Genomic DNA, 72,089 nt, shown 5'->3' with positions numbered 1-72,089 from the left:
GTAGCTATAATACATGCACAGCACATTCTCCAGAGTTAAATCAACACCAAGTGTTTAACACTGAAAGTGTGGACCCGTATAGACACTGGAACAGTGTTACATTAATACTTTCCTTAGTATAATGCCTAATTTGCATATTTCCCATGGTGCCTTGCCTTTCAAGTGACTTGTAGAGATACCACCATCCATTTTCAGTCCTTTGGAATTCACCAAGATCCTAAGCGAGTATGTTAACATTAAAATGTAATTCTTTAACACAATACAATATGTATTTTATAAGGCCTTATTTTGAGGGCCTAGATTTACCCTAATACAGTGGCCTAAAATGCATGGTTTACAGGCCACAGCAGGCCCGCAAGTCACATTATACTGGCTTGCAAAGTGACATGTAAATCCTATTGGAATCTAGTGATGTTACGTTTGATACTGGAGCTCTGAGGCATGCGTCGAAATCGCTAAGTGGCTAACTTCGAAGCAGTGTGCCGATGCGCGTATCACTTTATCAGAAGTACGTCATCTATGCTTTTTCCAAAATGCGAGATGCCACTGATTTTGATGTGGTTCCGGTGCTTTCTTCGATGCTGTTTTCAAACACTGACCTCTACTGGATACCGTACTTATAAATATAGTTAGGATTTTTGTACTTGTTGTTCCACCTGACCGGTAGCTTAGCAGGTAGCAGAAGGAACTACGGAACATTCAGGGACAGATATGAGGTCAAATCCCATTGAAGTCACACTATTTCAAAAATGGTTTTATGTGAAAGCACACTTTTCTGCACTGTTGTCCAAATCATTTGTTTTATTTAGTATAGTATAAGCTTCTGTCTTAAGCATCCTAAATAGTGCCATAGATTCCGTTTTTGAAAAATAGTCAACTTGAAGGCAAAAAAGAGAAGCATGAAGTAAGATGCGAAGCTGCTAATCCAACTGATTGTAGGCTAATAAAGCCAACGACTTGCCGCTGCGCCATGGTGTTCGGATAAAATCAGTGGAGGGGGGGAAAAATCTGATAATCACACGTTGCTATTTATTGCTGACCAGCAGATGTCACTAATTGTGAACAGATAAGGAAGCTCTGAGTAATGAACTTATTTTCGACAACATTGGCTGGAAAGCCTCAATACTTCAGGAAGCCTCATTTCCCCATCACGTTTGGAAATCAGCCAGAGAGGGGATAGCCAACCTTTGTAATTTGTAGCTACAGCCTGCATTCAGAATGACTCCCAGGGTTGGGAAGACTACAATATAAGACTACCTAAAGCAATTGGAACAAACATTTCCGTAACGGGTGCAATAAATCCAAGTAACATATTAGTTTAGAAAATGTATGTCATTTATATTTGAGTAGCAAAATATGAATGAACCAATCAATGTACAAAGCACAGATATTGAAACAAACAGTTCTAAAAAAATCTACCTACAATAGAGCATGCTGGGAAATATGATAATGTGGGCATGTTTTTGGTTCAATGCTGTTATTAACACCAACACAGGGGTTATTTTACACCAATGAGGGTTAATTTAACACTTGCAGTGTTAATTGTTCTGTAACACTGAAAAATCAACACTAGGTAACGCTAGCCAATTTGCTCTGTAGGTGTAAATCCATGAAATTATCTGGAGTGAGTGAAAATAATAAATAATACAATTTCCTTTGAGTATATTCTGTACCTGTCCTATGCAAATTATGCACATCAAATTATGTGTGTGTGTTTGTATGTCAACGTGTTATATCAGTGTGTTATACACTAACATTGATACGTCACTCTATACCTGTATGTGTACTGTGTGTGTGTGTGTGCGTGCATGTGCACGTGCACGTGCGCGCGCATGTGTGTGTGCACTCTGTGCTCATCCCAGCCCGAGCCTGTGTCTCCCTCTGGCCCTCTTACTCCTGAATCCATCTCAGTGGCCAATAAGCTGCCAGGGTGAAGATGAATAACCCGCTTGTGTGCTGCCGCCACCGCAGCTATCAGCCCCAGTTTGTCCATTACGCAGAGTCCAACACGTCCTGTCTGTCCATCCGCTCAACATTGAGATTATTGATTCAATACAAATTGCCATTAGATCATGACCATTAGGGTCGTCTGCGGTCCGGGCCCCTCTCTGTCAGCGCCGGGCCCCATGCATCACATCCGTCAACGGCCCCTGGTCATTTGTACGGGCTGGCGGGAGGGGTTGGGGAGGGGGGGGGTCGAGGGGGAACAGGGGAGCGGGTGCCAACAGCGCAACAACACTGAGGTGCTCCCATCCCTCCCATTGCACTCAGCTAGGGGATATGGAACGGCGCGCGACGCAGACTGATCGCTTGCCACAGGGATTCCCTCACAGAGACTGAGGGGAAAGGGAGGGGAAGGAGTGAGGAGCGGTTTTGTGACAGGAGGAGGGAAGATCAATCTAAGGGAAAACTAATGTCCACAGCTCTCAATCTCCAAACCCCAATCGTTTTCTCTCTGGGATTATAATTTTTTTGTCACTCCAAAAATGTAAACGTGTCAGGTTGAAATGAATGGAGGACCCTTGTTGATACGTAAAGTCAATTGGAGCCGGAACTTAACGATTGCATTGTGTAACGGATTGATGTAGTTGGACTCTGAGAGCAGAACAGGGCAGGAAAGTGCACGTGGCTGGTGAAGAGATGGCAGTTTTAGTGCACTTGTTCTGTCATCATATTGCCTGTGTAGGACACCCCTGGCTCCCACTACATAAGGGGTTAGTTAAGTGCAATTGTTCTGAGTCTCGAGGGCCCATGGGGGCCTTTCTCTTGAAGTAAGGTCCGACCTCATAGGGTTCTGTCTGTTTAGGGGTACGTCCCTTCCTTTGATGGGAACAAAAGTCTGTGACGGTGCCCTGGTCAGGACCCCACAGGCTTGAGTGTTGGGTCACAGACTGGACAGGGGGAGGGGCTGCTGGCTGGGGACAATGCTACCTTTGTCTGGGGACACACACACACACACACACACACACACACACACACACACACACACACACACACACACACACACACACACACACACACACACACACACACACACACACACACACACACACACACACACACACACACACACACACACACACACACACACACACACTGCCCTGACTTCTTGGGAGTGTCTTTATAAGTATGTGGGTTCTTCAGTACAGTAGTTGAAGAGGCAGGACACTACAGACACAGGCTGCCTTTGTGTCATAAAGTGGAATGGGAGGATGAACTCCCCTCCCTCTGCACCTCTTTACCTCTAACACTCGACTGACTCCCCCTTATTTCTCTTATTCTTGTCTTCTGCTGTTCTCCTCCTGTTGTTTGGTGGCTCAAAATGTGTTACAAGACAACACAAAGATACTCTAACAATGACTTGTTTCTCCCAGACGTTTAAGACCTCTCAAAGTCAAGTCTCTATTTATCCCCCTGTTTCTTTCCCATCCCCCTAAGGCAGAGGTCTCTCTCCCCGTCTCTGCTCAGGAATGTAATAAGACAGGTTCCTTTTGGTCAGGATATTGTGTCTGTCTCCCTTGGTTTAAATTGCTCTCGGAAAGGCCCTTCAGAGGCCACCACACTACACTGTTGTCTTTGTGAGAGGGCCAGATGTTGACTTCATCCCCGGAGGATTCCAAGTCTGTGTGCCTTTTTTTCTCTTCTTCTCTTTGTCTTTACTCTCTTATCCCCCTTTAACTGTCCACTTACCCCTTTTTACTGGTCAGTGTGTAAGACAGACAGAGAGAGACAGAGAGACAGAGAGAGGGAGGGATGAGGCGAGAGAGAGGAGGTGAGAGAAGGGAAGAGGAGGTGAGAGAGAGAGAGGAGGTGAGAGAGGAGAGAAACCAGGGCTGTGTCGTGCTCACTAGATATAATGCTTTGCTGGAGATGTAAAGCTCTGGCATTTGAGACACTTTGAGTGAACTTTAGATTCCCCCCCCCCCCCCCCCAGCCTCAGATTGGAAGTTGCCACGGCAGCACAACTGTCAGCACTTGTCACGGAGGGGCAGGAGCCCCCATGTGATGGGAAGTGACAGGGTTTTATTTGAAAAGCCTGTTCAGATCGGACACTGAGACTCACGAGTCTCCCCTTTATTCCTCAGAGTACAAATTTGAATGGAAGAAAAAGGAATGGAGAGAGAGAATATGAAACAATGGGAGGAGATAGAAAGTTAGAGAGAGAAAAAATGATTGGGGAAACAATGATGGATGATAACACTGAAAAGAAAGCTAAGAAAATATATGATGAGGAAGGAACTTCAGTAGGGATTTACTGGACTTGGCACAAAGTAAATATTAAGTCTCTGTCAACTGTGGGATTTGGTCCTTATTTTGAATGTTCCTTTTCCATTAAATACGTGGTTACCCCGCTCTGTCATGTGTATACATACATACATAATGTGTGCAACAGAAAGAGTTCCCTTTCTCCAACTGCCGTTATTTGCTTCCTACTGCTTCGTTCTCTGTAACACTCAGAGGATGTGAGTTGAGCAGTCGGATTTCCCGCTCATCGCTCGTGGACTCCTGAGCGCTCCGGCGCTCGAAGTCCTTTCCAACTGCTGCGCTAAAACTGCCGCTTCAAAATTATTTTAATAAACATGAAACGGTGATTGTAAGAAGCTCTCATCATTTCAAATAGGCTACATGTCATATTAAACAGCATATAAACACTCTAAATAGGTCAGGAGCCAGACAGGGAGCCTAAGAAGAACAGACATTAATTATTTAGGCTATATTATTTCAATTATTTCAAGGCTATAGCCTACAAAGAAATATATTGTGACGCATTTTCAAGTGCAATACACCAGGCTTGTATGGATTCGGGGACATTAAGCACTAAATAACATTTTGTTGTATTAATTCATCACAGTATAAATTGTCATCATAGGCTGTGACTTACTTCGAATTAAATACAAATAAAACAAAAAAATGCCTTATTAGGTAGTCTACATTTTTAGAAACACAAGTTTGGCCAGTCTGTGGCTTCGGGATCATGAGATGGTGCCTGGAGAGCAGACCAGCAGCGGAGGATATCCTCTCCTCCCTTGCAGAGCCACTGAGGATGCTAAACACCCTTTTGGCCACTCTTGCCAGGCTGGACAGGGATTCAGAGTTTTCTTTTTTTTAATATATATATATATATGTAGGCCGGAAGGTTTTTAGGCAAAATAACCCAATCAAAATGGAAAGCTCCTTGAAATATGCCAGGCCTATTGTGCCAAAATCAATTATGGCCTATTGTATAGATAATATAACATAAATGAAGGACACTTTTAAGAGATGTGCATTTTAGTTTATAAATACTTTGCTACAATGACACACTTAGTTATCTAACCACCTCATTCCTTTATTTTAGCATGTGCACATAGTAAGTACACCATCATGCTTTTGGGATTCCTGTCTTTTCAGATTCCACAATGACCCTCTCTTGCTCTTGGTCCTCACCTTGATTTTGCACCTGGGGTTTTTAAATCAGTTTTCTGAAAAGATTTAGCAAACTCCATGACAGTAGCTAAAGCAAGGGGCTATAACAACACACAAGTAGACGTGAGTGCTACTGGAGCGAAATTGGACAAGGCGAGAAGGCCGATGCTCCACGCTCCAGTCAAATTAGGCACGCTAGGCTCCATGCTCTGCTCACATACTCTGGTAACACTGCACCTATTCTGGGTCCCTTGGCCCCCTTGTGGTGCTCGCCCGTCACTACACGTCTGGTTAAAGCAGCTTCTCTACAGACAAAATACTGTTGACTCCTACCGGTCTTGATTCATAATGAATAACGAATCAACTGAATCATAATGAATATATTGAATCATAACAAATCACATTGAATCCAGATTGACTTGTGATTGACCTCTGCTTGTTTCCTCTCTCAGCACATCAACAACGACCACATCCACGGGGAGAAGAAGGAGTTTGTGTGTCACTGGGATGAATGTTCTCGGGAACAGAAGCCCTTTAAGGCCCAGTACATGCTGGTGGTCCACATGAGGAGACACACCGGGGAGAAACCACACAGATGCACCGTGAGAACGTTCCCACAACACTCCCACAATGTTTATTTTACATCATGGGCTTAGATATGGGAATACATAAAGAGTTAGCTGTTGTTAGATGGTTGTGGGTATGTGAGGATGGTGCATCCTTACATTTAATAAACAATCTGTCACACTTCTACCTTCGTCAGTTATATATATTGTTGAGGTTAACTGGTCTCGGCCAGGATGAAGCATTAGAGCTGTGTTTGACGAGTGTGTGGGTTCCGTCTCCTCATCGCTCTCTTTTCTCATTCTTCTTCTTCTTCGCAGTTTGAGGGATGTCCCAAGGCCTACTCTCGCCTGGAGAACCTGAAGACCCATTTGCGCTCCCACACTGGAGAGAAGCCGTACGTCTGTGAACACGAGGGCTGCAACAAGGCCTTCTCCAACGCCTCCGACAGAGCCAAGCACCAGAACCGCACACACTCCAACGAGGTACACACACACACACACACGCAAACACACAGGTTCACTCACACAGCGCGCACACACACAGCTCAGCAACAAGTCATCTCCGTATGCCACTGACTGTATATGTGTATGCGGTTCATTGCTGGAGGCCTTTAGAAACAGAAGCATCCTGTCACTGGCCCCATCTGTTCTCCTCTCTCCTTCCAGAACATAGAATTAAATAGAACTGTATACTAACATAATATACTATACTAATAATATAATGCAATATAATGTATCTCTATGTTCCAGAAACCCTACGTGTGTAAGATCCCTGGCTGCACCAAACGCTACACGGACCCCAGCTCCCTACGCAAGCACGTAAAGACCGTGCACGGGCCAGAGGCGCACGTGACCAAGAAGCAGCGCAGCGACGCCTTCCCACGTCCCCCGCCGCAGTCCCGAGAGGGGGGCAACGGACAGGGCCGGTCGCCGGGGCAACTAGGGGGATACGCAGACCAAAGGGAGTACAACCACGCTACCTCGAAACAGGACGAATGTCTGCAGGTCAAGTCCATCAAGACAGAGAAGCCTATGGTGAGCCCCTCTCTGAGGGCACACAGTAACATACACTGCATGATGGGATAACCCGAGAAATATAATTACTGCTGTTGGTTCACCCATCACGGAATGGTAAATTGGATGGGGATTGCCTGATTTAGTCATTATATTTCTATGGGGATAGCAGCCCATCTATCTGAAATGTCACCTTAATAGGTTCTAACAATGCTCTACTTGGTGGACAAAACATTACGAACACCTGCTCAAGTGAAAGCTATGATCATTTAATGTTGTTAAATCCACTTTGATCCGTGTAGATAAAGGGGAGAAGATTGTTTAAACAAGGATTTTTAAGCCTTGACACAATTGAGACATGGATTGTGTCTGTGTGCCATTCAGAGGGTGAATGGGCAAGACAGCGATTTAAGTGCCTTTGAACGGGGGTATGGTAGTAGATGCCAGGCGTTACTGATTTGTGTCAAAGGACATCCACCCAAAGGACATCCACCCAAAGGACATCCAGCCAGCTTGACACAAATGTGGGAAGCATTGGTGGATGTCAACATGGGCCAGCATCCCTGTGGAACACTTTCGACACTTTGTAGAGTCCAGGAAGAGTAGCTGCTGCTTTTACAACAGCTAATGGGGATCCTAATAAAATACCAAATACCCTGACGAATTGAGGCTGTTCTGAGGGCAAAAAGGGGGGGGGGAGATTGCAACTAAATGGTGTTCCTAATGTTTGGTATACTCAGTATATATTCACTTTAACTCTAACCATGTACTATACCATAATGCTCACTTAAACCGAACATGATTACTGGGACGTCAGCCGGGGACGTGGACAGCACATGGGTTTTACGTGTGATCTAACCTCTTACGAATAACACTATAACAAATGAATGTTTTCTTTTGTCCAATGCGCCGTGCTTTGCTCTTCCCTTTCTCTCTCTCTCTCTCTCTCTCTCTCTCTCTCTCTCTCTCTCTATGGACAGTGGGTAATCAGGTGAGATAGGTGTCCCTTCATGTTGCCATATTGCATTTGTAAAAACCCTCGTGTCTCATTCACCTTGTTAACATCCTTTCAGTAGCCATTTCATTCAAAATGAGTCTGTTTACCTTTTATCCTCCTCCCTTGTGGCATCATCATTTAGCTCATTAGACGTCTTTACAAAACTGTCCACGGTCACGGCCGTTACGTTTTTTTCTCTCTTTTACACACTTCACATTGCAATGTGGCAATGAGAAATCTTCATTTTCATCAAAGCGTTTTCTTATTTTGGAGAGCAATGTTTTCCCTAAGTGAAATAGCTTGGGGCAGAACTAAGTGCATTTCCAACATTGTTTATGTGTATTAAAAGTATGCCCAACACTGCCGGGGGCTCTATTGTGCAGCCGAATGCATTTGGTGGAATCCGGACCATTCAAACTACAGGAAAGGAATGTCTCGCTTTGCAGTTTTGCACCGTGCCAAAAAGTGAATATTTTTCTCTTCACTGATCTCCATTTTGGGTAAATCAGAGTAAACAACCCAATTAGGCCTTAGTTAGTCTGAAAAGAAGCCTTTGTCCACCCCCACCCCCTTGTCTGAAAATAGTCTATATCCCACTACCTTCACGGGAGTGTTTGTTATAGTCTGGACCGGTCCATTGGACGACACACAGGGGAGGCGTTACTCACGCTTCCGTGATTCAGTTGACGTTGTTTACAAAACAGAAGACATTGGACAAACCAATGGACAAACCGAGCCCTGTGTTCATGTCTACTGCTGTAATGACAGTTAAATGCAAACCTGGTCTGTAGATATGAAGGTGGTAGGTCATGCCCGGACTCAATGAATTAATATGACCAATCACAATCAGAAATGCCATTGTGTTGTTGTTTACTCCTGTGGAAAGCATGTCCCAGGCAGCTGCATCACATGGTGTCATCGTGTGTTTTAATCATATTTCGCAGACCTTTGAGAAAATGAACGTGTTCTCAGTGTGTCACGTGTACTTGGTAATAATCGATTCTACTTCTTCTCATCTTTTACTTGATCCTCCCTATACCCTCACACCCGCTCCCCACACAGACGTCTCAGCCAAGCCCTGGCGGTCAGTCTACATGCAGCAGTGACCAGTCCCCCATCAGCGCCTATCCCAGCCATGGAGTCCAGCTTGCTGTGAGGGGAGGGGTGGTGGGACTGGGCGAGGGGCCGGGAGAGGAAGACGAGGAGCTGGAGGAGGAGGAGGGTTTGGAGGAGTTGGAGGGGGGCCGTGACGCCCCCATAATGGACTCCACGGTGTCGACAGCCACGGCGGCTACGTTGGCGCTGCAGGCGAGGAGGAACGTGGGCCGGCCCATGAGATGGATGGAGCACATGAAGATGGAGAGGCTGAAGCAGGTGAATGGAGGAGGAGGAGCCCTTATGCCCAGGGTGGGCCCCCTATCCCCCACACCGCCACCCAAGGGACCTGCCGTGCTGGGTAAGGATCCACCATGCTCATATCCACCACCCTGTCCTGGTCCTCTGAGGCCATGCTTATGTTACACAAAGAATAATAGTGTTTCATTACAGAGACTTAGGCTGAGAAGTCTGTTTTACTCCATGGACATTCAATATCAGTTTAAACATCCCTGAACACTGTAAAGGCCAATAGATATGTAAAATAATATTGACACTAGTATTGGGTTGTGAAAAGAACTCCAAATGTCTCAGCAGATCGCGGTTTGATTACCTGGAATTTCCCTCCCTGCAGATCGGACTTGAATTCACAGGCTTAACAAATGTTCCGCTGGAAATCAGAATCAAACCCATATCATATCACATCATATATCACATCAGTGATTAGAGCATGTAATAGAATTTCATGGCCAAACTGTGTTTGTGAGAAGGTTGCATCTGTCTGAGGGATCTCTCCTCACTTATATTGTGTTCATCTTTCTCTCTCCACACTCTCTCTCTTTCTCCCCCTCTTTCTCTGTTTCCCCCACATACACTTCCACCACCCCTCCTTTTCCCTTCCACCCTCTGTCTTTTTTCCTCTCCCCCCGTCCTCCCTCGCTCTCACTCCTCCCCTCTCTCCCTCTCACTCCTCCCCTCTCACTCCCCCCTCTCTCTCTCAGGTTCATGCCTGGGCAGGTTATCCCAGCCTCCTCCTCGTCCCGAGCTGGGTAGCACAGAGCTGACGGTGCTCAGCCTGCTCCGCGGCATCGAGCACGGTGACCGGCGGGACAGCAGTGGCAGCGCCACCAGCTCGGCCTACCTGAGCAGCAGCCGGCGCTCCTCGGGCATCTCTCCGTGCTTCTCGTCAAGGCGCTCCAGCCAGGCGTCCCAGAGCGAGGCGGCCAACACCCCTGGTCACCACCGCCGCCACCACAACCTTAGCTCCACCGACTCCTATGACCCCATCTCCACTGATGCCTCACGCCGTTCCAGCGAGGCCAGCCAGTGCGGGGGAGGAGGTGGAGTGTTTGTGGGTGGAGGGTGGGCGGGCGTCGGGGGAGGCTCCAAGGGTATGCTCAACCTCACGCCGGCGCAACACTACCACCTAAAGGCCAAGTACGCTGCTGCCACGGGCGGCCCACCCCCCACGCCGCTGCCCAACATGGAGCGCATGAGCCTGAAGACCCGCATGGCCATGATGGGCGATGGCCAAGATGGATGTGTAGGCAACCACGCGCTGCCCCCACTGGTCAGGCCGCGCCGCTGCAGCGACGGCAGCACCACCAATGGGTACGGGGGCCACGGCGGGTACCGAGACTACCGGCGTAGGGGCTATTACCCCGGCGAGGGCCCGGGGAATGGCCCGGACCGAAGGGCTAGCGACCCCGTGCGGACCCAGCCTCAGCAAACCCACCCGGAGTTCCTCGGGCTGCCCCAGGTCCAGCGCTTCAGCAGCCTTAACAACATCCACCCACTTCCCCCTCTAGCAGGCCTCCAGCATCCCACGGCAGAGGGCCGCAGCTTCAGCCTGCAGAACTACACACGCTCAGAGGGGAATCTCCAGAGAGGGGGCCTGCTTTCCTCTCCCTGCCCCCCCAGTATCATGGAGCATGCGGCCCTGGAGGCCCTGGCTATGGAGGAGGAGGGAGCCCTGCTGCTGGGGGATGAGGACATGCTGCCTGACGACCTGGTGCAGTACCTCCGCTCACAGGACCAGGCAGACTCCTACAACAACCACCTGGGGAACCATGTGGCTGGGGACAATGGCCATCTCCCTGGAGGGGAGTTACAGGACCAGGGCCCAGGGCTGAACCAGTGCATCCACAGTCTCCAGCAGCGCCACCAACAGCAGCAGGGACTGGAGAGAGAGGGCCCCAGTAAAGACGGCATGCCCATTCAGTGGAACGAGGTCAGCTCAGGGAGTGCTGAGAGGTCCCCTCAGAGGCAGCCCCAGGTCCAGGCCCAGCAGAGGTGTGGCCGATGGGCCGCCACAGAGCAGCACCAAGGTCTGGGTGCCGGTTCATCATTCGGGAGGTTTGGGAACATGGTGGTGCAGCAGCAACAACAGACAGTTACTACCAGAGACTTCCAGAACCGCTGTGCCCAGCCAGGCCAACCCCAACCCCTATGCAGAGTCAATGGCGGGGTGAAGCTAGAGGCGACCACCCACTCCTGCATGGAGATGAGAGGGAACGGCCACAACCCCACACACACTTTCGGCCGGCCTGACTTCTCCCAGATCTCTGTGGGGCCTCTGCCCCAGGGCTACAGCCAGCAGCAGTACCAGACCCAGAACCATGGAACCTCCAGGCAGATTGGAGACAACCTGCTCCTCAGCCGGGCCTCCGTGGACAGCCTCTCACAGGCCCCAGCGCTCCACCACCCCCAGGCCCCCGCCCCCCGCCTGCAGCAGGCCAACAGCAGCTATAGGCACCCCGCCAGACCACAGCAGTACCTGAATGCCCAACAGAGCACCACCAACGGTAGCCATGTCAACCTTACCCAGCAGAACCTCACCCAGCAGCAGCAGAGTCTGAGGAACCAAGCCAGTCACTGCTCCCTGGCCCACCAGGTGTCCGGGCTGAAGCTGGAGGCTCCTGACCAGGGCTATCTGGACCAGAGCTTCAGCGAACAGGCTGTGTGCTTTGACCCGCTGGAGACCAAGACCTTGTCTTTCTCTCCAATGGAGGAGCAGTGTCTGCTGGAGACCATGAACGAGCAGGTGGGGCTAGGCGGGGACTCCTCGGTCGCGGCCTCCCTCCTCTCCCCGGTGGCTGACCAGGTGACAAGCACGGTGGACAGCCGCGCGGGCGGCTTGGTCAACGTCCTAGACAACGTGTTGCCGCTGGATTTCGGAGCCATGATAGAGGACGTGAGGGTGGGCTATGACCAGGGTAGTCTGGTGTCGGGGGTGATCAGCCCCTCCATCTTCCAGGGCATGTCCCGGAACTCGTCCCGCCTCACCACGCCCCGGGTCTCCGCCACCTTCCACAGCACCGCGGGCATGATGCCCTCCAACCTCAGTAACATGGCCATCGGGGACATGAGCTCCCTGCTCACCACCCTCGCCGAGGAGAGCAAGTTCCTAGCCATCATGCAGTAACTCTCCCTCCTTCCTTTGCTCCATCCCTCCCTCCCGTTGGTGAAAGGAAGTAGAGGAAAAAACTGACGCATGTAAAGAACAGAGGGGAAAAGGTGGCGACGCTTAAGACAAAGTGACAGATTACGAGTTTATTATACTTACATAGTGCACCCCGAAACAAATGTGTTGCCAATCGGATTTATTTTGTAAAAGTGTCATCCCCTCCCTTCTGAGACAGGGGATGTGACAAAAAGTATATATAGATATATTCCTTTTCTGGAATGAAGGCTATTTTTGGAAGCCCTTCCCTTTGTATTACGATGGTGAGCAAGTGAGGCCTCTGACGGCCTCTCTGGTCTCGTCCCTTTCAAACAGTATTCTGTGTATCGTCGCTGTTTTTTATGTTTTTTTTTTGCTGTACACTGTTGATATAAATGCATGTTGTATTCAAGGTCAAACATAAACACTGTCTTTATAAGTACGTAGACTAGCACGTGCCAAGTATCTAATCCTTTTGGATGTGCCATTTACCATTATGGTACAACGGATGCCCATGGCGTTATCCTTCTATAATGACTTGCTTTATAAAATGATATTTACACCTTTGCTATTGTCATTTTGTTAGTATGTTACTTTTGCGAATATGTAAATGTTAGTGTTTCTCAGTGCTTCTACCAAGTCTTACCAATTGATGGTGTGTGTTTGACAGAGTATCACAAATAATATGGTATTGAGCCCACGTTTAAAAGGACCAGCCTTCAGTCTTAGAATTCACACAAGCGTCATAAGTAGCTCTTTAATTCATACTCCAATTGCTTGATTTTACAATGTCCGTAATGGTACTCACAGGTGTATATAACAATGTGTTTTTTTGTATATTTTCTTTGTGAGAATCAGATTCTCGCTGTCAGATCCAACAGATCCATTCATTCTAAGCGTAGCATATGATTCACAGACCAAAAGTGTAGCGTTTGTATGTTCTGTTAGTTTTTTTTATCCGCCATTATATTTGACCATTTTAGAAATCTGATTCTGATGTCTAATAGACATTCAAATAGTGGATAATCCATATTCTAGTCTCCAAAGTGGTACAGCACCGTATGTCTTGCCACTAAGGAGTGCAGCGACTTTTTCAACAGTGTTAGTATCACCTTACAGTCTCACATGACAGTGTGTACAGTATATTAAATTGTTTCCTTATTCTTCAGTGGCAAAGCAATGAGGTACGGAATCGTTTTGGTGTTTTTTGGTACTTTTTGTCTTTTTTAGCTGTGCATCAATGGTGTTTTGTTTTGAAAGAGGTAAGAATTCATTCCCTTGTCAAAGGAGACCAGAGGGAATGGCCATGAGGTATGTGCCTTAAAATCTGCCTGTCGGAAAAGAAAAAGATCACTGCCAATCTTCCATTGTTAATTATGAAAAAAATACACATGCTAAGTGTTTTGTGATACCTGTAAAATTTACATAAACATTTATATTAAAAAAAAATATTATTGAAAAGGTCAAGATGTGTAAAATGCATCTTTAGTTTTCTTTTGTTTTCACATTTTCTTGCCTTTTTGTGTTTTTATACCTGTAAATACATTATTCTTTCTGTAGGTTTAGCTCAGATATGAGGATGAGGCACGAGGGGCCAATAAAGAAATTACTCTTAAAGCAGGGATTCCCAGACCCTGCTTCTAGTCCAGGCAGATTTGGCTCTGAATGGTGCACGTAGTGCTCAGCACTGCCCGTCTGCCAGAAGAGCCACTTTGCTATTTTATAACTGACCACAAATGTTTGTATGGTTTTAATAAAAAAAAAGGAAATTATATTTAAAGTCTCCTGTCTTGCATGTGTGCTGGTTTAGATACGATATAAAACACACTCAGATGGATAAGGGGCCGATCTTCCATTGGTTACATGGGTTTGTTGGACTAAGGTCATCAACCCACCATAACACATAAGTAAATGGGATAGAATGAACCATTCATTGACTGCGAACGTCACTGCCATTTCTGCATGAGACAAACCACATTACTAAGAATTCACTGCCCTTGAAATGGGATTAAATCACTAAACAATTGATGTATAAACCTCCGGTTCAGAGCTTCTGTACTCTCAAATCAAATGTCGTGCCAACATATTGGGTTAATGTCTAGCGCCAAATACCATTTTTTTTTTTTATCTAAGAGGATAAAGTACACACACCAAAGGGAAATGCAACTTGCTAGGCCACTGGTCAAACTCACTGACTGTATCAAACTACTTCTTACACATTGAATTAAGGAGAAGCATTCTGTGCTTTTGTTGCCCCCTTCTGATCAGGAGTAAGAATTGCATTTAAATGACAAATACATAAGAAAATGTGCAAATACAGTGAATCCCCAATCTTCTGTGATGCACTGAGATTATTTTATTTTGACCAATGGTTTTCCCTCCGTAGATTCTCTGTGGCTCCAGTCCAGAGATCAAAGGTAATGGCTCATCAGTCCCCGAATCTCTCAGATTGATCTCTTCACCATCTGCCATTTCACAATGCCCATAATTCACCCAATCTTTTAACATTGGCAACCCAACCCATCAGCATCCATTTCAAGTCCTTTAGGTGCCCTTGACGTAAGTAAAGCCGGGATTCACATCATTTTGCCTTTCCACTGGACATTGAGACTTTGATGGGAAGACCCTTTCCTAAATGCTCTTACCACTGCAATCACAGAGGAAATGGAGGACTCTCAAAAGGGTACCTACTACCTAGCGTCAGAAGATTTCAGCAATGAGAAGAGCTAAAAATGGTTCCAACTGGACACATGAGATGGGCTCTTTGGCTTTGAAGACCAGTCTCCTTTAGAAAGACAGTTCTCTTCTTCGTGACTCTGCCTCTAGCTATGTCTTCTCAGTCTGCCTCAGACTCAAATGGTAGTGGGAGTCAGGGGCCAGGTTGGTGCTCTCAGGGCAAAACTTCACTGGTAAATGGAGAGATGGGGATACCCATCAGTGCGAGGTCATGTTTTCAATATCTCTTTCTGAGTCAACATCCAAACGTACAGAGGAAGTCAACAAGGCATTGCTTAGAAATTACACTGAAGACAAGGATGCCCTCTACCCAGTAATCCATTTGCCTTAGCCACAGAACCCCATCAATAATTAGAATGCTTAATTATTTTATTCTTTATTTAATTAGGCAAATCAGTTAAGAAACAAATTCTTATTTACAATGACAGGCTACCGGGGAAAAGTGGGTTAAATGCCTTGTTCAGGGGCAGAAAGACAGATTTTTACCTTGTCAGCTCGGGGATTCGACCCAGCAATCTTACGGTTACTGGCCCAAGGCTCTAACCACTGGGCTACCTTAATTCAGGAAATAGATAGAGAAATTACACTGGTGTACATTTGTATTGTATTATACTTGAGAACAGAGGAACAAAAACAATATTGAATAGGAAATATTTTATTACTAAAAGTGGTGGTGCACTGAAGGTGCTCTTTCACATCTCAGTTCTTTGCTTAAATCACAATATTTTTTCCCTCAATGAGAAAAGAAACAAATCAAACATGAAAATCTTTAACATGGAGAAAGACTGTGGCAACAATGGAATATATACAACATGGGAGGAGAACGAGGTGGTGGCTTTCACAGGCCGGCATTGTTCTGTGTTCTACACATAAGGCTCATACAGGAGGCACTTAAATCTGAGAGCCTATAGCCAGGACCGTGTCAGAGAGAGAGGAGGAAATATGTGAAACCGTTGGAGTCAGTGGGGCTGCTCTGTTCTGTAAAATAACACAATGACCGACCTTGAAATGGAACGGTCTTATTGTTCGAGGGGAGTACAGTACTACTGTTGAGTCCATTCCTTAAGCACAGGCCTGGGACCTGTGAAATGGGGTTTGTGGTGCCATCATGTGGGACATCAATGCTGCTACGCACACACACTAGGTTACCATCCAATTGGTGAATATTCTAAAATCCACAAAAACAATATGCACATTTCCCCACCAGAGATATTTCCATCAAAATGACAGATAAAAGGCTGAACGTGGTGTAGCGCAGTTCATTTAAATGTACAGAATAAGTTCAATTGGTTTCCATCACATTTTCAACTCCACAGATGGTTTTCGGCACAACAAAAGTTGCTTTATATATAGAAAGTACCCGCTCTGGTCTTAGTACATGTGCTTTAGCCAACAGCTTGCAGATACAGTGCGGTTAGGCTACCGACATGAGATTATTATGGATAAAAGTGAGATTATTTGTATTTGTCAAACGGCAGTCAAGCATCAATCATGTCACCAGAATAAGACCCTCTATATTTATTAGGAAAGGAGCATCAAACAAAAACGTTTCTGCCATTTCTCGCGTAATGAATTTTACTGACAAAAACATCCCACCCTGTCTGGTGTTTTATTTTGCAGACATTTTGGAAAGTTCACCAACAAAACGTGCCGTTTCCATCAGGCGGCCTGTCTTGACATTTTTGTATCTAACGTGTACTTTCCTCGCATAAAAAGGTTGGCTGGAAACCTGGTTACAGAGAGCATTAACAGTACACAGGCTTATGCTAGACACATCTAGAGCACAACGAAGGGGTGCACATTCAAAAGCATGCACAGTCGCAGAATGAGCAATGTTGGTGATCATTAAAATTTTTACCGTTGAAGATGATGCATCTCCTTGATGCGACTAGTACACAACACACATTTCTAAACCGACCTACACTCAGATACTTCGACAATGCATTAGACATGTTTACAATAATTTTATTATTTTAATGTCATTCACTTCAATGCCAGCTAAATAGAAATAGTCCATAACTGCTGCATCACTGCCGGAGGGGGGTGGGGTTTATGATAAATCAAAATTATTTTTTCTTCTTCATGAATGTCTATTTTACTTATTTACAATTAAAACATACCAGGTTATCGTACCCATCATAATCAAAATAGGGGAAACAATTTATCCATAACATTCTCAATGGGGCGTCTTGTATTTCTACCTGGCAAGGCTGGTCTGGTTGATGGTTGGGCTGGTTTGAGGTCAGATCTTCTCCTGGATGAAGGGGGTGCTGCAGGGCCTGGCTGATGGTTGGGCTGGTCTGAGTTCAGATCTTCTCCTGGATCAAGGGGTGCTACAGGGCCTGGTTGATGGTTGGGCTGGTCTGAGTTCAGATCTTCTCCTGGATCAAGGGGAGCTGCAGGGCCTGGTTGATGGTTGGGCTGGTCTGAGTTCAGATCTTCTCCTGGATCAAGGGGAGCTGCAGGGCCTGGTTGATTGTTGGACTGGTCTGAGTTCAGATCTTCTCCTGGATGAAGGGGTGCTGCAGGGCCTGGTTGATGCTAATGCGTTTGGCAGGGTCCAGCATCAACGTGCCGTCGATCAGGTCTTTTAGGACTAGGACCTTCTTCCTCTGCTCCTCGGGCAGCCGCTGGCCACCCACCATGTCACACAGCAGGTCCTTGGTGGGGTTGATTGTGCTCATCACGGTTACCTTCTCCTGTGGTGTGTGGAGGGAGGTGGGGTGAGGATGGAGAAGGAGTGGGTGGAGGGAAATAAATAAATAAATAAATAAATATATATACACACACCATTTAGCAGATGCTTTTAAGCATATCTTTTACATACAGGTGGTCCCAGGGTTCAAACCCAGTATACTGGAGCCATGCACTACCGAGCTACAGAGGACCACAGTGAGAAACTATTCAAAAAATATGAAGCATCTGAATGAGCCTTCATGACTAGCCCAGCAAATCTAGCTGTTTTTAACCCATTTCTTAGATAATTTCCCAAACAACCGAGCAGCTGAAAAGTATAACATAAACAAACCCTTTCGGTCACTTTGTCTACTTCAATGTAGAGGAAGTTGAGGTTCTGATCAAAGTGCTGGTCTTTGAACAGGCCTTTCCGGATCATCTGAGAACAAAAGAACCATTACATCATCTGTATGCTACAGCACAGTGTACAATGCCCCAGGTTATGACTTCCTGTCAAAATCTAACACAGAGAGAGAGAGAGACTAAGGCTAGGAGAGACCAGCCAGGTCCAGTAATGTGGACAGTTTACCTTGTTGGGCATCTTGCCCTTGAGGTCCATGGCCAGTTTGATCATGTGGTTGTTGGAGGAGCCAGGGAAAAGGATCTTGCCGGTGTAGAGTTCGTACAGCGTGCAGCCCACTGACCACATGTCTATGCTGTAGTCGTACGGCTTCCCAATGACTGTGACAGAGACAAGACATCATGAGGACTGTGATCCAAGCAGGGACAACATCAGAGAGCTCTATTACAGCTAAAGTTATAAGCAAACAATCGCAAAGTAAAATGTACTGATTTCTGGAGCTCTGTAGAATCTGCTGACGAGGTACGGCGTGATGTCATTGTCTGCAACATGGGACGCCGAGCCAAAATCGCAGAGTTTCAAGATGGTCTTCGACTCGTTCACCTTGCAGGGGAGAGATCGAGAAACAGACACTGTTAGATGGGACCTTCAGGCCATGGTCATATTCATTACGGCACAGTATCGCAAAACGCTTCAATACATTTTTCAACGCAAAGCGAAAAGAAGTGTTTTTTTATTGGACAAATCCAGGTAGTCTCTCCCAGTTTGTCCTCTTTCTTCCATTTTGTGCCGTTGAACACGACCCGGCCTCAGTGCAGTTGTAACAGTCATGTGATGATAATATGGGCCTCGTACCAGGATGTTGTCAGGCTTGATGTCAGCGTGGAGGATGCTGCAACGTTTGAGGAGTTTGAGTGCCAGGAAGAGCTGCTGGGTGTAGGAGCGGACAGCCTTGATGTGAAGGCCCACGTCCTTACCGTACTTCTTCAGCACCTCGCGCAGGTTCATACTGAGACACACATTTCACAGAGAGCCATGAGTTAGAGCCAGTGAAGAAGTGTGATAGATGACAAAACACGGTGTGTCCTGCCACTGAGGACATGGAATGACACCCTATTCCTTATAGTGCACAAATGTTGAGCAGTAGTAAAAGGAATAGGTTGCTATTTCCCACTACTGCCACAGTGCAGTAGTGGTAGTCTCCCAGTTAGTACCTGAGGGGCTCGAACACCAGACACAGGTGCTGCTTGTGGTAGAAGTGTCTGAAGAGGCGCAAGCAGTGGAACTTGTCGTCTGGGTCGGCGTCGTTGAGCCTCTTGAGGAACTCCAGCTCCTTCAGGCCAGTCTTCTGCCTGGAGACCCAAAACACAAAATCAGCAAGGTCAGCATCTATTGGTTTATTTATCTAGGTAGGTTCTATTGAGGTAAATATATATTTTCCAAAAAAGCCCTGGACGATCCACATAGACGTTGCTAGAATACTTCTAATGAGGGCACATTCAAATGTGGTGCCGAAGGCAATATGTTCCCCAAACCATGAGCGAACCAGGATGCGTCTCAAATGGCTCCATTAGTCTTTTAACAGACTCTCTTATCCAGAGCGACTAACAATTAGCTCGTTCACCTTACATACCTTCATAGTGCACTACTTTTGACCAGAGTCCTGGTCAAAAGTAGTACACTACACAGGGAACGGGGTGCCATTTGAGTCCTGAGGCTGCCTGCCCGAGGACCTACATGAGCTCGTTGTTGCGGATGATCTTGACGGCCACATCCTGTCCGGCGCGGGCCGTGTCCCTGCCCCTGATCACGTTGCTGAACATTCCCTGGCCTGTGTAACCGTACACGTCGTAACGCTTGTCCAGCGTCTCCCCGATGTTCACGCCTAAAACACAGTAGGATAGACACGAGGGGCATGTTTAGAAAGTCTTGGCTATTTTCTCAATGAGATATCCAGTTACTAGGCCTCCAATAACACTATTAACCAATAGTGAAATCAAAAGGACTGCACTCATACACAGCGGAATACTAAGACGACATGGACTGTTTGCAAACATGGATGATTGAGAGAGCGAAAAGCTCAGCAGCCTTTCATCGGTGAATTCGTAACATTTGTAAGAGTGTGTCCAGTCAAGGGCACTTACGGTAGTAACCCTCTGCATCGGTCCAGTTGTCCCGGAGGTTGGGGTTCTCTTTGAAGTCCTTCCCCCCAACACCTGCTGCTCTCATCCTGGCACTCTGTGTAGACCAACATGACCAAACATTCAACCACACTCGCATAATGAACTACTTGCCACAGACAGATCACTCAGAAGATGGGCTTGCATGTTTAGCCCAGAGTAGCACTCTAAAGATCAGAGATATAAACATGGCTGGAGATCAGTGGAGGAGAGTGAGGCTCCTGTAAGACTTACATCAATGGCTGCTTCAAACATGACGTCCGACTCCGTAAACATATCAGGGGCCGAGGGCTTTTTGGGTCCTGACAGACAGAGGGAGGAAACGAGAGATTTAGTACACTTAACGGAAACATGCTTCAACCGGCACATGTTACGGCCCAAAAATATGACGTGAAATGAATGACCACTGGGGAACCAGACTAATTTACAACTCCGCATTTGGTCAATGTTAGTCATATGTGTAACGTCACCACGTTGCAACTTTCTACCACACGAGACAAAGGTGTCAAACATGAGAGAGAGCCATTGCGCTGTATCCCCTGTCAATGCCAGCACACCTTATAAGAGAGGGGCCCTGGAGGAAGGGGAAGGGAGGAAACCTGAGATTACACAGCCCAGTCTGCCACAAAGGCAGTGTCTACACTTGACACTTACAGGGCATTCGGAAAGTATTCAGACCCCTTCTTCCATATTTTTGAAAAGGGGGATTTGAAAAAATCCTCAATCTACACACAATACCCCATAATGGCAAATCCCAAAAACATTTTTGCAAATGATTACAAAATAATAAACAGAAACACCTTATTTACATATGTATTCAGACCCTTTGCAATGAGACTTGAAATTGAGCATCCTTGAGATGTTTCTACAACTTGAGTGGAGTCCGTCCACCTGTGGTAAATTCAATTGATTGGACATGATTTGAAAAGGCACACACCTGTCTATATATGGTCCCACAGTTGACAGTGCATGTCAGAGCAAAAATCAAGCCATGAGGTCGAAGGAATTGTCCTTAAAGCTCAGAGACAGGATTGTGTTGAAGCACAAAACATTTCTACAACATTGAAGGTCCCCAAGAACACAGTGGCCATCATCATTCTTAAATTGAAGAAGTTTGGAACCAACACTCTTCCTAGAGCTGACCGCCCGGACCAAACGTAGCAATCGGGGCAGAAGGGCATGGTCAGGGTGGTGATCAAGAACCCCATGTTCACTCTGAGATTAAGAGTTCCTCTGTGGAGATGGGAGAACATCCAGAAGGGGACAAGTCTCTGCAACACTCCAGGCCTTTATGGTTGAGTGGCCAGACAGAAGCAACTCCTCAGTAAAATTCACAACAGCCCGCTTGGAGTTTTCCAAAATGCACCTAAAAGACCAGACAAACAAGATTCTCTGGTCTGAAGAAAGCAAGATTGAACTATTCAGCCTGAATGCCAAGCGTCACGTTTGGAGGAAACCTGGCAGCATCCCTACTGTGAAGCATGGTGGTGGCAGCATCATGCTGTGGGGATGTTTTTCAGCGGCAGAGACAGGGAGACTAGTCAGGATCAATGGAAAGATGAACAAATTCTCTGAATGTCCTTCAGTGGCACAGCCAGAGCCCGGACATGAACTTGATCGAACATCTCTGGAGAGACCTGAAAAAAGCTGCGCGGCGACACTCCTCATCTAACCGGACAGAGCTTGAGAGGATCTGCAGAGAATGGGAGAAACTCCGTAAATACAGGTGTGCCAAGCTTGTACCGTATACCCAAAAAGGCGAGGCTGTAATTGCTGCCAAAGGTGATTCGACAAAGTACTGAGTAAAGGGTCTGAATAGTTACACTACCATTAAAACATTTGGGGTCACTTAGAAATGTCCTTGTTTTTGAAAAGCACATTTCTGTCCATTAAAATAACATCAAATTGATCAGAAAGACAGTGTAGATATTGTTAAAGTTTTAAATTACTATTGTAGCTGGAAACAGCTAATTTTTTATGGAATATCTACACAGGCATACAGAGGCCAATTATCAGCAACCATCACTCCTGTGTTCCAATGGCACGTTGTGTTAGCTAATCCAAGTTCATAATTTTAAAAAGGCTAATTGATTATTAGAGAACCTTTCAGCAATTATGTTAGGAAAGCTGAAAACTGTTATGCTAATTAAAGAAGCAATAAAACTGGCCTTTAGACTAGTTGAGTATCTGGAGCATTAGCATTTGTGGGTTCGATTACAGGCTCCAAATGACCAGAAACAAAGACCTTTCTTCTGAAACTCGTCAGTCTATGCTTGTTCTGAGAAATTAAGGCTATTCCATGCGAGAAATTGCCAAGAAACTGAAGATCTCATACAACGCTGTGTCCTACTCCCTTCACAGAACAGTGCAAACTGGCCCTAACCAGAATAGAAAGAGGAGTGGGAGGCCCTGGTGCACAACTGAGCAAGAGGACAAGTACATTAGAGTGTCTAGTTTGAGAAACAGACACCTCAAGTGCTCAACTGGCAGCTTCATTAAATAGTACCTGCAAAACTGCAGTCTCAACGTCAACAGTGAAGAGGCGACTCCGTGATGCTGGCCTTCTAGGCAGAATTGCAAAGAAAAAGCAATATCTCAGACTGGCCAATAAAAATAAAAGATTAAGATGGGTAAAAGAACACAGACATCATTGGCCAGTTTGAGATATGGCTTTTTCTTTGCAACTCTGCCAAGAAGGCCAGCATCCCAGAGTCATCTCTTCACTGTTGATGTTGACTGTTTTTTTGCGGGTCCGATTTTGTTCAGATCTGGCTGACCAGATGGTAAGGGAGGTGGTCTGGGATACATTGTGTGTGGATTTCTCCTCAGTCTATATGCAATCAGGCTATCAAAAGTGCATACAGTGGGCAACGTCATCAACACTCCTTCCAAAAGTCTCCAGAAAACTTGTGTTTTGGGACCAAGAGGCACCTTTTCATTATAAAGTGGGAGGAAATACGTTCCTAGTGTGAGAGGAATGTGTTTGCTACCTCAAAAATGCTAGCCAATAAATATAAGAAGTTGGCTGGAGTTATATCGACCCATGTGTAATCCCTTTAGCATTGATTGCTAGCTAGCGAGAGGTTAGCTGGCTAGTTAGCTTCTGTCATCAGTTTTTGTTGTGTTGTTATTAGAGGTCGACCGATAATGATTTTTCAACGGCGATACCGATTATTGGAGGACCAAAAAAAGCTGATACCGATTAAATCGGCTGATTTTTTTACATTTATTTGTAATAATGACAATTACAACAATACTGATTGAACACTTATTTTAACTTAATATAATACACCAATAAAATCAATTTAGCCTCAAATAAATAATGAACCATCTTCAATTTGGTTTAAATAATGCAAAAACAAAGTGTTGGAGAAGTAAAAATGCAATATGTGCCATGTAAGAAAGCTAACGTTTAAGTTCCTTGCTCAGAACATGAAAACATATGAAAGCTGGTGGTTCCTTTTAACATGAGTCTCCAATATTCCCAGGTAAGAAGTTTTAGGTTGTAGTTACAGGAATTATAGGACTATTTCTCTATACGATTTGTATTTCATATACTTTTGACTATTGGATGTTCTTATAGGCACTTTAGTATTGCCAGTGTAACAGTATAGCTTCCGTCCCTCTCCTCGCTCCTACCTGGGCTCGAACCAGGAACACATCGACAACAGCCACCCTCGAAGCAGCATTACCCATGTAGAGCAAGGGGAACAACTACTCCAAGTCTCAGAGCGAGTGACGTTTGAAACGCTATTAGCGCGCACCCCGCTAACTAGCTTGAATGCTTGAAGCATTGCGAAGAGCTGCTGGCAAAACGCACAAAAGTGCTGTTTGAATGAATGCTTATGAGCCTGCTGGTGCCTACCATGGCTCAGTAAGACTGCTCTATCAAATCATAGACTTCATTATAACATAACACACAGAAATACAAGCCGTATGTCATTAATATGGTCGAATCCGGAAACTATCATTTTGAAAACAAAACGTTTATTCTTTCAGCGAAATACGGAACCGTTCCATATTTTATCTAACGGATGGCATCCCTAAGTCTAAATATTGCTGTTACATTGCACAACCTTCAATGTTATGTCATAATTACGTAAAATTCTGGCAAATTAGTTCGCAATGAGCAAGGTGGCCCAAACTGTTGCATATACCCCGACTCTGCGTGCAAGGAACGCAAGAGTGACAATTTCACCTGGTTAATATTGCCTGCTAACCATTCTTTTAGCTAAATATGCAGGTTTAAAAATATATACCTCTGTGTATTGATTTTAAGAAAGGCATTGATGTTCATGGTTAGGTACACGTTGGAGCAAAGACAGTCCTTTTTCGCGAATGCGCACCGCATCGATTTTATGCAACGCAGGACACGCTAGATAAACTAGTAATATCATCAACCATGTGTAGTTATAACTAGTGATTATGATTGAGTTTTTTATAAGGTAAGTTTAATGCCAGCTAGCAACTTACCTTGGCTTCTTACTGCATTCGCGTAACAGGCAGGCTCCTCGTGAGGCAGGTGGTTAGAGCGTTGGACTAGATAACCGCAAGGTTGCAAGATTGAATCTCCGAGTTGACAAGGTAAAAATCTGTCGTTCTGTCCCTGAACAAGGCAGTTAACCCACCGTTCCTAGGCCGTCATTGAAAATAAGAATGTGTTCTTAACTGACTTGCCTCGTTAAATAAAGTCTGAATATAGCGCGGGAAAAGGGAATCCAGACACACTGTGGACACGGTACGCACATTTAAAATATAGTTGAAGATGCATTCCATGATCAGAACTCTATGATCAGAATACTAAAGCTGTATGAACTGTCAAGTCTAGACACGGCCACAGTTACAGCTAATGCGGGCACATTCAGCAAACAACCTGTATTACTAAAGAACACCTGTAAACTTCAAAATAAACTAAAAACATAAAAAGTTAGCACCAAGATGACCCACCCACATTGCACATTGCATATGAGCTAATATTTTGAGACGGCAATACAGAGCAGACCAAATGGCACCCTATTCCCTATATTCCCTTTATTTTCTCCCAACCTGAATCCCTTTTACTCACCATCCTTCTCCTGCGTGATGAGGCCTTGCTTGGCCTTGATGTTCTCCTCAAACGTGTCCAGATTCTCCAGCTCGTACTCCTTGACGTCGGCCGCCACACGCTCCAGGATGTCGTCTGGCGAGGGCGAGCGGCTCCGTGTGCTGCTCTGCGGGCTGCTGGGCTCCGACGCCATGGACGCCATGCTGTCCTCGTTGCCGCCACGGTATTTCTGCACATGGAGAGAGAGGTAGTGCCAGGTATAGAGTGGTCACAACAATGGAATTAAGTAAAAACAAGATATGGGTTTCGAGGGGGTCAATTTCAATAATGAAAAGGCAAATCAGAAAACATCCTATATTGGAGTAGTAGCCAAATATGAAACACTGGGCTGGGGATCCCTGCAACAGCTATGTACAGTTCAACAGCAGATGTGATGATCAGGGCTCCAGACAACCATGTAGTCTCATTTAGCGACTTGTATTTGGCCGCATCTGTGCGAGCTGCCCATTCGACATGGTCACCTCACTCCAAACGTCATTTTATTTTTAAGGAGCCAAAACCATGATTTGGTCAAACAATCAAACATTATCCTCACGATTCCTGTAAAGATAAGATTAATCAGGATATCTGCAGGTTACATGAAGTTGAATTTAAGACAACCTTTTTAATGCCACTTGGAATGCCATTTCATACCAATTTTGAGGTCTGCGTGAGCAACACACCTGCAAATATTCCTTTCCAGAAATGAGCCTGTTGGGCTTTTTATTAATTTTTTATTTTTAGGGCTAGCTCTTTCACCTGAGTCTATTGCCTACATGGCTCATATTAGCAGGCAGGTGTGCTATTTTAGCAATGCGCATTCTCCTGGAGCCTTATGGATATAGTAGTATAGTGGTTAGGCTATAGCTGGCTGAAGCAGGGGGTTTCCCATCTGCATTTGTTTGACCACCACAAAGAGCTAATCATTAGCCAGATCAAAAAACACAAAGTGTTCAGAATTTTGTCTTCGATACCATTACCGGCTTTTGATACTCAATACTATAACAATATCACAGAGGAAAAAATCCTTAAAGTCAAATATACAGCACTGTTACTGTATAAAACTCATCCTGTTGTGTAGTTGATTTGTAGATTCTGGTGTGTTAGAATAGGGCTGGAACAGAAGCATATACACCCTGTAGCTCTCTTCGAGGTGCTATGCCTTTACATTAGAACATTAGCCTACAACCAAAGTCTAATAAAATAATTCCCTTATTCAGTGAATCAGGTATCAAATGACCATACTTTGACGCAAGTCAGCTATACAGGAGGGCTCTAGACTGACTCTTTTCACTGCCAAGACAGACATGAAAGAAGTTATCTATTTCATCTAACATGTTCAGAGAAAGCATGATGGATATGTTGATGTGTCATAATACGATCCAGAGTAATCAGATATATTTTTGACTCTTTAGAGATTCATTTGCCTGCATGTTTTTTTGTTTGTGCATATTGGCCTCGGCCCTTCAAACTCAACTCTGGACCTCGGAGCCAATTACATTGTGCTTTTTCAATGTTCCCTCTAATCAGAGACTAAGACCTGGGACATCAGGTTGGTGCAATTAGTTGTCAGGTAGGACAGAAAACCAGCAGGTTCTGGACTAGAGCTGGCAAGAGCTGCCGCTTTCAAGGAGCGGGATACAAATCCTGACACTTATAAAAAAAATTATGCTACGCCATCCAGCGACCAATCAATAGTGGACTAAGATCGAATCCTACTACACCGGTCTTGCAAGCAATCATGGATTACAAAGGGCAACCCAGCCACGAGCAGCCCAGGGACGCAAGCCTACCAGATGAGCTAAATGCCTTCTATGCTCGCTTTGAGGCAAGCAACACTGAACCATGTATGAGAGCACCAGCTGTTCTGGACGACTCCGTAATCACGCTGTCCATAGACCTTTAAACAGGTGAACATTCACAAGGCTGCAGGGCCAGGCGGATTGCCAAATGCGTTCTCAGAGAATGCGCTGACCAGCTGGCAAGTGTCTTCACCAACATTTTCAACCTCTCCCTGACCCAGTCTGTAATACCTACATGTTTCAAGCAGACTAGCATAGTCCCTGTGCCCAAGAACGCCAAGGTATCCTTTTTAAATGACTATTGCCCTGGACCCACTCCAATTCACATACCGCCCCAACAGATCCACAGATGACACAATCTATTGTATTCCACACTTCCCTTTCCCACCTGGACAAAAAGGTACACCTACGTGAGAATGCTGTTCACAGATTACAGCTCACTGTTAAACACCAGCGTGCCATCCAAGATCATCACTAAGCTAAGGACCCTGGGACTAAACACCTCCCTCTGCAACTGGATCCTGGCCTTCCTGACGGGCCGACCCCAGGTGGTGAGGGTAGGCAACAACACATTTGCAACACTGACCCTCAACACAGGGGACCTTCAGGGGTGCGTGCTACGTCTCCTCCTGTACTCCGTTCACCCACGACTGTGTGGCCGCACACGACTCCAACACCACCATTAAGTTGGCAGACCACATGACGGTGGTAGGCCTGATCACCGATGATGATGAGACAGTCTATAGGGAGGTCAGAGACCTCTCAACGTCGGCATGACAAAGGAGCTGATCGTGGACTACAGGAAACGGAGAGCCGAGCATGCCCCCATTCACATCAACTGGGCTGTAGGGGAGCAGGTCAAGAGCTTCAAGTTCCTCGATGTCCACATCACTAAGGAGCTATCATGGTCCAATCACACCAACACAGTCATGAAGAGGGCACGACAACACCTCTTCCCCTCAGGAGGCTAAAAATATTTGGCATTGGCCCTGATATCCTCAAATAGTTCAACAGCTTCCCCAATGAGAGCATCTTGACTGGCTCCATCACCGCTTGGTATTGAAACTGCTTGGCATCCGACCACAAGACGCTAGAGGGTAGTACGTACGGCCCAGTAAATCACTGGGGCCAAGCTTCCAGCAACCCAGGACCAATATAATAGGCGGTGTCAGAGGAAATCCCATAAAATTGTCAGACTTGAGTCACCCAGGTCATGGACTGTTTTCTCTGCTACTGCACGGCAAGCGGTACCAGAAGGCCAAGTCTAGGACCAAAAAGGCTCCTTAACAGCTTCTACCCCCAAGCCATAAGATTGCTGAACAATTATTCAAATGGCCACTGGACTATTATATTGACGACCCCCCCCCCCCCCCATTTGTTTTGTACACTGCTGCTACTCGCTGTTTATCTATGCACTGTTGGATAAGGGCTTGTAAGTAAGTATTTCACGGTAAGGTGTTGTATTCGGCGTATGTGATAAATCAAGTTTGATTTGATTGAAAAATGATCGGTACACCAACAGCTTATCGACCAAACAGTCAATTAAATGGGGTCAGCCCTAATGTGCACACACAGAGGTGCACATGGCTGGATAGCTCTCGAAAACCTAGGACGTGGATCTCAAGTATTATTGGATGTTTTTTTATGCCGCGGTGAACAATTAAGCAGCACCGGCACAATATAACGGAAACACTGAAGTCATCTCCGTCACATTTTTTAAGACCTCTGCAAACTGAATTTAAGATGTTTTAAAACTTAATGAGAAATTAATTGAAGACTTACGAATTTTTATGGGCCCGTGGACACCAATTCTGTTTAGAGTTAGCAATCTAACTAATGCGTTTGAGTTTCCACTTATTAGGTGGTCATTTAGCGCCAAATAAATGAGTCTACGTGGTCAAATACATCTCTGTTGAACAAAACAAAATTATTGAGTCCTGTATTAACAGTTAAATATAACTCATGAAAATCACTGGACTAAGGTTGCACATCAAAATATCTCGATTCATGCATTCCTGCATGGACGTGTTACATGAAACAATTTATTTCTGTAATACCATCTAAGTAGCCTATTAGACCTCTTAATAAAACACTGAATTACTTCATAAGTGATTACTTCATGTTTCTATTGCGTGATGCCACAAACTGAAAAAGTTTGTGCCACCAGGGAGAAATGTTAGTCTGGAGCCCTGGATGAGGGATGGGGAACTGACCTGGACGATAGCCAGTCGCTGCTGCCGGCGCTGCTCTATGATGGCCTCTTCATCCACCTCCTCACCATCAAAGTCCTCAAGCCTGGTAACAAAATTAACCCACTTACAAAAACACATAATCACCCAGATAATTACCATATTGCAGTGTAGCATTTGTCTGTTTGTGTGTGGGTGTTCACCCTCTACTCACACTTCCTCCTCGGAGGACTCCTTGTCGGCCTTCATGCCCTCAGAGAGGCTGCCCTTGAACTTGTCCTCGTCCCGGCCATGTCTCCTCCTCCTGTCCCGGTCCCGGGAGTTGGAGCGCCGGCCGTACTGTCTGAGACGGCCGTATCTGTCTCTTTCCGGCGACCTGCAGCGCACAACATAGAAAATATTTAGACAACCTTGGCCAATGAGCCTCATACTCCGACATCACCAAAGCTTCATCACTAGAACCAGACATAATCTGTAAGGAAACCATCTTACCACTACCATGACAGTGTTAACTCAAAATGACACAACGACAAGGTTCCAGTTTAACAACGTTTACTAAACCGTATTCGCACACTACATGTTTGCCATTGCACTCAGGCCAGGTTCATCTACCCCGAGACTCCTGCGCAGGCGCCTGAATAACAGAGTGATAGCCCCATAATAACAGAAAAATAGGGATACTTAAAAACATGAACTTCACAATCTCACACTTTTTTTTAAAGATAAAACTTCAACAACATAAATGTCCAAGTATTATTCAAGTCCCTCATTACAAATGGGTTGTGTGACAGTTTTTATTTGTATTACTCACGCTGCCACTTTCCATTACTGTGAGCCTATAGGAGCACAAGACTGGATGCTCCTTTTTAGTCAGACAGTCAGCAAGCTGTTCCTTTGTGGTCGACCACAAATAAGTTCCTTGATGCTGCTAATCTCAAGACAAAGTATTTTCTCAGTGACAGACTTGGTTGACTTCACAGCGTCAACTAAGAAGTAGTTGTCAGTGACAAACTACAGGTAGAATATGCTGTTTTGTCTCACCAGTGGTAAACTCTGAGAACAGAGTTGCAAGAAAGATAGCATTGTCCATTCCATCCGCAAGAGCAAGTGTTTCTCCAGCAAGCGTGCTTCGGACAACTCTTCTGATCCTTTTTGACTGCCAACAGATGAGAATCTTCCTCCTTCACCCCTTTACACGATTAGATGTCCACCTTGTGTGCCTCCATCTGTAAGGTTCCCTAGGGAAGCATCACTGAAGACAACTCGTTTCAGAGTCATCTTTTCCAACATGCTGAAACTTTAGTCACCTGTTGTGATTTCAGTTTACCTCATGAATGGTTTGTACAGCAGCGTGTTTTGTGTTGGATGCCAAGTTGCAGCCATCAAGCATTACATCAGGTCTACTCTGTCTAGCAACCCATAGAATTTGACCCATCTTTGACCTCAATTTATCAGCTTCAATTCCACAGAGAGGGGAATTCCTTTGTACGGCTCTTGAAGAATCCATGTGGATAGGTTGAAGATTCTTGATATAGCTTTCCTGTTACATCAGTATATGGCACATTTTGATCTCCTTCCATATTTGTCTAGTGGATTTGTTCCGGGCAATGGCGCCCTCTTCTGGTTGTTGGTCAGTGTAATATGCTGCATCACTCACTTGCATTCCATCTGTTATTGGCGCGACAGACATCTTTTAACCCAAAAGTATTTTTAGTGCCGACTTCATTGACGCAAATGTCACCACAGTACAAGCAGTCAAAGCCAACTGTTTCTCCCCACCATCCAGACAGGCAGTATCTAGAAACTTGAAAGCTAACACTGCATCCGGGAGAACCATGTCATACTTGCGCATCTTATTGTACCTCTGTTGGAAATCAATTATGTAGTCAGTCACTGCAACTGAAATATCTCTAGTAACACTGTCATGGTTACGGTCTCTCTCTTCTTTAAGAAACACAGAATACACTGCTCTAATCAAAGTTCAAATACCGTCATCCTTGTTCAAATCCTCAACGGATATTTCCAGTGCTGTATCTCTCGCTCTTCCCTCGAGCGATAATACCACCGCACGAGCTTGCTTTTTCTCGTCCAGATTAGTAACTCACGTCCAGATTCCAAGTTAATGTTTCCATCTTTCATACGACCTCTTCTTGTCGAACCGAGTTAGCACATTGTAGTTATTAGCCATCCTCTGCTAACACTGTTAATTCGAAATGACACAACGCCAAGGTTCCAGTTTAACAACGTTTACTAAACCATAATAGCACACTACATGGTTTCCATTGCACTCAGGACAGGTTCATCTACCCCGAGACTCCTGCGCAGATGCCCTAATAACCGAGTGATAACCCCGTAACAACAGAAATATAGGGATATTCAAAACATGAACTTAACAGACAGCATTGCCTGCCTATTTGATGACAATAATTGCAACTAGCTACACAGATCCAGTATCTGTAAAAGTAATACAATATTATAATATTTTATTAGGATCCCCATTACACCGTACCCAAAACAGACGTGCGCAAATTGATTTTTGTCCCACACCAAACAATCACGACATGCAGGTTGAAATATCAAGACAAACTCTGAACCAATTATATTAATTTGGGGACAGGTCGAAAAGCATTAAAAACATTTATGGCTAGCTAGCTTGCAGTTGCAAGCTAATTTGTCCTATTTACCTAGCTTGCTGTTGCTAGCTAATTTGTCCTTGGATAAACGTTGAGTTGTTATTTTACCTGAAATGCACAAGGTCCTCTACTCCGACAATTAATTCACACATACAGTTGAAGTTTACATACACCAGAGCTAAATACATTTAAACTCAGTTTTTCACAATTGCTGGATTTAAACAGAGTAAAAAATCCCTGTCTTACGTCAGATAGGATCACCACTATTTTAAGAATGTGAAATGTCAGAATAGAGAATGATTTATTTCAGCTTTTATTTCTTTCATCACATTCCCAGTGGATCAGAAGTTGACATGCACTCAATTAGTATTTGGTAGCATTGCCTTTAAATTGTTCAACTTGGATCAAACGTTTTGGGTAGCCTTCCTCAAGCTTCCCACAATAAGTTGGGTGAATTTTGGCCCGTTCCTCCTGACAGAACTGGTGTAACTAAGTCAGGTTTGTAGGCCTCCTTGCTCACACACGCTTTTTCCAGTTCTGCCCACAAATGTTCTATAGGATTGAGGTCAGGACTTTGTGATGGCCACTCCAATACCTTGACTTTGTTGTCCTTAAGCCATTTTGCCACAACTTTGGAAGTATGCTTGGGGTCATTGTCCATTTGGAAGACCCATTTGCAACCAAGCAATAACTGGTGTCTTGAGATGTTGCTACAATATATCCACATTATTTTCCCACCTCATGATGCCATCTATTTTGTGAAGCGCACCAGTCCCTCCTGCAGCAAAGCACCTCAACAACATGATGCTGCCACCCTCGTGCTTCACAGTTGGGATGGTGTTCTACGGCTTGCAAAGCCTCCCCCTTTCCCCTCCAAACATAACGATGGTCATTGTGGCCAAACAGTTCTATTTTTGTTTCATCAGACAGAGGACATTTCTCCAAAAAGTATGATCTTTGTCCCCATGTGCAGTTGCAAAGCATAGTCTGGCTTTTTATAGTGGTTCTGGAGCGGTGGCTTCTTTCTTGCTGAGCAGCCGTTCAGGTTGTCGATATAGGACTTGTTTAACTGTGGCTATAGATACTTTTGTACCTGTTTCCTCCAGCACCTTCACAAGGTCCTTTGCTGTTGTTCGGGGATTGATTTACACTTTTCGCACCAAAGTACGTTAATCTCTAGGAGACAGAACGCGTCTCCTTCCTGAGCGGCATGACAGCTGCGTGGTCCCATGGTGTTTATACTTGATTGTACAGATGAAAGTGGTACCTTCAGGCATTTGGAAATTGCTCCCAAGGATGAACCAGACTTGTGGAAGTCTACAATATTTTTTCTGAGGTCTTGGCAGATTTCTTTTGATCTTCCCATGATGTCAAGCAGAGGCACTGAGTTTGAAGGTAGGCCTTGAAATACATCCACAGGTACACCTCCAATTGACTCAAATTATGTCAATTAGCGTATCAGAAGCTTCTAAAGCCATGACATCATTTTCTGGAATGTTCCAAGCTGTTTAAAGGCACAGTCAACTTAGTGTATGTAAACTTCTGACCCACTGGAATTGTGATACAGTGAATCATAAGTGAAATAATCCGTCGGTAAACAATTGTTGGAAGAATTACTTGTGTTATGCACAGGGTAGATGTCCTAACCGACTTGCCAAAACTATAGATTGCTAACAAGAAATTTGTGGAGTGGTTGAACAATTTGTTAAGTGTATGTAAACTTCTGACTTCAACTGTAAAACGGTCAATCGAATCGTTTCTAGTCATCTCTCCTCCTTCCAGGCTTTTTCTTCTTTGGACTTTATATGACGATTGGCATCTAACTTTCATAGGTGTATTACCACGACATACTGACCGAATTTAATTTTTTAATCACCCATGTGGGTATAACCAATGACAAGATGGCATGTAGGTATCTGCTTCTATAAACCAATGAGGAGATGGGAGAGGCAGGACTTGCGTCTTGCGTTCAGCGTCACAAATATAACTGACTTCTATTTTAGCGCTTGGCAACGCAGACGCTCATTGGCACGCGCAAGCAGTGTGGGTGCAATGATTGAATAACATGTATGTGTACATTTATTTTGCAGTGCACGCGACGCGACGCGAGCGGTGTGGTCAGCATGTTAGCTTTTGCAAAAGCAATTATTTACAGGCATCATCTTAACTTCTGGAGGCTTGAAGAAGCCCCTGCAGATTTAATTTGGCTCAGCACATCCACAAGTTTCAGCTTGTCCCATCTCACCTGCGTCTCATTGGAGACCTGCTCCGTCTCCGGAAGGGCGAGGGGGACCTTCTTCTGAAGGGTGAGCGGCTCATCCTGCGACGTTGGGGAGCACCTCTGGGGCTGGTCTCCCGTGACCTCGCTCTACCCCCTGGCCCTGCTTCTGGGCGTATTCGCTTTCTGTGGGAGAGAATATAAAGTTTAGAAGATCAGTGGATAGCAGCACATTCTTAATGCCCCATCCTAAAACAGTATGCACCCTCAAATAGTTGCCCATGCCATGTAGACAACTACTGTTGTTTGGTATAGGACAATAAGGGGGTGGACTGCAGGTTAATCCATAGTAAACAGACCGGAGTGGTGAGGAGCCCTGTCTGTCAGCATCCCTCCTCCTGGCATCTGGGGAGCGACTGCGGCCTCTCCTTGCTGGGGACCTGGCTGATCTGGAAGGAGAGCCCTGTTTGGAGGTGGAAGCTGAAGCAGATGCCTGCTGGGAGTCTCTGGTGGGACGTGGGGAGGCGCTGCGTCTCCTCGAGGGGCTAATGGCCACTCCTCCTCCTCGCCTGTGGGGAGAGCGGTTCTCTTTCCCTGACGAAGCATCCTTGGAAGGTGACTTTGTCGGCCTCTTGTCTCGCTCTCTTTCTGACTCCGACCGCCCTGGACGCTCCCGTGATCTGGACCTCCGGCTGCCACGCTCCGTGTTTGGTCTGTCGTCAGGCTGGGGCGAAGAGCGTTTGTCTGAGCGGCCGCTCCTCTGCTCTGCCCTCCTGCTGGAGGGGGAAGGAGACTTCTTGTTTCTCTCTTTGGACCTGCCCCCGCTTTGGGAACGCTTCCTCTCTTTTGATTTGCTGCGGCCACGGCCTTTGGCGGCCACATCTTTGCTGCCTTTGGTTGTTTTGTCCGACTTGGATTCCTTGCCTGTCCTCTCCTTGGACTTGCTCCGACTGTGGCGCTTAGAGCTGGACTTGCTGGCTTCTGTGGAGTCCCGTCTGGCTTTACCACTCCTACCCCTGGGGGAGGGGGGTTTCCCCATACTGCCCTTTTGACGCTGCTCCCCGTTCCGGACCCTGCCCTCTCCGTCTCCCTCCTCAGAGCCAGAGTTATAACCCTGTAGGATGAGGCCCATGCCTGACTGCACCTTACCCCCCTCCATCACCTGGCTGTCCAGCTCAGCTTTAATCATGGCCCGCTGTTTCTCCAACTCCTCCAATAAGGCCTTGTCGTCAGATGAAGGGGAGATGTGAGTCTTTCTCTGGCTGGAGGCGCTGTTGATGCCAGGGGCGGAAGAAGAGGAGCCATCTTTACGTTTGTGTTTCTTGTGTTTGTGTCGATGTTTGCGCTTTCGGTCCTTGTCCTCTTCGGACGGGTGCTTGTGTTTTTTGTGCTTGCTGCGGTGTTTGTGTTTCTTCTTCTTGTGTTTGCTGCCACTGCTGTGATGTTTGGACACCTTCGCTGTCTTTTCACCGTTAGTTTCTACTTCCCCCTCCCCGACTTCTTTCTCCTCCCGCTCTTCTTCTTCTGAATTCTCACCACTCTCCTCCTCACTCCCACTCTTGTCTTGGCTCTCCAAATCTTCTTTCCTAAGGTACAAAGATTGGTAAAATATATCATTTAAACCAAACCATTTTTTGTAACTTGAATAGCTACAACATGAATTGTCCAAAATATGACTTTTAACACAGTAAACAAAATCTGTAACTGCTAGCTATCCTTGCTTCCCGACTTGACCGCCAAGTCAGCTAGTTAGCTGACCGCTAGCAAGCTACTGTAGCAAACAATGGCTAGCTTGCTACGTTAGCTTCTTAGCTACGTATGCAATAAGCATAGCTAGCCAGATAGTTAGCGAGTTAACTAGAATGTTAAGTTGCATTTTAGGACACTCGTGTTTGATTGGTTTATGGTATGGTTTCGCTATAGAAAACATTTAAACATGTCAGCAAAGCCTTTCGAACACTGGGATAGCTAAGAGTTAGCAGGCTAGCTCTATTTAGCTAGCCTGATACTGTTTCAACGCTGCACAAAACAGATACACCGACGACAACGTCGACTTGCCAAAAGCACTGAATCGGGTGAAAGTACTACAAATAAGTTGCATGGTCGTCTAATCTTCTAAAATGTCTTACACGTGCTCGTTTCCGTTATTCATTCTGCTAGACGCGATATCCATCTCTACATCGGCCATTTTCCTCAGCCGGGGTGTTTCTTCCTTCAATGTATTGTACACAGTACACACAACTGCAAAAAACTGTACTTCTGCCCTCTACAGCAGCCGCGACGTACTGGGTTGACTGAAAGCGCTAAAAGTATAATTTTGTCCACTAGGGGACAGTGATGTTTGAGAGAATGCTGACAGTGGCAAGGGGAAAGTGGCTGGTAAAATTTCTCGACAAGTGTTGGTCTATTCCCAGGTATAGTTATTCATAGTTTAAAAGCAAAACCTAAAACCAGGGTATTCTCAGGCACTCCCTCCACTCTGGGGATTCTGTCACTCACAATCACTTTGGAAAGTTCCTTCTCTCTTACAGCCGCTCTGAAAAAATACAAATGTATGTTTTACAGCCTCTCTGAACTAACATCACCCTAAAAGAGCAGAACAAGATTACCATAGAGAAACGTTTTCTTTACCTCTTCACAGTACAGTTACAGTCTGTAGAGATTATAGACCTGTGTACCCATAGCCGCGGGAAGTAGAGGTGCTGAGGCTGCTTCAGCACCCCCTGAAAAATCAGAATAAAAAAATAGATATAATTTTACTTTGGGATCCCCCCCAAAGTGGTGCGCTGGGCCTTTACTAGTCCTGTATTAGAGGACCGATATAGCAGTCTGTAGCGCATGCAAAAATCCCCTCTCCCGGTCAGTTTTTAAGCATGAGGGAAATATCATAGAGCTGTTTCCCCCCCCCAAAAGTCCCAAGATGATAATGAATGGCATCATTCATCCTCCACCCCCACCATCCAAAGCTTCTTCCACTTTCTCAATGAATTTGTATTTATAGTCTAAATAAATAGAGTGCATTGTTTCAATGTATCTGCATAGGCAAAAGTCCAACTGTAAAAATTGAAATGTTACTTACAAGCCCTTAACCTACAGTGCAGTTCAAGAAGAAGAAAATATTTACCAAGTAGGCTAAAATAAAAAGTAATAATAAAAAATAACACAATAAGAATAACTAGATGTCGGGCATCTTGTTGTGATTTGTACTGTACAAGACAGTTTTAATTTACACTGTATTCATAATGAGAAGAGCACCCAATTACACCTTGGTCGTATGGGCCAGAAGGCAGCCTAAGCCCTATTAACTTCATATTCACAAATAGAAAGTGAAGATGGCACATTCAGTTGAACATGGGTAATGGCATTTCGTGCTGTCATGAAACCTATTTCACTCCATCACATTTTCAATGAGAACCGTCATGTCAGACATTTCAGTCGTAATGCTGCTGTAGAGAAAGACAGGCAGTCATTGGCTATGTGAAGGGAAAGTACAGACCAAGGGAACCACATTTTAGCATAACACATTTTATAAAGATCTTTTTGCAGCACCGGATTGAAAGATACACTAAATATACAAAAGTATGTGGACACCCATTCAAATGAGTGGATTTGGCTATTTCAGCCACACCAGTTTTTATTTTTTTTTAACCTTTATTTAACTAGGCAATTCAGTTAAGAACAAATTCTTATTTTCAATGATGGCCTAAGAACAGTGGGTTAACTGCCTTGTTCAGGGGCAGAACGACAGATTTTTACCTTGTCAGCTCGGGATTCGATCTTGCAACCTTTCGGTTACTAGTCCAACACTCTAACCACTAGGCTACGTGCCATCCCGTTGCTGACAACTGTATAAAATCGAGAACACAGCCCTGCAATCTCCATAGACAAACATTTACAGTAGAATGGCCTTACTGAAGAGCTCATTGACTTTCAATGTGGCACCATCATAGCATGCCACCTTTCCAACAAGTCAGTTCATCTCATTTCTGCCCTGCTAGAGCTTCCCCGGTCAACTGTAAGGATTGTTATTGTTATTGTGAAGTGGAAATGTCTAGGAGCAACAACGGCTCGGCCGCGAAGTTGTAAGCCACACAAGCTCACAGAACGGGACAGCCAATTGCTGAAGCGTGTAGCGCATAAAAATCATCTGTCCTCGGTTGCAACCTCTGGAAGCAAAGTCAGCACAAGAACTGTTCGTCGGGATCTTCATGAAATGGGTTTCAATGGCCGAGCAGCCGCACACAAGCCTATGCACAATGCCAAGCGTCGGATGGAGTGCTTTGTCGAAAATCAGGGTAGAAGGATTGACTGGCCTGCATAGAGCCCTGACTTCAACCCCATCAAACACTATTGGGATGAATTAGACCGCCGACTGCGATCCAGGCCTAATCAGTGCCGTCCTCACTAATGCTCGTGGCTGAATGGAAGCAAGTCCCCGCAGAAATGTTCCAATGTCTAGTGGAAAGCCTTCCCAGAAGAGTGGAGGCTGTTATAGCAGCAAAGAGAGGACCAACTCCACATTAATGCCCATGATTTTGGAATGAGATGTTCGACTAGCAGTTGTCCACATTTAGTGTAGCTTGCTTCCAGCACATGACTATTGGTAGAGTAACTAAATACATTCAAAAAGTAGCCTGCAAGATTTGTCTGCATGTGGCATTTTAGTTTGTAGCCATAAACGGTGTTATTTTGGAAGCATCCTCGAGTTGTTCTGCATTGCAACATGGAAGTCCCTTGCAGAGTGGTAACACAGAAACATAAAAGTTCACAACCTGGCAAATGGAAGATGTGCCAGAGGCAAATGTAATGTTTTCAGAGTTTGGAAAGGATTCAGACCCCTTCCATTTTTTTCCACATTTCCTCATCAATCTACACACAAAATCCCCAAATGACTAAGCAAAACAAAAAGTTTAGAAAAATTAGCTAATTTATTAAAAATACAAAAGAGAAATACCTTATTTACATAAGTATTCAGACCCTTTGCTTTGAGACTTGACATTTAGTTCAGGTGCATCCTGTTTCCATTGATCATCCTTGAGATGTTTCTACAGCTTGATTGGACATGTGGTAAATTCAATTGATTGGACATGATTTGGAACGGCACACACCTGTCTACAGAACAGGGATGGGCAACTCCATTCCATGAGGGCCTGATTGGTATCACATATCCTCTCTCTGAATATTTACTCTTGATCACATATCTGGTTCAATGTGACCTGGCAGAACTGAATGGGAGGATCTTTGTGAGTGCAGGCACACTGATTGGCTTATGGAACTTTGGCACCCAATTCTCTATAGGGCTCTGGTCAAAAGTAGGGCAGTACTGTAGGAATAGGGTTCCATTTGGGAGTCCTGTGCAACATGACTGCTTATTACGGTCTCCCTCAAAACCAGTAAAAAAAATATATGTGGAAAAGGTATCTTTCTTCTGACTGTCTCGTGTCTCCCTTCACTATTCCTACAGGAGGATAGCAGAATGTCTGCTAGATCCTGGCCTGTCTCAGCTCAGACAACCTCAATGGTTCCCTCCACTGTATACCCCCCCTGTGATGCATCACAGCCAAGTCTAAGGGAGCATCCAAAATGGCACCCTATTTGCTAAGTAGTGCACTACCTTTTACCAGAGTTCTGTGGGCCTTGGTCAAAAGTAGTGCACTATATAGGGAATAGGGTGCCATTTGGGACGCAGATATTCCTCCAGTGTTTTTCATGGAAGAGAGGTTGCAGATCGTAACTTACGGCCGGCGCGGGTTTACTCTGAGCTCCCAGTCTCTGATTTATACAGTAAATGTGCGGACCTCCGGTCTCACCAGAGATTAAAGTGTCGGCCGTGCAGACATTAGATATTCCATTAGCGGAGGCCCCTTTCCCACCATGCCCACTATATCACAGATCCGGGCCTAGGCTGTATGCTGTCTGCCCTCCCCTACGGCCCAGTGTGGACTCAGAGCAGACTGGAGTATCTGTTATTGGAGGTGGCTGTATATAACTTACAGTAAGGCTGTGAATGAGTCTATGTGGTCCTCATCCTCCATATTTGATTTTGACTTTGGAGTTGTTTCCATTGTCTCAATTAAAGAGAGTTTTCTTTATGCGTCCCCCGAACCTTTTCCTATTAGGTTATGGGTGCAGTTAATTTTTATTGCGAAATGGACATGTGATAACACTCATACTGTATGTGAAATGAGCATATGTAGGATCTGTGGATATGGACATATACTCAACCTGATATAAAAATAATTGTCAGCTAGCTTATTCCACCGCCTTCTTACCTAACATCCTTAATGGAAATGTGGTGTAAGTAATAGCTCGTCTTTACAATGAAGAGGATCCTCCTCCGCCTGCCGCCCACATGTACCACAAACAACCCACACTACAAACCCTCCTCTCTGCTATGTTGGTCACACTCACAAGATCTATCAGTACAGGCCCGGGTTTGAAACCAACAAGACCTGCCACAGCCATACAGTAAAATTTTATTTTACTATGGTCCATGGTGGGTAGACAATCATATCAGTGGTATTCTTGTGTAAAAGAAAGTTGTGGGTCAGAGAGAGAAGTGAAGCAGTCGGCCGCCACAATCAGCTCGGGGGCCTTTCAAAGTTGGTTTGTCATTGAGCTGAAATATCGCAAGCGGACTTCAGGGCTCCTCCTTTTACAGGAGTCAGGAGCCTTTACTCTCTCTGCTTCAGCGGAGACACAATATGACCATAAAACATGGACTCCAGCAGATGCTCCTTGATGGCGACCACAGTCCATTACCGGGTCAGTTAAAAACACTCAGGCCCTTTAGCTAGCGTACCGTCTCCCCGGCCCCTCTGCTTTTCACTGGGCTTTGTCTGGGAGTGTGGATGGGTCAGAGTTATGGCTCCAGCTCCAGATGACTTCCTCCTGGTGAACGAGTTTGTGAGGAGGTAATGGCTCTGGCCCACTAGGGCCACATCGTCTCTCATTGAGTGACTCCAGCGACGCAGATGTTCTTTGTTCCCTGACAGATGCCTCTGTCCCTTTGTCTTTTAGTTTGTTTTTTTCACTCCTTTTTTCCCCCATTGTAGTTTTATGGCATTCCGCTGTTTGGTTTGTGCGAGGGGAGGGGTCGGTGGAGGATTTGCAGGGGTTAGGGGGAGCAGTATTGGAAGCACGCCCCGAGCATATGGCCTTGTCGGAGGCTGGGATTTATGTTTGAACCCGAGGGAAGATGTGGGAAAGCAGACTCAGATTCATATGCCAGCCCGGTTTGCTGTGGAGGTTGGACACCCTTAATGACTTAGGGGGGCAATTCTCTAGGTTTACTGCTAGTGTTATCAGTAAAGAATTGCAATACTTTATCATGTTAAACATCGCCAGCCAGGCAGTTTCCTCCGGTGGGACGCATATTGACGCAAACACACAAACTTGCATGGCATCGCATCCTTGCACAGACACACTAACATCTGCGTCCTTGCGGGAAGAGTTACAGCATGCTCAAAGTGACTGTTGGGCCTGAGACAAAGTGAAATATAGTTTGATTAAAGGGGAGAAGTGCAGCCCATTCCAATGGCTTTTTACCCTATGCACTGGCAGAAGTGCTCAAACTTCAATAAGATTCCTAACCATACGAGTCTGAGCAGAAGTTGATCAACCATCATTTATCTAAAATACCTAACGGTTGTTATTTTTTTTTACTGTCAATTAGAAAAATGTAGAAAGACAATACACATCCAGACAGACTGATTAAAAGATACCGCACACATGAAGCTGTCCGCATGCAAAAGGGTAGTCGGTCAGTCTGCGTTTGACAAGAGGCCCACTCGGTTCACACCCACCCAGAATTCTCACCCAGAATTCTCCAGGGTGTGGCTGCTGTTTAAAATCCTGGGCAGTAGTGTGCGAAGGATTAGAGAACAGGAGTAGCTGCAGGTGTCTTCATTTTGTGTGGGTCTGCACTTTTGTAGGAGTCGTAAAATAAAAAATAAAAAGGCCTAAACTGTATTTAAGCCGAGTCCTGCGGGGTGCTGCAAACAAGAGGATAATGTCCACCACCACCTGAGCTGAATACCGTTTTACTTTTGGTAGATCTAGGTCTGAAGAAACAGGACAGAAGGAGACTGACGTTGGATTGGCTGTTTCACTTTTTTTTTTTAAACATGGAGCTCCAATCAAATGCATTGTGGCTAAAACTTGATTTGAGATTTGAAACTATTTGAAACTGTTGGTAGTGGCCGTGCTGTGTTCATTCTGCTAAGACCACACCGGGACACTTGACAAATCATCCATGTGACTAGCAGAACTTTGTGGGAAATCTCAAATATTATTTTAATGGTGCTTTGGCAAAGGATCATAGAATCCTCCCATCCTCCCCCTCTGGTGGTGAAGCAGGCATTCATCTCTTCCCCTGCCACCAAAACCCCTCACCAAACTTCAAGCACCCCCTTTCCAAACAAACGCACACGCACACAGGTTTGGCACTGGCTGTGTTGTAATAGGAGACAAATGTGCTTAGAACATAAACATGGTTCTGTCTTGATACTACCGTCGCTGGATGAGTAGTGGGATTTCTTTTTCAAAGGAATTACACCTAAGTGAAAAGGGGATATTTGCTGACACTGTCAATGCAGCGCAACGACAGAGCAAGGCCTCGCTCCAAACAGAGTGATCCTATTATTGTATAAGAAAAAGGGTATTTATTTGGGAATGTGTGGGTGTGTGTGTGCGCGAGTGTGATATGCTGTTACTGGAAGCGTATGGCTTGAGCACAGAAAAACAGTAGACATCACCGCACTGCAAATAACAATTACTCAGCAAAGATCCCTACCACTGGATGATGATTCAACATATTGGTCAAAGCAGCTGTACTCCCAACTGTTTCTCACAGCTATATTCCTCCCTTTGAAAATCCCTATAGTAATGATGTCGATGTTTTAAAAGGGTTAGGACCATAGACTGACATGCATCAGTGGTTATGACTCATGAAAAGCTATATAGTAAACAACAGAATGTATCAGGGAGGCTGATGGTTGGAGACCAGTTGGCTAACCAATGTCTCTGTGCGGGAGTGAATAGGTAGCGGTTGGCAAATCCCACCTGAGCTCCCATAAAACGTTCCACTCGGCCTAAAAACAACAGGACAAATCAAGTATCTATCTCTCTGAAACACACTGTACTATCTGTACTGTTGTTGCTGCTTCTATATTCTACCACTGCATAATATCAATCAAATGTAAACTCAGCAAAAAAAGAAATGTCTTCTCACTGTCAACTGTGTTTATTTTCAGCAAACTTAACATGTGTAAATATTTGTATGAACATAACAAGATTCAACAACAGACATAAACTGAACAAGTTCCACAGATATGTGACAAACAGAAATGGAATAATGTGTCCCTGATCAAAGGGGGGGGTCAAAATCAAAAGTAAGTCAGTCAGTATCTGGTGTGGCCACCAGCTGCACTAAGTACTGCAGTGCATGGACTGCACCAGATTTGCCAGTTCTTGCTGTGAGATGTTAGCCCACTCTTCCACCAAGACACCTGCAAGTTCCTGGACATTTCTGGGGGGAATGGCCCTAGCCCTCACCCCCCGATCCAACAGGTCCCAGACATGCTCAATGGGATTGAGATCCGTGCTCTTCGCTGGCCATGGCAGAACACTGACATCCTGTCTTGCAGGAAATCACGCACAGAATGAGCAGTATGGCTGGTGGCATTATCATGCTGGAGGATCATGTCAGGATGAGCCTGCAGGAAGGGTACCACATGAGGGAGGAGGATGTCTTCCCTGTAACACACAGCGTTGAGATTGCCTGCAATGACAACAAGCTCAGTCCGATGATGCTGTGACACACCGCCCCAGACCATGATGGACCCTCCACATCGATCCCACTCCAGAGTACAGGCCTCGGTGTACAGCGACTCGTCAGAGAAGAGCACTTTTTGCCAGTCCAGTCTGGTCCAGTGATGGTGGGTTTGTGCCCATAGGCGACGTTGTTGCCAGTTATGTCTGGTGAGCACATGCTTTACAACAGACCTACAAGGCCTCAGTCCAGCCTCTCTCAGCCTTTTGCGGACAGTCTGAGCACTGACGGAAGGATTGTGCGTTCCTGGTGTAACACGGGCAGTTGTTGTTGCCATCCTGTACCTGTCCCGCAGGTTCCTGTGACACCTACACCACCCGATGTCACAGGAAGGCCATAAAGATCATCAAGGACAACAACCACCCGAGCCACTGCCTGTTCACCCCGCTATCATCCAGAAGGCGAGGTCAGTACAGGTGCATCAAAGCTGGGACCGAGAGACTGAAAAACAGCTTCTATCTCAAGGCCATCAGACTGTTAAACAGCCACCACTAACATTGAGTGGCTGCTGCCAACACACTGACTCAACTCCAGCCACTTTAATAATGGGAATTGATGGGAAATGATGTCAAATATATCACTAGCCACTTTAAACAATGCTACCTAATATAATGTTTACATACCCTACATTATTCATCTCATATGTATATGTATATACTGTACTCTATATCATCTACTGCATCTTTATGTAATACATGTATCACTAGCCACTTTAACTATGCCACTTTGTTTACATACTCATCTCATATGTATATACTGCACTCAATACCATCTACTGTATCTTGCCTATGCCGCTCTGTACCATCACTCACTCATATATCTTTATGTACATATTCTTATCCCCTTACACTTGTGTCTATAAGGCAGTAGTTTTGGAATTGTTAGTTAGATTACTTGTTGGTTATTACTGCATTGTCGGAACTAGAAGCACAAGCATTTCGCTACACTCGCATTAACATCTGCTAACCATGTGTATGTGACAAATAAAATTTGATTTGATTTCCGTCTGTATCGATCCTGTGCAGGTGTGGTTACACGTGGTCTGCCACTGCGAGGACGATCAGCTGTCCATCCTGTCTCCCTGTAGCGCTGTCTTAGGCGTCTCACAGTACGGACATTGCAATTTATTGCCCTGGCCACATCTGCAGTCCTCATGCCTCCTTGAAGCACGCCTAAGGCACGTTCACGCAGATGAGCAGGGACCCTGGGCAGCTTTCTTTTGGTGTTTTTCAGAGTCAGTAGAAAGGCCTCTTTAGTGTTCAAAGCTTTCATAACTGTGACCTTAATTGCCTACCATCTGTAAGCTGTTAGTGTCTTAACGACCGTTCCACAGGTGCATGTTCATTAATTGTTTATGGTTCATTGAAACAGTGTTTAGACTTTTTACAATGAAGATCTGTGAAGTTACTTTGATTTTTACGAATTCTCTTTGAAAGACAGGGTCCCGAAAAAGTAACGTTTCTTTTTTCTAAAGCCCTTTTTCCATCCCATCAGCAGATGTCACAAAGTGTTATCCGTAATATGAAGGATATCCCCATGATCATTTTGCCTTAACACTGAGTTATAGCACAGCACTGTGCTAACACATCAGCACAGCAGTAGAGGTCTCAGGAACCCACCTTCTCCTATTAGATATACATCACATCAACACAAGTACCTGTTAGTATTCCGTGAGCAGGCTACCATGGATATAATTTATCTCATGTAAGCGCAAGTTTAGGATTTATAATTCACATCAGATCCCCTGTGAGAGAAAGGGTCTATTTTGAGATGCTGCAAGGACTGATTACAAATCTGTAATATTACACCAGTGGGTTTCATGGAGGATTACTCCTTGTTAATATAACACGGGAAAGAAAAGCTTAGATAGGCAATGGCTTTTCATTTTGGTGTGGGTTGCCATATTGTAACAGACACGTCTCCATTCGTTCACAGGCTACTGGAAAACATTGGGGTCCATTTGACCCAGTTAGAGAGTGATGGCATTTTTAATTGTTTTTTACAGTAGGTATTTAGCGAGTCCTAGATCACTTCATTACCCCAAAGTTATCACAGGATGATAAGGCTGTATGCCAATCTGTGACTAAACAACACTCATAATGTGTTAGATGTTTATACAATACAAGAGAGCATGAGACAACATTTTGTCCAGTCAAGTTATCAAATGATTGGTTGGTGGAGTTTACACTTCATAAAACACAAAAGCAGAAGCAACTCCCACAATCATTGAGTCTTTCTCTTCCAGAACCTTTCCTCCTGTTTTAAATGACATATTAATAAGACAGTGTTATCCTTTATGTCCCCCACCTATAAAAGAGAATGTAGAAAGTCCATTGAGGAACAGTTGGATATAAAAGATGCCTAATGTTAAAGAGGGCCTCCTTGTGTTAATTTGACTGATAAAGTCATTATGATAGAAGATTTTATGTGGCGCTTGACACACTGGAACATTACGCTACATTATACTCACCTGACTGGACCCATTTCCTCCGTTCCAGTGCCAAATGGCACCCTATACCCTACGGTAGTGCATTATATAGGGAAGAGGGTGCCATTTGGGATGTACCTGACATCCATGGTGATGGTGAAATAACCACAGAGGTGCAATTGAGTGCCGCTCTAAGGGAAGTTGTGAGCATGCGAACGTGCACTTTTACACCCCACATCTGTTCCGTTTCATGAGATTCTACATGCACATTAGATGGGATTTGCTTTTTTTCAATGTTCTCTAGCTCGGTTTTAAATGCGTATGGTCTTCTACATTCACAGTCATACATATACTTGTTCTCACTAAAGCATGCCATCTTGTATTGTGTGTGTGTCTGTTACTATGTGACGAATAGAGTAAGCATATATTTTACAACTTGTTTTCACTTGCAATTAACTCGTAATTTCTTGTATAATCAATTGTCATTAATAGTGTTTGCCAGCAGTGATAGCCTGAAGACAGTCATTGAGAATACAGCTCAATCCTCATTATGGTGAATGGTTATGGGTTTTCCTCTGAACCAGTAGACTGGACCCAGCCAGCCACTCCTTAAAGCACTCAGTAATAAAACATTTCCGGGCTGTATAGTAGTGGTTAATGGGCCATGGAAGAGGGGATAACTCTATGGAAGAGGGGATAACTAGCTTACTGTAGAACAGTTCCTTTCTTCTCTTGGACTGTAGGTGGGCATTCATTTGTATTCTGGTTGTATTCTAGAGTTGCAAAATAAAGCACATGTTTCTATTACTGTATGAATACTGATGAAAAACAAACTGGGTGTCAAACTAGCCTGATCAAGCAGAGCAATTATGAGATCAGGCTGGTTTCACAAGGCTAGGGTCAAAGTGGACACAGCCACAACTTTTGAGTCAACTCTTGCAGAGGTAACTTCACGAAATCGCCCAGCTGAGAATCCCTAAAACGTGGTAATTTAGCTGCTGCATTCATGACAACCGATTTCGAATGCATGGCCTCTTTGTAACCTTATGACAAAGCACTTCGACAGTCTCTGTTTTCTACTCCCAAGTGACATCCTTTGGTTAAAGAAAACAACATTTGCCAAAGTTCGAACATCATCACATACAACGAAAGGTCTGCGGGTAGCACTGTATCTGAGCATGTACTGGGCCATTATCACCATCACCAACTGATGTTGCAGAGACAGAGATACTGTTCTATTACAGAATATTCAATGTCTGATCACCTTATCATCTCAGACTTTTGGGGGGGTTAGTCATCTCAGTTCTGTTGACACTTTTTTTTTGGTCTGGTGGGTTAAAAACTGTGATGGGTTTGAAACTGAAAATACATCAACAGACTAGCAAGGAACAGCATTATGCAAAATTGGAGGGGGACGTCGATATGAAAAATAAAAAGGGATGTTTGCATGTCATGAGAAACGTCAGAGAAGGGAACATTTGACACACGTACTCAGCCAGGACTCATTGTCTAGATGTAACATAGTCAACTGAAATCCGGGCACTCAAATTAGTTTGATATGTTACGTTTGGTATGGTATGGTTAGGCCTACATAAGACAGAAGGTTAGGGACTGTACATTATTTACAATGAGAGATACCTGAAAGAAACAGATCTCTGAAATTGAAATGGATGGCCCTCCCTTCAGTAATATAGTTTTACCTAACCTCCCTGATTGCTTGAAGAAGAAAAAAAAACAAGTGACCCTCCCCTATACCTAAAATAATAATGAAAACATCAAGTGGATAGCAGAGAGCATGCCTACCGTTTACCCTCACTCCTAGGACAGAGCAGAGCCTTAGATATGCTGTTTTAGAAACTGTTCTTCGTTTTGTAAGCATTACATGGCAGAAGGTTGTGGATTCGCAGACCGCTGCAGACACAGGTAGGGGTGAAAAGATCTACATGATTAAAATAGCTTATTTGCGGTCCGATAAAGTCTATAAACGCACCACTATGCATTGCTAGATTTCTCTATTTTTTTTTAATACCACAACAGAGCATGACAACGAATGAGCGCATGCTGCAGCACTGGAGACGTTTCGATTTCTATACAGGCTATTAAGGGGAAAGGGAAATAGGGATACCTAGTCAGTTGTACAACTGAATGCCTTCAACTGAAATGTGTCTTCTGCATTTAGCCCAACCCCTCTGAATCAGAGAAGATGATAGTCTAAGTTCAGAACAGTGCTAAAGTTGTCTGTCAACTGTAAACATTGACAGCAATTTAACCAGTTACAACCGAAGTACATGATCATCAATGAATTTTAGAAAATGCCATTTGGTTTTTAACACAGCAGCCACATATCATCCAGCAGGCCTATAAGCTGTTATTTATCCTATTTAATTCCATGATATTGTTTTTACAAAATAGATTTGTGTTGACTGTGATTAAAGCATGGAATATAAGAGCATCTGCTAGGCTAAATTAACAAACTAGGCATACGTAGCTCACCGCATGATCCTCAAACCAGACTGGCCAAACTCAAGTTTCTAAAAGTAAATTCAAAGGCACTGTAGAATGTATCACGTTTCAGGTAAGACCCAGATGCAGACAACATTGAAGTAACAGCAGTTTATTAATCCAACAGGGGCAGGCAAAAGACAGATCAAGGGCAGGCAGGGGTCAGTAATTCAGATAGGTGGGGAAAATGGACAGGATGGCAGGCAGGCCCAGGGTAGGCAGAGGTCAAGAGGAATAGGAAGAAATAGGCTGCATCACAATGCCCTCTTGCTGTTAGTATCCTAAATGAAAATGAAGACTGTTTAAATGAATTAGGCCTTCTCAAATTTAGCCTACTTTCAGCGCCCATGCGCTGTCCATCTCCGCAGCTGCCGCTTCATAGTACTATATGTAAATTACATGAATATGCTTATTCCGAGGTTAATAACTTAAATAGCTTCATTATGGGCCACAAAACATATTGTTTTTATTATAATCAATTATAGCAATAGCCAGCTTACCTCTGGTCCTCCATCTCATCTTTGCGTTCTCAAACGAAACATATAGGCCTTTTCCATGCACCTCCTGAAGTGCTACATACACAGCAGTCATTGATTAGGCAGCACAAAGGGTTTACATCAGCAAAAGCAGGGCAGGCCAGGGCTTATGATTGGGAATGCCTATCCACTGCAGTGTAGCGTCATTTTATATACAGGTTCACCATCCCAGCAGGTCAAAAACTTGGGAAGTTTTTCTTGGAAATATGTCTTTGCCCTGAGTTTCTCCGAGCATGCTCTTCGTATAGCCTCGGCCTACTGTATAGGCTATGGATAATTTGATTGAGACCACACTAGGCGCACTTGATATTGCACGCCCAGAAGAGAATCAGGGATGAGGGGCATCATCGGGCACACATCAAGATATAATAAGCAACTAATTCTCAAACCTTGAGCAATATGACATTTAAATCGATATAAAATTACATGACCCTGCTCTGGACTAAATTCAAAATACTAAACAATCGTCCTGACTGAAATTTAAAAAGCATGACCCTCCCCCATTTTCCTCCCAGGGTAACAATTCTGTAAATTTCAATTGGTCCCTTAAGGCAAAAACAAAAGGAGGGTGGTTGGTCGAGGTGGATGGGTGAGCATATAACGCAAACATCTAGCAACCCAAAGGTTTGTGTTCGAATCTCTTTATGGACAACATGTCATGGACAACAATGTCATTGTATATGCTGTAGCCTTAAGATTTCTCTTTTGAACTAAGGGGCCTAGCCCGAAGCATGAAAAACAACTCCAGACCATTATTCCTCCTCCGCCAAACTTTACAGTTGGCACTACGCAGTCGGGCAGGTAGTGTTTTAAATGGCATCAGCCAAACCTAGATTCGTCCATCGGAAGCGTGATTCCTCACTCCAGAGAACGCGTTTCCACTACTCCAGAGTCCAATGATGGCGAGCTTTACACCACTCCAGCCGACGCTTGGCATTGCGCATGGTGATCTTAGACTTGTGTGTGGCTGCTTGGCCATGGAAACCCATTTCATGAACTCCCAATGAACAGTTGTTGTGCTTACATTGCTTCCAGAGGCAGTTTGGAATTTATTAGTGAGTGTTGCAGTAGAGGACAGACTATTTTTATACACGTCAGCACTAGGCGGTCCCATTCTGTGAGCTTGTGTGGCCTACCACTTCATGGCTGAGCCATTGATGCTCCTAGACAGCAGAAATTTTACAAACTGACTTGTTGGAAAGGTGGCATCCTATGACAGTGCCATGTCGAAAGTCACTGAGCTCTTCAGTATGGGCCATTCTACTGTCTATTGAGCTTGTTGTTGATCATTACTAGACAACCATTTTTAGGTCTTGCCATAGCTTTTCAAAAGTCAAAACTGTAACTCGGCCAGTCAGAAACATTCACTGTCTTCTTGGTAAGCAACTCCAGTGTAGCTTTGGATTTCTGTTTTAGGTTTTGTCCTGCTGAAATGTGAATTAATCTCCCAGTGTCTGGTGGAAAAGCAGACTGAACCAGGTTTTCCTCTAGGATTATGTCTGTGCTTAGCTCCATTCGGTTTCTTTTTTATCCTGTAAAACTCCCCAGTCCTTAATGATTACAAGCATACCCATAACATGATGCAGCCACCACTATGCTTGAAAATATAGAGAGTGGTACTCAGCAATGTGTTGCATTGGATTTGTCCTAAACATAACACTTTGTATTCAGGACAAAAAGTTAATTTCTTTACCAAATTGTTTGCAGTCTTACTTTAGGGCCTTGTTGCAAACAGGATGTATGTTTTGGAAGATTCATATTCTGTACATGCTTCCTTCTTTTCACTCTGTCAATTAGGTTAGTATTGTGGAGTAAATACAGTACAATGTTGTTGATCAATCATCAGTTTTCATACCACAGCCATTAAAATCTAACTGTTTTAAAGTCATCATTGTCCTCATGGTTAAATACCTAAACGGTTTCCTTCCTCTCCGGCAACTGCGTTAGGAAGGATGCCTGTATCTTTGTAGTGACTGGGTGTATTGATACACTATCCAAAGTGTAATTAATAACTTCACCATGTTCTTCTTTGCGAGGCATTGGAAAACCTCCCTGGTCTTTGTGGTTGAATCTGTTTGAAATATACTGCTCGACTGAGGGACCTTACAGATAATTGTATGTCTGGGGTACAGAGATGAGGTAGTCATTCAAAATTTATGTTAAACACTATTATTGCACACAGAGTGAGTCCATGCAACTTATTATGTGACGAAGTTAAACACATGTTCACTTCTGAACTTATTTAGGCTTGCCATAATACTCAAGACATTTCAGCTTTTCATTTTGAATTAATTTGCCAAAATGTCTAAACATAATTCCACTTTTACATTATGGGGTACTGTGTATAGGCCAGTGACAGAAAAAGGCTGTAACATAACAACATTTGGGAAATAGTCAAGGGGTGTGAATACCTTCTGAAGGGACTGTATGTGTGCTTGTTTGAAAATGTACAGTAGTATGTTCATACTTACCTCTTTTGACCGGTTGCCAAGGAGGCCCTCGACATAAGACTGGAGGTCATTGTTGGTAAGATTAACATTGTTAATCAAATGTTTTTCTGTGTTGTCTTATGTGACCTCTGTTAGCAGATGATTGATAATGGGTTATAATTGGTTTGTCTCTTGTGCTCGTCTTTATTTTCTAAAAGGTTACGTGGTGGAGAAATGTGGCTGCAACACAAAAAAGGATCTGAAGATAGTTAAGTAAAAGCTGAATGAAGAGGCCTCAAAGCGATAAACAAAAAAGTGCAAATATGTAATTCATTTGAATTTAAACTAATTCAATTGCATGTGTATATGTTTATTATTGATTGTTTGATTACTACAGTTAGAAACTTTAGGAAATAGCAGGTGCACTCGTCTAGTAGTGACACAGTAGGGAAACAAGATGTCAATTGTGATTTTGAAAAGGCAAACGGTAGTAAATGTGTCAGTTTTCAATAGTAATTCAAAGGTGTTTATGTCAGAAATGAAAAGGGATAAGGAGTAATTCAGTAGTGATCAGTAGTGACAACACTACACAGACAAATGGCAGTAGTAATTGAAGAGGGATTGAGTTGGCATACAGCAGGAATGTGTAGGCATTACGTGGTCATTCTACATTCAGCATGTAGAAATTGTGTAGGTATTACTGTGGTCATTCTACATTCAGCATGTAGAAATTGTGTAGGTTTTAAGTTGTAGATATCCAAAAGCTCAGGAGTTACACAGTAGTCATTAAGGGAGAATTATGTAGCGATTTGAATAAGAAATATGTAGTGTTCACCAGTAGTGAAATGTCCCATTTTATCACTCATTACTACTGAAATGGCCACATAACTCACTACTCGTTTCCTACACATCTCAACAGCAATCAAGTAGGTTTTGTGTAGATCTTGTGTAGTACTTTTTCATGAGGGTTACTACATCTACCCCTGAGTCCAGGTTGACATACTATAACTGCTGAACACAACTGTACATCAGAAAGAAAAGGTATGCACGTTTTGAAGTAGCCTAGGCAGCTTACATGGACAATTCGGTCTCTCTTTGCGCAGTTGCATTCCTTGCATAGTATCCACACTGTTGACAAGGAGCGAGGAAGAAGAAGAGGGGAGGGAGAGAGGAGTCAACTTCTGCGAGGGGAGGAAACCGACGGATATTTTTCGCCTGAGCGACAAAAGCCGTCAACACTGGAATCAGTGTGCAAGATGCATCCTCTAAAGGCAAACGTCGACAAACTGTCAGGGGAGTAAAGCCTTGAAGAACAGGACATCGAATATGCAACTCGTTTGCATTCAGTTCTACGCATGAAGTTAATCAGAAGACTCGTAGAAGAACAGTAAGACGATAAAAGAACAATATACTAACATTTTGTGAAGGGCAACTAACTGTTTGAAGGCGTCATCATCTGTGACCCTGAATTTAAAGTGGACTAGTAAATAAATAATTGTTATTGAACAACAGCTAAATAGCTATTTTCGAGTCCATTTCAATTCTGGGAGGATTATCAAGTAAAAACTCATTATTTTCTTACCCTGTGGTGACTAATGACTATGAAGGCGGTGACAGTGCCACGTTTAAGACTGCGTCTGTGATGGGCTGAGCAAGCGAAACTGAAATAATTTTGTTGGTTTTCTACATTGTAACGGTTTTAGAGTTATGACGGAGGTTTTTGAAGTGGTCTTGGCCACTTCCTTATATTAGCATTTCCCCCCACATGCTTACAAGTTAATGATTTATTTGAAATAGTTATTTTACCCGGTTCAGGGTGGGCAATGTTATTCCAAAGTCCATGACTTCACTCCAACGTCCCACTCCTTCTCAGAATGCTGGACTGACTGCTGAGGAATGGCATCGGCGATATTCGAGGGGACGTCTCTGGTCAACATGTTTGTCAAGGATTGCTGGGTGAACGGGATCCGGAGACTGATCATAAATCAGCGAGGAGAGGAAGAAGAATTCTACGAGATCAGAACAGAGTGGTCAGACAGAAACGTTTTGTATTTGCACAGGAGTTATTCCGATTTTGGGAGATTGTTCAAAAGACTGGTTGAATCATTCCCTGAGGACAGAAGAGCTCTCTCCAAGTCGCCGCTTATCGAAGGTTGGTATAGTGTAACCCATGCCACTGGAAGTTGTTTAATCAATTAACCAATTAAGTAATGAATGATATGGTCATTTGAAGACAATAGCCACAATACAATTCGTTTGTTTTTTCTATTAATTGGCCTTTTGACCAATCACATAAGATCTTTTCACATCAGCTCTGTTTCAAAGCTGATGTGATTGGTCAAAAGACCAATTAGTAAAAAAAATAATTAAAAAAAGATCAGCCAATGTTTACAAGTGTTGAGAACTTTGTCATCAATTATTGTATTCAAATGGGTATTTTTGACAGGTGGGAATTACATGGGCACATTTGATATAGATAGATCTGTTGATACAGATAGAGATAGATCTGTTGTATTATTTACAGTGGATAAATAAGGATTAATTGTTGTTTTCATGACCCAGGTAGACACTGTCCGTTTAATAATTGATTGGGTCCACTTTGGAGAACACATAATACCAGACCTATCAAATAGCTGCTCTTTGGTCTACATGATTCCGGATACTGTTTTAGGTTCTCTGGGAACCCCCTAACATGATTGACTGGAACTTAAGTCAAGAGCAATAGGACTGATTTAACTGGCCATCACTAGGCTATTCTTTATCACTAGCACATTTTTGGTTGTTTGGTTTTCAGAGTTGGAGGCTATGGGTTAGGTTTATAGTAGCACAGGCTAACTGTCAAAAAATCATATTGGAAAAGGTTCATGTGTGGATTTGTCAGTGAATGTTTTGGATAAATTAGGAGGCGGCCTATCCATTGCATGTTGGCTTTAATGTTGAGGTAACGTTGAAAGGCTCAGTTACTCCCCCCTATCGAGTGTTTGTGGACCATTTCTATAATACATTAAATGTTATCAAATGTTTAGGTTGTGATTAGGCTAATCTACTGTATGTCCCACGTGATTGAATTGTTGACCAGCTTGTTCTGCAATAGAAGCAGATCCTATCCCGTAGTAATGGGTAAAGATAAACAGAACCCCCAGACAATTGGAAAGGATTGTGACACATGAAAGCCAAACACATGGCCCTGGGTTGTGTACCTCTTACTGCCCTGTCTGTCACGATGGTGCCCTGGCTTTGCCCAGGCTGGGTGCTGTCTGGCAGGATGCCCAGCTCATGCCACTTCTATGCCCAGCTAGCACATAACATTCTGAGAACCATATGTTTCTTAGAGCGTGGTTCTTCAGCATAACACTTTCTGCAGGTTTTCACGTGGTTCTGTTTAAAGTCAATGTTCAGAGACGTTCTTCTGTGTGAATTTCAGTACTTTCAGCATAACATTTTCTGCAGCTCTGTTGGCCGAGCCCACTAATTGGCCACACCTGATCTTAATGAGTGCTTATTTCCTTTGAAAGGAAAGCAGAGCCTGTTTGAATAGACTAAAATGAACAACTTCGTATGAGTTTAAAAAAATAAAAAGTAAAAACATGGCAGGCTAGCTCCATCCTGGTGGCGCAGTGGGCTAATTCCTTGGATAGTGAACAGAATATCATATGTTTGAATGTCACTGATGCCATGCCACAATAAAAAAATGTGTTTGCATGTTTAAAGCATAAGCAAATAAATGTTTATCTGTGTTTGGAGTTGAAATCAGTTATCCAATCTAAGCTAGCAGTGTTATTAAAACTCTTATTGAAACATTTAGGGAAAGGAACCTCCCTGCTATACATAAAAATGTACATTCCCAGAACAGGCCCCCAAAAACATTTTGTTCTCAGAACGTTTAAAAAAACGTTCAGTTTAATTGGTCAGGAACCTTATGGCTTCGTTCCCAGAACCAATGGGAAACCAAAAACGTATGTTCCCACAACGTCCAAGGAACCAAATGTGATCGCTGGGTGTTCACCCTGCACAGCCTCTCTGGTACTTCTATTTTGTCTGTGTCCATTCAGCTTACAGTAAGTGTGTTTTGTAGACTGTCCCCCCACGCCAGCCTTTTTGTGGCGACTGGAAGGCTCTGTTTCCTTCCCATACACCAAAATAGCTGTCACTGCTGAGGATTGGCTCTTCTCCTTTCTCGGCTGCGTGTGATGCAAAACGACTCATTTTGCACTTCTTCTTTTCCTGGTGTCTCATCATCCATTCTCATGTCTTGTTGTTTGAGATACGAATGGAGGGAGATGGGTATTGAAATAGGGACTTCATCCAAGTGTTACTCCAGTAGTGGTGTCGGTAGAGTTGAATCATGTCAGTGATGGATAGCTGGCCACAGATGAATCCCATTCCGTTTCCCCATGCCCTTTCATTTCCACCTCGGCTCAATATTTTATTTAGATCCGTCTTCTAATTGGCACTCAGATGAAAAGTGGACCTAGCTCGAGCTGTCCTTGCTTCCCTATGTTGTGTTCTTTTATTCGCACTGTTTCTGGCCCTACTCTTGTTTCTGTGCTGTACCTAGGCAACAAGAGAGGCGTGCAGAACTTCTAGGGAACTTTCAGGCTGAGGTCATTGTGGTGAGAGGGTGATATACAGGCCTGGCTGAAGGAATGGGCCTCCTATATTTAGGCTAGCCCCTACTGTGGCCTGCTTAGGCCTTCATCATCAGTCACCTGACATGTTACCCTGGAGTGGGCATCACAGACAGGAAGTGATGTGCTGGTTCTGCTGGCATGAGAGCCAGTCACGAGGGCACCGGCCAAACATCTAGACATAACAGACTCAGACTGGTGACGGAGAGGACAGCCGAGAACACTGTTTAAAGGCTTAACCTAAGATTTACTATGGAATTTGGCGCTCTGTATCTATTGATAAAACGGCAACACCTTATGGAACATACTCATCTAACCGGGGAGATGGTGGTTAGATAATGTTGCAGTACATGACACTACTAAAGGCTATAATGTTGTAGTATCATGCTGACATGGGCCGGTCTGATGTGCTGTAGGATGTCATTGTGAAATAGCTGTTGATAAGGTCTTATAAATGTTGAAATATCATGTGTAAGGATGATGTGGAGGCTCATGCTTCCTGTCATGTTGTCTGTCCTCCTGCCATGGTTGATATGCAAATGACAGCACAAACAGGTATCACATTAAGTAGTTGTGTAACTACACTTTTTCATTGCATTGTAAGCTTGTTTAATTACGAAATCTATTACCATAAATGGTTGTAGCTACACTTTAAAAAAGCGATAAGTAATAATATGCTCGCTACAATGGGCAGAAAACAGATTTTTGTTGGTAAAGATACTAGCAGTATCTGTGCAGTGTTCCTCAGCCAACTAAATGTAGGCTATGAACTACTGTTTGCTTATTTCTTGGCTACAGGCAAATTCTTTGATGTGCACATGGGAACAGTTTGAATGGCCAGAATGCTGGTAGAGAGGACAATTATTAGACCAATTTGGCCCCATACTTATTGTGTTACACAAGGAGAACAGAAAACACAAGTTTAGTGTTTCCCTCAACGCGATTCCAGGAAGTGGAGACAGGAAATGGACTCTTCCACAGGAAGTGAGGACATGCACTCAGGGAGCCTGGTCGGAACAAACACAGCTGATTTTTAGTTTCAAAATATTTCATGGCTTATTTTTCAGATGACCACTATTTCTATACATTTAGCTTCAACTTCGAAATAGAATTAATTGAGAGAGGAATATGTTAAGTGGTTGTGTTCCATTTGAAATCTACAACTTTATTTTGGCATTCCATGCCAGCGCTCATGTTGCTCACGTTTCCATATCAAAGGTGAAATCCCGTGGACAGATTTCCAAACATCTGTTTACATGGAAAACAGCGAGGCGGTTTTCGAGTTTTGTCTGAGGACAGTTATCTTCATGTTTGTTGCATTTGAGCAACCGCCATGTGTGGTGTAGATTTGTTGCTTTTTCCTTGAGGCTATGCTCCCAGGGTTATTAGGCATGTCTTTCAAATGAAACATCCAATAAAGAAGAGAAGACCATATAATATTCAAAATGGCACACTGTAACTCTACCATGACATAACCAAGAATACTAATCATACGTCTAAGCCTATGATTAAAAAAACAATACAATAAACCTCCAATTTTTTTTGCTGGTTTGGACAAACCGAGCTGTTTATCTCTTAAAAAGAAGAATATGATCCTGGAGCCCTGTGAGGTGCAGCCCTGGGTGGGGGATTCTATGGTTGCCTCTCAAATGGCATCATATTCCCTATAAGTGCGCACTACTTTGTTTGTTTTTTAACCAAAAACATTTCATGACCTAATCACTCCTCAAACCCTGGGGCGTAATGTCATGACTGTGGGCCATTAGAAATGAATGAGATTGTTACATCAGCAGAGCGCTGCCTCTCATCCTCTTACGCAGCCCTCTATCTATCCGAAGGGAGCAGCTCTGTGGCTGCATCGTGCGCACTAGTCGCATCACCTCAGTAAGACCTCATCAGTAGTTTTCTGGAGGATCGTCATCATCAACCTCGCTATCGTAGTCATCATGACTATAAATGGCCGTACATGCTATTTTGGGACTAGTTGGAACTGGGAGGCAGAACCAATGACTAATGCGTCATAGTCACTAGTTTTCACTCTGCATCATTGGATTGTAAAGGCTTAAGTACATATTCACTCACACATCCCCCTGTTTATGAAAGGTCCAAACCAACTAAGCAGGCTACTTTCCACTCTTTTTTTTGACATGTTTGCCAATATTAAAGTCCTCATTGCTAGTGCTTATTCCCGAAGTGAAACTTTCCACCCAGCTTCTAAAACCTCTCTAATACTTTGCATTGTTAATCCATGTATCATGTTGCTGAGGTAGATAGGTGTGCTGTACGTCTATACTGCAGTTTTCCTATATTCTGCTGTTGCCACTTTCAGATCCTGTGCTGCCTATTACCTAGCATTTACTGAGCCGTGTTGCCATTCTTGCTGGTTACCCTATTTGTGACACGTGCAGTTGCATGCTCTTAAAACTAAGTCCACTTAACTTAAATAAGTCTATTTGTGTTTCTCTGTACTTGCCATGCCCAGAACAAATATCACAGGAGCATTGTGATTGTGAATATAAAGGTTCTCATTTTACTGATTGCCACCTTTTCAATTATATATTTTTTGGCAACCTTTTTTACATGAGTAAAGTTGAATTGGGCCCTCCTCCCATTTAGCCTTTGTTGTGTGTTCTGGCCTGTGGATAGATAAGATGCTAGTTGACACAAAGGTCAAAGTAGCTGCCCTATTGTTATGGTGGATGCACAGATAGGATTTACCTCATGTTCTCTCAGTAGGAGAGTTATTTTGGTCTGAAAGCTCAGGCTGTCTCAAAATGATGGCTTTTGGTTTGTCTTGGGAATCAAATCCATTTTAAATGTGTACCTGGTTTGTTACCTGAGAATTTACTTGAGACCTAAGATTTTCAGTTTTGTGAGATTAATACAATAAAAAGTGGTAATAACCATGTAATAACCTTTGACTGCATTATGTTTGTGTCATTTTGTGTTTAGGTCTGGTTAAGATTAAAGAGGCCAGTGACATTGAGCTGAAACTAAATGAGGTGGAGAAGCTACTGAAGAATGCCATCAACATGCCATGGAAGGTGGGTCACTAGTCGTCTAGGACTGCCCTCTACACATTTGGATTTGATCAACTTGTATGCAAACCTATTCATTTATACACCTTCCAACATACCACATTTGACTCAGATTAGTTATAATGCATTTTTGTACGGCTCTCATAAATAGAAACCATGCTCATACTATCTGTGCTGTCTGTCTCCCCAGTATTCTAGGTCAGAGGTGGTGTTGACATTCTTTGAGCGATCACCGCTGGACCAAGTGCTGAAGAATGACAACGTCCACAAGATCCAGCCATGCTTCCAGAGTCCATACAAGATATCAGGTATTGATTCGTGGTGAAACACAGGGAAAACACTCCGCTTTCTTCCCAGTATTAACTGGGGCTCCCGAGTGGCGCAGCGGTCTAAGGCACTGCATCCCAGTCCTAGAGGCGTCACTACAGATCCTGGTTTGATTCCAGGCTGTATCACAACCGGCCATGACGGGTAGACTGTCATTGTAAATAAGAATTGGTTCTTAACTGACTTGCCTAGTTAAATAAAATGTAAAAACGAAGCAACTTTCCTTTTAACCACCCAAACAACCAATGACATCCGAACCAGGAAACCTCTGAGTAATGGTTAATATAGGATAAGATAAGCTGGAATTGTATCGTCTGCTTTCACAGAAATGTGCCTTGCGTTATAAAGAATTCCTTACAGGACATATAAACAACAGACAAAACATGGGGTAGACTGTTCATGTCCTAAACTGTAGAATGTGTTCTGTGCCCTACAGAGATCATGCGTTCCAATGGCTTCTGTCTGGCCAACACTGAGACAATCGTATTTGATGAGAGTCTTCCACAGGATGCAGAGAGACCCTCATCCACTGACTCTGCTGCTGGCTCTGCAGAACACCTGTAAGTAACACGTGACTTTACGACTTCTTTTACCTGTTAGATTCACCTTACCAGTCAGTATCAATGTCATTGTGTATTGAGACAAATGGGCATTTCTTCATCCTCATAAGAGGTGAAATTGTGTGTGCCGTAGATATTTTAATATTTCTAATACAATGTTGACTTTGGACTGTAACTCCCTGCACCACAAAACCAGAGAAGTGTGGCAGTATCACGTGTTAACCAGAATGACTGAGGTTGAAGAGGAAAAGTGTTTTCTCCTGAATTTAGGCCTATTTTATTATACAAACATGATATATCCTGTTACTTTTCGTACAGTTCGCATTCTCTTTACTACACACACACACACACACACACCTACAGGGACCTTTTAGGATCACAAGTGTTTGTGTGTGCCCTTTTGAGTATGTGAGTACCATGCATTCCTTGAATTTCAAAGAGGTTCCAGGGTCCCCCTCAGGAAATGTCTCAGTGCACCTCTTCCTTCCCTGGGTGGGGTGTGAGGAGGGAAGCTAGGGAGGGACCTTTACTCAGTCTCCACAACAAAATATTTTTCACCAAATATTACAATGCGGTTAAAGTCAGTCATTAAAACTTGTTTTTAAACCACTCCACAAATTTCTTGTTAACAAAATATTGTTTTGGAAAGTAGGTTAGGACATCTACTTTGTGCATGACACAAGTAATTTTTCCAACAATTGTCTACAGACAGATTATTTCACTGTATCACAATTCCAGTGGGTCAGAAGTTTACATACACTAAGTTGACTGTGCCTTTAAACAGCTTGGAAAATTCCAGAAAATTATGTCATGGCTTTAGAAGCTTCTGTTAGGATAAATGACATCATTTGATTCAATTGGAGGTATACCTGTGGATTTATTTCAAGGCCAACCTTCAAACTCAATGCCTCTTTGCTTGACATCATGGGAAAATGTAAAAAATAATCAGCCAAGACCTCAGAAAAAAAACATTGTAGACCTCCACAAGTCTGGTTCATCCTTGGGAGCAATCTCCAAACGCCTGAAGGTACCACATTCATCTGTACAAACAATAGTACGCAAGTATAAGCACCATGGGACCACGCAGCCGTGATACCGCTCAGGAAGGAGACGCGTTCTGTCTCCTAGAGATGAACATACTTTGGTGCGAAACGTGCAAATCAATCCCCGATCAACAGCAAAGGACCTTGTGAAGATGCTGGGGGAACAGGTACAAAAGTATCTATATCCACAGTAAAACAATTCCTATATTGACATAACCTGAAAGACCGCTCAGCAAGGAGGAAGCCACGGCTCCATAACCGGCATAAAAAAGCCAGACTACGGTTTGCAGCTGCACATGGGGACAAAGATCGTACTTTTTGGAGAAATGTCCTCTGGTCTGATGAAACAAAAATAGAACTGTTTGTCCATAATGACCATCGTTATGTTTGGAGGAAAAAGGGGCAGGCTAGCAAGCCGAAGAACACCATCCCAACCGTGAAGCACGGGAGTGGCAGCATCATGTTGTGGGGATGCTTTGCTGCACGAGGACTGGTGCACTTCACAAAATAGATGGCATCATGAGGTGGGAAAATTACGTGGATAAATTGAAGCAACATATCAAGACATCAGTCAGGAAGTTAAAGCTTGGTCGCAAATGGGTCTTCCAAATGGACAATGACCCCAAGCATACTTCCAAAGTTGTGGCAAAATGTCTTAAGGACAACAAAGTCAAGGTATTGGAGGGGCCATCACAAAGCCCTGACCTCATCCTATAGAAAATGTGCGAGTAAGGAGACCTACAAACCTGACTCGGTTACACAAGCTCTGTCAGGAGGAATGGGCCAAAATTCACCCAACTTATTGTGGGAAGTTTGTGGAAGGCTACCCGAAACGTTTGACTCAAGTTAAACTATTTAAAGGCATTGCTACCAAATGCTAATTGAGTGTATGTAAACTTCTGACCCACTGGGAATGTGATGAAAGAATTAAAAGCTGAAATAAACTATTCTCTACTATTATTCTGACATTTCACATTCTTAAAATAAAGTGGTGATCCTAGCTGACCTAAAACAGGGAATTTTTACATGGATTAAATGTCAGGAATTGTGAAAAACTGAGTTTAAATATATTTGGCTAAGGTGTATGTAAACTTCCGACTTTAACTGAATCTTCTCACCTGGATCATCATAGCTAGCTAGCTGCAATCCGAGTGACTAATTCTGGCTAACGTATCTGTCCCGAAGCAAGCACCATTTAGCCCGGAGCTAGCCCATACTAGGCCAATCTCCCAGCTAGCTGAAGAGGTCCATCAGCCACTCCTGGACCCCTTTTACTGGACCCCTTTTACTGCCGGTATGGGGTACGGAACCCCGCCAATTCTTCACGACTGGACTAGCGACTTAATCTGCTCGAGGGGTTTACTCAACTGGCTCCTACGTCATGACGTTCCCTGAATGCTCATCTGCTAGCCGCGGCCCGCTAGCTCCCGCTAGCTGTCTAGACCATATCGGACTGTTAGCTAATAGGTCCATTGGCCAATTTCTCGTACCACTATTCCTATTTTGCCAATCGGCCTGGGCCCCTTTTACCACACAAAGCCCTGTTTATCCATCACGACTGGACTACCGACGTAATCTGCCCCAGGGTCTTTTTTCCAACAGGCCCCTTCGTCGCGACGTCCCCTGAATGCCCATCTGCTAGCCTGCTAGCCGTGGCCCGCTAGCTGTCTAGAGCATATTGGACTGTTAGCTGAATAGATCCATTTGTCAATTGGACTGGACCCCTCTGCAACACGGAACCCTACTAATCTATCACGAATGGCCTATCGAACCGTACGAGGAGGCTAAAACAGACTTTCCTCCGTCGCAACGTCCCTCTAAGACCCTTCTGCTAGCTTGCTAGCCCCGGCCTGCTAGCAGTCTGAATCGCCGTGTCTCCAGCCAGCACAACCATTCACTGGACCCTTAAGATTACTCGGCTACGCAGGCTCCCTAATATCAATATGCCTTCACTGTTCTGGTTAGTGATTGTTTTATTTCACTGTAGAGCCTCTAGCCCTGCTCAATATGCCTTAACCAACCATTTAGTTCCATCTGCCACATATGCAATGACATCACCTGGTTTAAACGTTTCTAGAGACAATATCTGTCTCATCACTCAATGCCTAGGTTTACTTCCAATGTACTCACATCCTGCCATACCTTTGTCTGTACATTACGCCTTGAATCTATTCTATCGCGCACAGAAACCTGCTCCTTTTACTCTGTGTTCCGAACGTACTAGACGACCAGTTCTTATAGCCTTTAGCCGTACCCTTATCCTACTCCTCTGGTGATGTAGAGGTTAGTCCAGGACCTGCAGTGCCTAGCTCCACTCCTATTCCCCAGGTGATCTCATTTGTTGACTTCTGTAACCTTAAAAGCCTTGGTTTCATGCATGTTAACACTAGAAGCCTCCTCCCTAAGTTTGTTTTATTCACTGCTTTAGCACACTCTGCCAACCCGGATGTCTTAGCCGTGTCTGAATCCTGGCTTAGGAAGACCACCAAAACCCCTAAAATGTCCATCCAAACTATAACATTTTCCGCCAAGATAAAAATGCCGAAGGGGGCGGAGTTGCAATCTACTGCAGAGTTCTCTTATTATCCAGGTCTGTACCCAAACAATTCAAGCTTCTACTTTTAAAAATCCACCTTTCCAAAAACAAGTCTCTCACCCTTGCCGCTTGCTATAGACCACCCTCTGCCCCCAGCTGTGACCTGGACACCATATGTGAATTGATTGCCCCCCATCCATCTTCAGAGCTCGTGCTGCTAGGTGACCTAAACTGGGACATGCTTAATACCCAGGCCATCCTATAATCTAAGCTTGAAGCTTGATGCCCTCAATCTCACACAAATGATCAATGAACCTACCAGGTACAACCCAAAATCCGTAAACATGGGCACCCTCATAGATATCATCCTAACCAACCTGCCCTCCAAATACACCTCTGCTGTTTTCAACCAAGATCTCAGCAATTACTGCCTCATTGCCTGCATCCGTAATGGGTCTGTGGTCAAACGACCACCCTCCTCACTGTCAAACACTCCCTAAAACACTTCAGCGAGCAGGCCTTTCTAATCGACCTGGCCGGGGTATCCTGGAATAATACTGACCTCATCCCGTCAGTAGAAGATGCCTGGTTATTCTTTAAAAGTGCCTTCCTCACCCTCTTAAATTAGCATGCTCCATTAAAAAATGTTAGAACCAGGAATAGATATAGCCCTTGGTTCACTCCAGACCCGACTGCCCTTGACCAGCACAAACACATCCTGTGGCGTACTGCATTAGCATCGAATAGCCCCCGTGATATGCAACTTTTTAGGGAAATTAGGAACCAGTATACACAGGCAGTTAGGAAAGCTAAGGCTAGCTTTTTCAAACAGCAATTTGCATCCTGTAGCACAAACTCAAAAAAGGTTCTGGGACACTAAAGTCCATGGAGAATAAGAGCACTTCCTCCCAGCTGCCCACAGCACTGAGAATAGGAAACACTGTCACCACGATAAATCCACTATAATTGAGAATTTCATTAAGCGTTTTTCTACGGCTGGCCATGCTTTCCACCTGGCTACCCCTACTCCGGTCAACTACTCGGCACCCCCCACAGCAACTCGCCCAAGCCTCCCCATTTCTCCTTCACCCAAATCCAGATAGCTGATGTTCTGAAAGAGCTGCAAAATCTGGACCCCTACAAATCAGCCGGGCTAGACAATCTGGACCCTCTCATTCTAAAATGATATGCCGAAATTGTTGCAACCTCTATTACTAGCCAGTTCAATCTCTCTTTCGTATCGTCTGAGATTCCCAACGATTGGAAAGCTGTCGCGATCATCTCCCTCTTCAAAGGGAGAGACACTCTGGACCCAAACTGCAACAGACCTATATCTATCCTACCCTGCCTTTCTAAGGTCTTCGAAAACAAAGTTAACAAACAGATTTTCAGACCATTTCGAATCCCACTGTACCTTCTCTGCTATGCAATCTGGTTTCAGAGCTGGTCATGGGTGCACCTCAGCCACGCTCAAGGTCCTAAACGATATCATAACCGCCATCGATAAGAGACATTACTGTGCAGCCGTATTGGTCGACCTGGCCAAGGGTTTCGACTCTGTCAATCACCACATTCTTATCGGCAGACTCAATAGCCTTGGTTTCTCAAATGACTCCCTCGCCTGGTTCACCAACTACTTCTCTGATAGTGTTCAGTGTGTCAAATCAGAGGGCCTATTGTCTGGACCTCTGGCAGTCTCTATGGGGGTGCCACAGGGTTCAATTCTCGGGCCGATTCTGTGTATATCAATGATGTCGCTCTTGCTGCTGGTGATTCTCTGATCCACCTCTACGCAGACAACACCATTCTGTATACTTCTGGCCCTTCTTTGGACACTGTTAACAACCCTCCAGATGAGCTTCAATGCAAGTAAAACTAAATGCATGCTCTTCAACCGATCACTACCCACACCTGCCCGCTCGTTCAGCATCGCTACTCTGGACTCTCCTTCCAGACTCGTATTAAGCATCTCCAATCCAAAATTGAATGTAGAATTGGCTTCCTATTTCACAACAAAGCATCCATCCCTTGTAAAACTGACCATCCTACCGATCCTTGACTTTGACGATATAATTTACAAAATAGCCTCCAACACTCTACTCAACAAATTGGATCCAGTCTATCACAGTGCCATCCGTTTTGGCACCAAAGCCCCATATCCTACCCACCACTGGGACCAGTATTCCCTCGTTGGATGGCCCTAGCTTCATATTCGTCACCAAACCCACTGGATCCAGGTCATCTATAAGTCTTTACAAAAAAATTGCCCCAAAAAAAATCACTGAAGCTGGAGTCTTATCTCCCTCTCTCTAAGTTTAAGCATCAGCTGTCATTGTACCTGTACACACTGTATCATCACTGTACCTATACACAGCCAATCTGTAAATAGCACACCCAACTACCTCATACACATATTGCTACTTATCCTCTTGCACTTTTGTACCCCAGTATCTCTATTCTCTACTTGCACATCTGTCATTCCAGTGTTAATGCTAAATTGTAATTATTTTGCCTCCATGGCCTATTTATTGCCTTACCTCCCTACTCTTCTATTGAACACGTTTTAGTAAATTTAGTGTCTTAGTATGGGTTGACCACTTGGTCCATTCCTACTGGGCACGGACGTCAATTCAACATCTATTCCACATTGATTTAACGTACCTGAATTAATAGGATGTGGAAACAACTATGATTCAACCGGTGTGTGCCAAGTGAGTTGAGTGATACCCATGTCTGGCGTTTTCCTCTCTTAGGTACGAGGATGGCAGGGAGTTCCTGACGGTGGAACCAGACATCAGTGACGATGACTCCGATGCCTACGTCACAAACCTGTCTTACTACCATCTGGTCCCCTTTGAGACGGACATCCTGGAATGAGGAGCCAAAATGGCTAACGGTTAGCATCACTGCCTGCTCAGATGCTGTCAGAAACCAACCCATGTCATGTGACCTAGCTGTGGACAGCTCTGTCCAGCATGTTGGCCACAAATGTTACAGTAGCTGCACAACTGCACCGATTAACTTTGCTACTGCTGCTTATAGGCCAACGTTTGTCATGGCAGCTTTGTCTCTGTCGAATTGGAGAGCAGATCCTGGGGTTCAGCGGCTGTATGGACAGACATACACACAAACTGTAGTATTACTCACAGAAAGATTGTATAGAGAGAGATTTAATATCACTGGCTTACAAAGTCCAATGTCTGATATTACCAGTGTGCCTCATCCTCTATCCTCAAGATGCGGTTATAAGGAAATAAGGAGATTGCCCATTTCTTGCTTCCCGTGTCCTCTCTCCTCTACAATTGTGCATTTTAGTTTTCTTTGGGATTGAACTTGGTGTACTTCATAGAACGGTGTTCAGTATCAGCCTTAAACTGCAGTCTTGTCATTACAACCAGTATTACGAAAGATTATTGTTTTATGTGGAGTGATAGCTTGACTTTTCTAATTGGGATTGAATGGGAAATTAACTTTTTTTTGGTTCAATGTGACTTTTCCTCACCACCCCTATTGTTAGGACGACAGGTTAGGGATGTTATTGTGTTCAAAACATCAAATCGGAACACTACATCACTGTGTGAATGACGGTACCAGATTGGTTTGAGTAGCAAAAATGTAACAGTTGCGTAATCTTCGTCTAGGGTATTGTTATCATGTGCATAGTGTCTACAAGCAGTGGTTCAAGCAAGGCCATGTCAGACCCTGTATTATGCTGTATAGGCTACTGTAATTCCACAACTCAGTCCAACAGCTGACTATAGTCTCTGTGTGGGAGTCGGCAGCGTAGCCAGCCACTGGAGAAACAAATCTTCTCTGTTTCTAAAGATAACAAATGACAATGTTGTGTGGAAAACCACTATAAGGGAATTTAGGCCAACACTGGATTTTTCCTCTTCCTGTTGTTTGGCAAATAAACATCCGTTTAAACACAGCCACAACATGATTTCCCCAATATCACTAAATAAGACATCATTTGGACACCAAACATGTGGGAATGGCACATTTGAAAATATGGCATGCCCCAACATGGTTTCTGTCCACATTTCAAGTCAAATTAAAGATGAAAAAAAAACAAAATAATTGACTCAGCATTTGTTTCCATTGGAAGGTTTTCCAGCTGTCTGCACTTTCAGCAGTCCTGTAGATGTAGTGGTAACTTGTTTAGTCGCTCACATGTGTTCCTGTCTCCCTACAGAAGTGAGTCTAGTTTTTCTCTGTATGTGTGAAGCTGCAGCAGCATTGAGCCCTCTGGCTACTGGGTAGGTAGCTACGTAGCTAGCTGTCTGTCTTCCTCTGCTCTGTATTGTTCTGTAGCCACAGGGGTTTGCCCCTCCCCTGAATCCACAGGCACTGAACATTCTGAAACTTGGCACATGGGGCCTTTACCCGACCCTAAACTCCCCTCCCCTAGTTAGCAACACAGTCATGCCCATTGCTCAGCCCGTGAGAAAACCCAGGTCTTTCTCAACATGTGAAACCATCCCACTTTCTTCTCTTCCTGCTTTCTTCTCTATTTTCTCAGAGGCAGAGAGCCTAAAGAGGAGGAAAAACACATATTTGTGGGCACTGGAGGTGGTTCTGTTGACTGGCTGCGTTGGAGAAATGGCACCACATCCTTCTTAATGCTCCCTGGGAGAGAAGGAAAATCCCACCACTAGCAACTCAATGCTGAAATAAGGAATTGGACTATTTAAAAAGGAAAATTATACATGATGTATGGAATGGTTGATTGTATTCATTTCTGTTCCAGTCTAGACAGTAGACATTGATTCGTGAAGGACCTTGTGCAGTGTGCATGCATCCATCCATCCACCAGTCATGGCTAAACGGTACTCAACTAATCCCGTGTGGCCTCAGGAGTACCCAACCAAACTCCAGTACTCTGGTCTCTCCGCCACACTCTTTGAACACACCAGTATGTCAAGTTCAACAAATGTCAGACATCGGTGTGATCATTTGGAAGATGCTTTTTGTTTTATTACAATGATATTCTAATTTAATATAATGGTATTTATTTTTATAGTCGAAATGTTTGACAGACTGGCTGTCATATCGCTAAGCTAACCGTGACCCGCCTTGTAACCTTGTTGATATGCTTACGGCCAGTGTGAGACATATCTTGAAACATACTGCATCTGCTCAGTATTATTAATTATATTAATCAATAGTCTAAATCCTGTCTGGAGGGGGGCTCTAAACTAACAAATGGAATTGTTATAAGATGGTCATACCAAGGATTATTTAGCTATTTGATTTTGAATGTTAAGGCCCCTTAAGGTATCCCCCAAAAAATATTGGATGAAAAATTGAATTTGGCATTAGGCCTACTGTTATTAACCAATAGAAACACATTGAATAACAGATGCACCACGTGGAACAACAGATGGTTAAAAAATATATATTCTGAAGTGTCTGTCGAATATCTGAGAGATATAAGATCAGGGAACTCTATTTTTTTTTACATGTATTTATCCCCTTGTTTTAGGCACTAAACTATCTCCATAAACTATACTTCAATATATTATTTGAACTGGTACCGGGACCTTCAGTCTTGTGAGGCTTGTGGGTGTCCTAGAGCAAAACGGAGAACATACTTTTTGTTGTTGTTTTTAAAAAATGTTATTTTACCCCTATTTTCTCCCCAATTTTGTGGTATCCAATTGATTTTAGTAGCTACTATCTTGTCTCATCGCTACAACTCCCGTACGGGCTCGGGAGAGACGAAGGTTGAATGTAATGCGTCTTCAAAACGGAGAACATCGTCATGTTTGTGAGAGTCTCAGCTTTCCACAGAGGGGTGACCGTTCCAGGCGCTACAAACAGAAGTTGGCATAAGAGGCTATACTGTCTTCAGACGAGTCTTGTGGGAATGGTTGAGCAAAACGGAGAACATTGTCGTGTTCGTAAGAGTCCTCTTTCAATCGTTTGTAGGCCAAACGGTTCGGTCGCTACAGAGGTTTTCGTGAGGAGACCAATTTTCGGGATGTCTCATGGTCTGACAAACACCACTCTAGCTCTGCCACCTTTCACCACAGATGCGGAAGGGTGATATCGGCAGAAGCGGTGGATTGAGATGCAGCCCATGCAAAACAAATATCTCTAGCTTAAACAGACAGGCCTACAAACGATTGAAAGAGGACTCTTACGAACACGACAATGACTGTTACTTTTTTATAATTGAGGCAATATCTGAGCATTACCTCAATGGAAGAATAGAAAATCGACAGGTACTGCAACTCAAGGCCTACAGCTTCATGATGTGTGAAACAGGGCTCTCTTGTGGTAGGTATCAGAATTACACACAATCAGAATCTAATTATTTAAATCCATGGATGTACATTGTCTACAAAGACTGATGACAACAAAACATAAATAATGGAGTAATAAATCCTTATATTTTAGGTTATATGGTAAAACCATAGAGAATGATAGAGTTATCTAGTGGCCAAAAGGCTGTATTAGCATGGGCAGTGCCATTGAGGTCTTCTACCATTTTAATGTTAACTGTCTGGGGCTTCCAACTTCATTGGCTGATCGCTCCTGGTGAACCTGTTGGAGTCATGTCCAACCGAGTCATCAGGAGGGATCAGCCAATCGTGAAGAAGATAATTGATTACGTCAAAATGGAGACAGCCTCAATGGCGCTGCACATGCTGAAATGGTGCCCACAAACTGTTAGGGCCTACACAAAGCTGTCCCAACATCTTACCAGTGCTACACCTGGCCATCCGTGAAACAGTTAATTCAGCCTCATTTACTGCCTTTAAAAAAAACAGCTGATAGGGCTGACTTGCTGAAACAAATGTGGTTTCTAATGAGAATTGACATGTACAAATTATGGCATAAGGGGACGACAAGCGGATAAGAGGCAATCCGTCATTTCGATTAAGATATTAATGAGCGAGCTAGGACGGACGTAGTCAATATAACTATTTGTTTAACACTTTTGAAATGTACAGTGACATAATTCAGAACAATGGCCGTTCTTACAGTGTTCTCCCTGTACACCAAGTCAGAACCATAGGATAAATGAAGGGGGAATATAAGCAGATTGAAAGCTCTTACAATGATTTTACGATGATTACATTTCTCTAAAACAGATTATAGGCTACATGTGCACCACCAAGTCAGGACAGTAGTCAATATTAAGAAGGATAAATAGACTAAATTATTAGGGTGAGGCACATGGGCTACTAACATCTTACTACACAACATAATGTACACTTAGTATTACTTTCTTAGCTACAGTATACATATCGCCCTGGCATATTACATAATTTATGCAGCAGCAAACAATACATTTTTTGGACTCACCTTGTTGTGCTGTGCTCACTTGAACAGGAAGGTGACGCTGCAGTCCTTCGTGGGCAAAGTTTGTAATCAAAGTCTGGCATTCTCTGGATTTATGGTGCTTTCAAAACAACTGGGAACTCAGAAAAAAACAAGGTCAAATCATGATGGTGTCATTGATCTTCAGGTCGTAGCTCTAGAAAGAGGCCGGATTTACAATTCCCGAGGTGGATGACCATTCAAAACATATTTTGCCAGTCTGAGCTCGTTTATTCCTGACTTCCCAGTTGTCTTGAACTCACTGAAGTCAAGTTTTCGCAGTTCCAAGTTAGCAGTTGTTTTGAGCGCGGCACAAATCATGCTTCGTTGACAGCGAAATTCATGAAAAGATCATGATCATTAGAAAGCAAATTACGGACTCCTCTTTAAAGCTGCGTATTTCTCCAAAGCTCAGTTGTCCTGAGTCTGCACAACACTTCCAGGACCTAGGATCAACGGAGACGCTCAAGTTTTTTAATACTTTATCTCGACACATTGATGAA

The 72,089-nt window shown here is 44.1% G+C and overlaps 3 protein-coding genes across 4 annotated transcripts in view; 2 read left to right on the top strand and 1 right to left on the bottom strand.

The window, feature by feature from the left end:
* LOC115130329 (transcriptional activator GLI3-like) overlaps positions 1-14,294 on the top strand; it is a 138,972-nt gene extending 124,678 nt beyond the window's left edge. For both annotated transcript variants that reach the window (XM_029661358.2, XM_029661357.2), the window contains exons 11-15: positions 5,859-6,008; positions 6,291-6,455; positions 6,723-7,007; positions 9,046-9,439; positions 10,080-14,294. In XM_029661358.2, the coding sequence (XP_029517218.1) occupies positions 5,859-6,008; positions 6,291-6,455; positions 6,723-7,007; positions 9,046-9,439; positions 10,080-12,502 (3,417 nt within the window). In that variant the 3' untranslated portion in view covers positions 12,503-14,294. The remainder of the gene's footprint in view (positions 1-5,858; positions 6,009-6,290; positions 6,456-6,722; positions 7,008-9,045; positions 9,440-10,079) is intronic.
* A 1,601-nt stretch (positions 14,295-15,895) lies between these two features.
* Positions 15,896-36,634, bottom strand: LOC115130328 (serine/threonine-protein kinase PRP4 homolog). Its single transcript, XM_029661356.2, has 15 exons — positions 36,528-36,634; positions 34,758-35,984; positions 34,426-34,584; positions 29,762-29,923; positions 29,572-29,653; positions 25,539-25,746; positions 20,708-20,775; positions 20,438-20,531; positions 20,031-20,178; positions 19,508-19,645; positions 19,149-19,302; positions 18,782-18,896; positions 18,522-18,673; positions 18,285-18,371; positions 15,896-17,955 (listed from the first exon to the last, which is right to left on the bottom strand). Exons 1-15 carry the CDS (start codon positions 36,584-36,586, stop codon positions 17,752-17,754), a joined length of 3,057 nt encoding a protein of 1,018 aa, XP_029517216.1. The 5' UTR covers positions 36,587-36,634; the 3' UTR covers positions 15,896-17,751.
* Positions 36,635-53,312: 16,678 nt separating this feature from the next.
* On the top strand, positions 53,313-69,884 carry pxdc1b (PX domain containing 1b). Its single transcript, XM_029661355.2, has 7 exons — positions 53,313-53,512; positions 53,999-54,277; positions 59,706-59,797; positions 59,982-60,099; positions 60,555-60,678; positions 67,011-67,153; positions 68,780-69,884. The coding sequence occupies exons 2-6, from the start codon at positions 54,022-54,024 to the stop codon at positions 67,132-67,134; spliced, it is 714 nt and encodes a 237-aa protein (XP_029517215.1). The 5' UTR covers positions 53,313-53,512; positions 53,999-54,021; the 3' UTR covers positions 67,135-67,153; positions 68,780-69,884.
* The last annotated feature ends 2,205 nt before the right edge of the window (positions 69,885-72,089 follow it).

The sequence above is a fragment of the Oncorhynchus nerka genome, linkage group LG6 (genome assembly GCF_034236695.1).
Source record: "Oncorhynchus nerka isolate Pitt River linkage group LG6, Oner_Uvic_2.0, whole genome shotgun sequence".
NCBI lineage: Eukaryota > Metazoa > Chordata > Actinopteri > Salmoniformes > Salmonidae > Oncorhynchus > Oncorhynchus nerka.
Note: the sequence above shows the minus strand (reverse complement) of the source record. Positions and strands in the feature narration are given on the sequence as shown.

Coding starts and splice junctions, on each gene's coding strand:
- pxdc1b (XM_029661355.2), top strand. CDS start 54,022: ATGGCATCGGCGATATTCGAGGGGACGTCTCTGGTCAACATGTTTGTC. Junction 59,798..59,981: donor CCATCAACATGCCATGGAAG/GTGGGTCACTAG, acceptor CTGTCTCCCCAG/TATTCTAGGTCAGAGGTGGT. Junction 60,679..67,010: donor GCTGGCTCTGCAGAACACCT/GTAAGTAACACG, acceptor TTCCTCTCTTAG/GTACGAGGATGGCAGGGAGT.
- LOC115130328 (XM_029661356.2), bottom strand. CDS start 36,586: ATGGCCGATGTAGAGATGGATATCGCGTCTAGCAGAATGAATAACGGA. Junction 29,924..34,425: donor AGGTCTCCAATGAGACGCAG/GTGAGATGGGAC, acceptor TGTGCGCTGCAG/GTCGCCGGAAAGAGACAGAT. Junction 19,303..19,507: donor CTGGTGTTCGAGCCCCTCAG/GTACTAACTGGG, acceptor TGTGTGTCTCAG/TATGAACCTGCGCGAGGTGC.